The sequence below is a fragment of the Acipenser ruthenus genome, chromosome 5 (genome assembly GCF_902713425.1).
Source record: "Acipenser ruthenus chromosome 5, fAciRut3.2 maternal haplotype, whole genome shotgun sequence".
Taxonomy (NCBI): domain Eukaryota; kingdom Metazoa; phylum Chordata; class Actinopteri; order Acipenseriformes; family Acipenseridae; genus Acipenser; species Acipenser ruthenus.
Window position 1 is genome coordinate 35,747,365 of NC_081193.1, and position 72,089 is coordinate 35,819,453.

The 72,089-nt window shown below is 39.9% G+C and overlaps 1 protein-coding gene across 1 annotated transcript; it reads right to left on the reverse strand.

The window, feature by feature from the left end:
- Nucleotides 1-6,010: 6,010 nt before the first annotated feature.
- Nucleotides 6,011-33,838, reverse strand: LOC117402244 (synapse differentiation-inducing gene protein 1). The gene is made up of 4 exons (XM_034003206.3): nucleotides 33,452-33,838; nucleotides 30,142-30,692; nucleotides 27,492-27,629; nucleotides 6,011-9,774 (listed from the first exon to the last, which is right to left on the reverse strand). Exons 2-4 carry the CDS (start codon nucleotides 30,619-30,621, stop codon nucleotides 9,616-9,618), a joined length of 777 nt encoding a protein of 258 aa, XP_033859097.1. The 5' UTR covers nucleotides 30,622-30,692; nucleotides 33,452-33,838; the 3' UTR covers nucleotides 6,011-9,615.
- Between the last annotated feature and the right edge of the window lie 38,251 nt (nucleotides 33,839-72,089).

Sequence of the window (72,089 nt, forward strand, 5' to 3'; positions counted from 1 at the left end):
GCAAAGCTGCAACTCCGGGATTCTGCCTAAAGACGGACCCAAGACAGGACTGCCTGAAAACGGACCCAAGAAGAGGAAGCAAGCTGCAAGCGAGTCACTACCCCAAGCAAAGATACTGAGGCCCGGCTGGAGGACTGCCGTAAAACTTACAGCCTGTTATCAGACAAACCAGTCTGGGTCTGTTGTACACCTAAAACCATTGTATCCAAAAGAAACTGTGCCCTGCTACTTGCATAGCTAAAAGATTCAGCAAAGAGGACAGAGCGGACAGGCATTGTTGTGAATCCTGTAACCGAGGACTGAAGACTTTGTTGCAGCTGTTTGTTGATTCTATCGAGAATTGAAAACTTTGTTGCTGAGTTTGATCCAATGTAAGAGTGAAGAATTCGTTGCTGAGAGGAGAGCCTTTTGTACCTGTCACTTCAATAGCTTGAGTTTCCAAACCAGCAGACCAAAAGTCTAAGCTTCAAGGAACCGCTGAGTATAATTCCAGCTGCATTTTCCTTTCATGGAACTAAATTAACTAATTGTAACACATTCATGTAGAATTGAACTGTTAATTATTTAGTTTGCGCACTTTGCATGTGAAATAACTTTTAGTGAAACTTGATTAAATAACTATAAGTAATCTACCTTATATTGGTGTATGAAGCATATCTTTAAAAGTAAACTTGCCATATACTTAGTCTAGATACCATTAATAAGCTTAATGTGATATATTCTAAGGTTTTCTGCATCATTTCAGTCTGTGGCTGTGCTTGTATGTGGGCATGAGTGTGAGAGCAAGCTACTACGTCACAGCTTGCTCGAGTGCTGTTTGTGTGTGGGGACAGGCACAGTGTCATATTTCAATTGCCTGCTAGCCAGCATGAGTGCAGTGAGAGTTTTTGAATTGTGTTTTGTGCTTAGAGACTAGGAGATTTACTTTATGACTTTTCTGATTTCTGTTTATTATTTGTGTACTTAATAAAATAATACTATTGATTAAACATTCCTTGCGTCTGCGCGTGAATGTGTGTTCATAGTAAATCCTCGATCTTTGTAACACGTCAATTAAATATTATTAATAAGAGAACTGATCAACCCAGATAAACATCAAATGATCAATTATTGCATTGTTCCTACAGGCTTGCAACCACTCTATCCATTATTAAGTATTTAGTAACAGAAGGAGCACTAGTACTGCTCTGATTCGTTAAAGCTTCAAATTAAATGAATCTGTGTGATTTTCTTGATTATTAAAAGTTGTCTGGATACGTTGCAAGCCCAGTGCATGAACAATCAACTACAGGAGTCCAAAACATCTCTGTCCTCCTTAAACGTCTCCCATGAGTTTAAAAGTGTACTCATAGCAATAAAAGAAGTATGTGCGAAATCTGACAACAGCCAGATTCAGTCATTTCTTAATTTGTAAATTAATTGCACCAGGGACACGCATTGAGTCAGTTGTTATGGCTAGACATTAGTTTCTCTTCATAAGCTATACATTTATTTGCAACTTACAGTATTTCAAGTGAAGAGTAAGCTTAAAGATTTTCTACTGCTGAAAATGCATGATGATGGTTCAATAAATATGAAGTAACAAGGCTATTGTGTGAGTGTTTGTAACAGGGTGATGTGTTACGTGTGTGAGTAGTCACTGGCAAACACTGAGACAGACACAGAGCATTGGTGTTGATACGCCACTCAGGCGCGCAGATTTAATTTACCACACAAAATTGTGTCCCGCTTCAGGAACCTGCTACTCTACGCAACCGTTGCTATACTGTTTTGGGATCAACATCCCCTTTAACTGACCTTCTGTTCTCTTGCTCCCGAAGTCCCGGCCTCCCAGCGACTCCGGTCCATTCCGACGGTCCTGACTGGGCAAGTCTTGCAGTTGAAGGGTTCCGTGGTAGTTCCTGCCGAGCAGACGCTCTCCTTGATGTAAACAAAAGCTCTCCGTCAACGCCTGCCTGTGTTTCAATGGCTGTGCAATAGCCCTGAGCTGTGGCGCAGACGTTTTTTGAGCTCTGCGCAGCATCCCCGGACACTCCCCCCAGCTTTACCCTATTGCACATGGCTGGGTGAGCCTACCACTCAGCGGATCACTTAGAAACGTGTCTCCTGCTGCACGTCACAGCTGATTTCTCCAAGGCACATACACTTGTGCAGGAACCAGTGACCTGGCTCCCTGTCACAGTGTGGCATGGGAAAACCATTGCACATAACCAAAGTACAGGGAGGTCATACTTAAAGCCATTAGTACAGGGTGTCATCATTTATCATGTCTTCCATTATTAAGTCTTGCAAGCACCTTAAATGCTAGACATAAATCTGAAGACCAATGTGCTAACCATTATGAACAGTATTTTGGAACCTTCTCAGAGAACCTCTTCTTTACAGATTGTGGATTGATGTGATTGTATACAATTTACTGGACATTATTATTTGTCATAGACTGCTGATGATTTTTCAGCCAATCAGATTGCACGTTTCGACTTCTGTATTTCACAGCACATCAGTTGTACCATATTGAGTTTTTTTCCGTGCTGTATTTTACCTTGCCAAATAAAGGTTGGTAATGATTAGAAAACAAATATTGCTAGAATTTTAAAATTGTATATTAACAATAAAGCAGTAAATAATAGTTACCAGACAGTTACCAGACAGACAAGTGTTTGTGTATGTGTTATATCAGCATTCACAGCATGTAAACAGACCTCCGCTTTTAGCCTCACTCCACTCAGTTCTACTCGTGCTGATATGAAACACATACACAGACATTCACCGTCCTATAACTATAAGAAATAACTGGAGGGAACATTGAGTGTATGAGGAGAAACCAGTCTTCCAAGTGGATAACATCTGAGACAAAGGCAAGGGATACTGTTGTCTGCAAATACAATATAAGCACCCTGTTACTAAAGCTATCAAATGACTAGAATTTTGGTCATTTCGTTTTTTAGCTCCTGTTTTTAAATAATACTTAATAAGTCAGGTAAGTTTGACTTTAACCGAATCAGTCATTCTGCTCGGCGATGTACTGCTAACAGTATTTTGAATCCCAGTGAAAGTGAATGGCAGATAGATTCCACTTGTCATACGCATGGCTTGAGTTGTGGTGTGGTTTTTTTAAATGTCATCATGTTATTAGGCTAAAAAACTACACCAAGCATTACACTTCAGCGTAAACAACGATTCAACAACACTGCACTTCCCTGTCAGCAAAAGCAGTGACTGTTCCAGTGTAGCCAGGGAACCTGGGGTACAATTTAAATGGTTGGACATCTGGTTCCACCACACGTTTTGTAGTCCTGTAGGGGTAATTGAAACTACAACACACAGGTGCCCATATAAAAACGCGGTGACCCTTGCATTCGCACCAGTTTGCAGGGGAACAGCAGTCCTGCAGGACCCGCGGTTTATGTATTTGAATTTGTATTTCTCTTTGAACAGGTACATGCCTCACCTGCTTTCCTTTTCCCCTGTAAAATATCAGTATAGTTAAGGGACTTGCAGTCATTGGGTTAATAGAGGCTGCTAGAGGGATGGGTTTCATGTGATTTGTGTTTTAATTCATAGCGACTCATCATTGAAAGATGGTATTTTATGTTTTTTTTTAAGCTTGTTATTATTATAATCATTATTATTAATGTTATGCACATTTTGTACAGGGTTTCGCGCCAGTTTGCAGGGGTATTTGAATTTGTATTTTTCTTAGAACAGCAGTGTCGCCAGATCAGAGGTTTTCCCTCCAGATTTAGAGGTTTTTATTCCTTACTAAGGGATTTCTGGAGGTAAGAATTTGACAAAGATTTTTTTAAAGGTAAATGTAGAATATTGGGGTGTTATCACTTTAAACACCATTTACTGTAGTGGGATGATGGGAGGTCAAAGGGTCAGAGAGAGAAAGAGAAGATGGCGATGGTAATGCAGATACATGTAGCGTGATACAAAATAAAGTGCTTAACTGTTAAATCACAACCTGGTGTGGATACTTTACATTGGCGATGAGGATAAAATGGTTCTGAGTGATTCCAAGGTACCACCCCCCCAAAAAAAACATAATGGCTGTGTGACAGGAGTGAAAGGAGTCCCTCTTGTAATTTGCCCTCCCGACTACTGGCAGCGCTGTGCAGGAAGGACCGAGACACAGGAGAATGGCTGAGTCATGGTTGGGGCAGAAGCCACAGTGGGGGCGGCCATCTTAACTTGGGGCAGGACCTCATGGTTGAGCCCCATTATTGCAATCAGCTGTGCTGCGCTCGACGATTGGCTGAGGTGGGGCAGTGCACTGATTGCAGGGGTGGGGCTCGGCACTATTTAGGCTGTGGGGTTCTGCCATTTGGGCTCCCTATCCTGGACTGAGACAGTTGTGCTGCGTGAGCTCTGTGAGTTTTGTTCTTTTGTTTGTTTTACGTATATTCAGACTGAGGATTCCCAGACCGGCTGCCTTCGAGTCTGGATTTTCCCTGAGATCCTGGGAAGCTGCAGGAATTACGTGTCCTGTTGTGTTGAAGAGGGAGCCCGAGCCACCTGCTTGTTGTGGATCATTGAAAACCCTGTGGCAGTGTTTTTCTTTTGTTTGGACTATTTGTTTTTCATTTCAAGCCTCTGCTTACCATAGCTGGTAACAGAGGCAGTTTCTTGTGGGAGTTATAAATAAAAAACCAACCCCAACTACGTGCTTCCTGTCTCCATCACTTCTGTATCACATCACTTCCTCCCATAACCCACCACAGGCTGCATACGGCAAAATTGAGGAATATAATGCAGAACAGGAGGACTGGATTCAGTACACAGGGAGACTGTGGAAATGGCAAATGGAATCACAGAAACAGAAAAGCCACGACAGGTAAATCATCAGCGGAGCTCCTCATGGGACAGATACTAAAAGGGAGAGGAATGTAGAATATCGGGGTGTTATCATTTTATTAAGCAGCATCTACTCTAATGGGAGGCTGGGATTGTAAGAGGCTCAATTTCTTCTCAAAAATAATTAATCTTCTTCAGATAAAGTCAATCAAAAATAGTTTATTCAGGAATCAAAATGCAAACAGGAACAAAGCAAATCAAATGCGATACATCAGTGATCTCACATACAAGTCTCAGTCTAGATGTTATTTACATGTGAGCTGAGCTGAGCTTTCATTGCATCAGAGATGTTGGCTTTTTCTGAGCTGACATGGCACAGAGATGTTAGTTTCTAAACTAAGCAAAGAAATGACTTTGTACAGCACAGATATATAGCTAGCTTGCATCATTTCCTTGACCAAATTTGGTCTTATTTTCCTAGCGTGATGCATGGTGTGAGATAAAGCACATTAAAAGTTAACATTTGCGTTTCTTCTTCACTTTACCAATGTCAGCAAAAATCCAGATAACAAGAACAATGATATGAGTTTTGCTCAATTCTCACAAGCATAGCGCTATACCCATGCATCACAAGGTCGAACGACAAGATTGGTGATTACAAACTGCTGATGTGCACCAGCTATGTACATTATTTTAAGAGTTTATTAACCCTGCATTGCTTCAGAGCTTACATTAAACACAGGAAAATCACACAATGTTTACAGTTTCTGATTTCTCACTTCTTTCACCATTTAAATGGGAAGCATAAGTAACGGGTGGTATAACGAAAAGGAACAATGTCTACACTGACCCACACAATCTGCATCAGAAAAAGCCTACGTGTTCCAATTGTATAGTGTGTTATTATGCATTCCATGACACTTAACCTAAAGTTATAGCATATCACTTTTAACAAAAGTAAGTGGTTTTCGAACCAGTTTTAATTTGTTTGATTATGGTTTGTACATAGGCTCAAAACAGCTTATTAAGCAGAAACAAAGGTTTTATCATCCCTCCGAGGTCACAGCTGCACTCAGAGTTATGAAAAGCCAGCTACTCCCTACATGGGTGTATTTCGGGCCATGTGCCAAGCAACAGAACTACAGCGGCTGATGTGCTTTTATACACGCTGCCATCTCCAAATTAGTAAACACTTAATCAATTTGGAGATGGCCACATTCCACACGAGTTTAAAGGGATAGGGATTTAATCCCATCCACGCTGCCAAACAATAACAAAATATAATTTAAACACATTTAAACACGGGCAGGCACACCCCGTCACATTCCACCATTAAGCAGAAATACGCAACTGCTTGGGAAGTTGAGGCTTTCAAAGGTGAGTATTGACAACGTCTAGTTGCAGACACCTTAGTCTTTATAAATGTTTTTAAAACTACTGTATTTCAAATGGAAATCTTATCAATATTTGAATTAAAAGTATGTTTTAACTATGATTATGTTGTTCATGATATGGCTGAAATCTTCATTCTTTCAAAAGTTAAGTCAAGTTCTTCCCGATTTTATTGTATTTTTTTCAATTTTCAACTTCCATAATTCAGTTGTGCTGAGCCTTTAATGAATACAGTCCTTAGGCTTTACCACATGTTTCTCTGTGGGCCCAATGAGCAGTGCTGAAGATCCCCGAGGTCTGCATGGTTTGCTAATGGCGGTAATAAGCATTACAATTTTTTTTTTTTATTTAGTAGTCACCAATCATTTTTATTATTTTCTCCCAATTTAGAATATCCAATTATTTTTAGGCTCAGCTCACCGCTACCACCCATGCTCTGACTCTGTCCTCCGAAGCGTGTGCCGTCAGCCGACCGCTTCTTTTCACGCTGCAGACTCACCATGCAGCCACCTCAGAGCTGCAGTGTCGGAGGACAACACAGCTCTGGGCAGCTTACAGGCAAGCCTGCAAGCGCCCGGCCTGACCACATGGGTCGCTGGTGCGCGGTGAGCCGAGGACACCCTGACTGACCTCTCTGCTTCTTTTGGGCTGCTAACGTAAATGGAATTCATGAGTTTCACACAGTTATAATGATTACTTGATTTTTCAAACACTTTAAAATTGACTCTTAAAGGTAGATAACACTTCTTTGAAAGGGACCATATGAAATAATTGTTCTAATATTTTACACTAAATCTTATAATACGAATACATTAGTAGTAAGACATATGGGTAGTTAAGCAATCATCCCTTATTAAATCTATATAATTTTAAATACTTTAATATTTTACACTGATTGATTAAAGATTAACCTACCAAAAAATTGGGCTTGTTCAAAAAAGAAATACATAATTGAAAAATTTAACGTAATGTGAGAAAATTGCTGTTTTTATAATGTTTTGATGTCTAAAAAGTACATTTTGTTTATACCCAGTGTTCACAGTTAATCCACAGCAATGAATAAATGAATAGTGTAAGTAATCACGCAGACAAAATTCAATGAAACGCTTACGCTTTCGCATAATGCAAAATTCAACATGACAAGGGGAGATGAAGGGAGGTTTCAGTTCTGAGTGACTGTTAAGCATTAATAATGTTTCTTCACCACTGCTACAACCGTTAGACAAGGGGCTTTTCCTGCATTTTTTAAATGAAAGCCTGTGAACGTGAGAGTACATCTGTTTTTTTTTTTTTTAGCACTCGCACACAGGACTACTGAGACATAGACTTCAGTTAGTCCTCATCAGTTTTAATTCAGCCTCGGGCCTATAGGCGAGCATTTGTTTCAAATCCTGCCTTTTTCTTACTTAGTTAAGCATGTTTATGTTTAACTTCCAATTGTACTTGAATTGTCATCTTTCAGCCTTTCTGCTGTAGCAATGGTTAAAATTAAGAACATGGGATTTCAGAAGGAAGTGTTCCTGTACCCCAGTAGATAGAGACAGCAATTACAGCCGAATCTTACACCTGTTTATATTAAGCAAAGGTGAAATTTGGTAGATTGACATAACTTGAACCTGCTACTTTGTCAAGTAACAGAGTGTTACTGAGTCAAGCAGAAGAATTAAAAAAATTGGAGTTTCTGTACAATACCAAAAGTCACATTTATTAAAGTTCATCCTCCTGGATACCATTTATTTGCAAGCAAGCTTATCTCTGACCACTTTTAAAACATTTTCTAAATGTATACACTTTCAAATGCAATCAATTCAGTCAAGACAATTATAAATGTAAGTTTGTTAATGTAACTAGATGTCTGAAAGTATCTCCAAACACTGACAACGAGGATGTGATTTTTATTAAGAACATAAACACTGCTATACTTGAACTTCCTTCAGAATGCTTCAGAAACAGTACTGTATTTGGTGTAAATGTCCACAATCTGACACACATCCCAACAGCCATCTTGTTGGCAATATTAAAAACAAAACAAAAAACAACAAGAGCAGTACCTACAGCAGCAGCGGCAACAAGATTATGCATGCCAAACAATAACCCCACTTTAAAATGGTATGCAGTCAGTCAATTTAAGGACGTTTGGGGATGTTTATAGGAATCAGTTTAGAGGTCAAGCTTGAGTAATTTCAGGGAACTGTAATTGTAAGTGACCAGTGCAAATTATTAAATGAATGTTACAACAAAACAAATGCAAGTGCTTTTCTGTAAAGCTGCCATAAATTTATGCCAGTTTTTTCCAAATTTACCTGGGAATGCTCTCTTGATGAAATAAAATAATAATACAAAATAAACATTGAACAATAGCTCTTACTTTGAAAAAACATTTTTTCCCTCAGAAAAGTAATACCGTACAATTTGGCACGTATTGGCAAAAGCACACACTAATAAAAGCCTATTGAGGTACTGTACTACTATTTACAATGTATTGTTACTTTTGTGTAATTTATGTTTTGTTCTGTTTTTTGCTTTATTCATAAGAAATTAATTCAGTTAAATGAATCATACATGCCTCCACAGAAGGTTGTACTGCATCAGGTTCCTATTACAATGTGTTCTGTACTGTATGTTTTGTCACTATTATGTGTTTTAGGCAAATGTACTATACACATGCATCCTTTAGGCCTGGGCCACTCAGAGTGTGCATCTGAACTTTGAATCTCACTGTACTTTCAGCCTTTACACTGTAATGTATTATTTTCAACAGTTCACAGGATTCTGAAACTCAGAAATACATTTAAAAATCACTGAATACGAAGGATACTGGGGTTACCTGTGCTTTAAAGAACAATGTTACAGTAAATAGTGAGACCTAGGACCGAACATTCAGAAACCAACACAATTTAAACCCAATGGGTGTCTCAGTGATGATGACCTGTACTGTACAATGTCATAGTAAAAAGACTAATCGACGAGGCTGCATGAAAACAGATGTGCATCAAAAATAAAAGCAGGAGCACTGAAACACTGCAGTTAAAGACAAACAAACCAAAAAAACGATATGCTTCCATTTGACAAGTATGCCATTAATCCTGCATAAAGTATAGGATTAACAGCCACTAAAAAAAAGCTGATAGGTCTGTGTTTCAGTGATAAAATGAAAAAAAAAAAAAACAAGCTCAAAGTTGCATTCAGCTACTCATTGTCTTTGCCTACACCAGTCCTACACAATGAAAAACAGTTGCAGTGAAAAGCTTTTACCACAGAATTCTGGATGAGAAGTTTGTGCATGTCCAACATTTCCCCTGCACCTATCTGGTCCAGCCCAACCACCCACCCCCACTCCCGCTCCCACAACAATGTAATAATTCAGAAAGTCAGTCTCTACCGTTCCTGTCTCTGGTGGTTGAAAAGCTTTTGACAAAAAAAAGTTTATAAGTGGTTGTTTTTTGAAAGGTAAGCTATGAGAGCCACGGCGACACCAACATAAATCCCAGTTCCGATGGTGACAGAGAGCACAGCCAGGAAAAGAGCCCGTCTGGAGCTGGAACTTGCCTGGTGAAAATCTCCTTTAGCCAATGACTTGTTGGTCTGTAATGAAGAAATAATAAAAAAATATATCAGACACGATTGCATAATTAGTTCACTTCTAAGCAGAACCGAAGGTTGAGTTGCAGTGCGCTCAGAGTGCTGCTTGCACCCATCTCCTCTTTGCCAGCAATCGTCCGCTAATTCTGGTCCATGTTTAGACTTTTTGGATTAGATTCTGAAAGCATTCCACATATATTTATATTTACCAAGTCAAAAAAAAAAAAAAAAACATGTAATGACTGCGTCCTGCCACTGAGTTTGTTTTGGTTTTTTTTCTTAAATTTGCTAAATTTAGTAGGGATGGGATTAAGAACATGTGAGAAATGTGTCCAGACCCAAACTAAACACTGAAATGTCAATAAGGGTCTGGCCACATGAACACAAGAGCAGCTAAAAGACAGTTCCTATGTTCTTCAGCTAGGATGAGAAATTATATTCAACTGTGGCTGATGATCCCTTTACTCCATGAGACCGATAAAGAAACAACATAACAATGAGTGTATATATTTCAGTTGTGTTCCTGGTGCGGGACCTCCATTTTATTCTAGAGCTTTGATTTCAGTGTTTGTTATGCCACGGCCCTACTGAAGAAGCAACAGCCCACTGACAAGAGCTGTAATGTAATCTACCACTGATGTAAACACCACTACCTACATGTCATAATACAACACAATGCATATTTCAAAAGCCAGTACAAACTGGGATATATTGGTAGGAGAACGCAGCGGCTGGGCATTATGGATCCAGCAAGACCCCACAAAAGCTACGTAGCAGGTTCTATTGGGTGCGGTGCAGGCAGGATGTGGAGTAGTTTTGCCGGCGGTGCGATTGCTGTGTAGCGCGGAAGGGGCCACCAGGACGGTCTCGAGCCTCCCTGCAGCAATACAACATTGGTGCCCCAATGGAAAGAGTGGCAGTGGATGTTTATGGACTGCTGCCCACTACTGAGTCTGGCAACAAGGTCATCTTAGTGGCCATGGACTATTTTATGAAGTGGCCAGATGCATATGCACTTCCCAACCAGTGCACACAGACTGTGGCGGAGGTGCTCATCAGCAAGTTCTTCAGTCGGTTTGGAGTTCCTGCTGAGTTACACAGTGATCAGGGTAGAAACTCCAAGTCTGAGGTCTGCCAGAGTGTGTGCAGGAAGATGGGAATCCACAAGACTCGCACCACCCCCCTGCACCCCCAGAGTGATGGCATGGTTGAGCGGTTCAACCTGGAAAATGGGAGAACAGCTCGCCATGTTCATGTCAGATCACCAGCGGGACTGAGACAAACATCTGCCCCTCCTTCTCCTCTCCTACTGGACTGCGGTGCATGAGTCAACTGGCTGCACCCCTGCACTGCTTATGTTCGGTAGGGAATTGCGCACGCCGGTGTACCTGGCTTTCGGGTGGCCAGACCCAGAGGGAGACCCCGTCCCTGCAAGTCCTGAGTTTGCCCACCAGCTGCAAGACTATCTCGACCAGGCACACCAGTTCACCCAAGCCCACATTTGGGAGACTTCTGGGAGTCAGAAGCGCACATATGACCTGTGGTGTAAAGGCCGAGATTTGACTGTGGGGGAAAAGGTCTGGCTATATTAGCCTAAACCCCAGGGAAGACGTTGCAGCAAGCTACAGAGTGCCTGGGAGGGACCAGGCGAGGTGCTACAGCGCATCTCAGATGGCCAAACCAGGGTCTCTGGCGGCAGGTGGTGGTGCATCGTGACCGGCTTGCCCCTTACTGTCCCCGGGATGTTGCACCTGGTGAGGAGAACCCGTGTCCCCCTGATTCCTCATTGCACCTTGGGAGAGATCCGGAGAATACCTCTGCCCCTACCCCACCGGGAAGGCCCCAACAGCAGTCCAGAGCTCCATCATGGCTATGGGACTACGAGGTGCTGTGTGGGGGCCGGGGATTCAAGGGGGGTGGGAGTCTTAGTTATGTGTTATTGGGGGTGGGTGGGTGACTTCTGACACCACTGTCTGTGGGGGGATCTGTTGTGGTGAGGGTGGGGCTCTGTGGTGTATTCTGCGAGTTTGTTGCGGGCGGCTAGTTGTTTTTAGCAGCCTAATAAAATTCCCTTGGTGCTTCAAATGCAACTCCTGGCTTCTTTCTACAAACACACAATAATATACATAGACATACAGGTTTTCTGTGATATTCTTAAATTAAAGCGCTGAAAGCATAGGGAAACATAGGGTACAGATGAGTACAAACATGGTAAACTGGAGAATTACCGTGCAAGTTTACCATGATAAACTTCCATATATAGAAACAAGCTTAGTTTTATTTATGCTTTCCATTTTTGGGGACCCTTTCTTTTAGATCTACGTTTTGGTTTGTTTTTGCTGTGCCCAGGGTCTGCACTACATTTAACACATCACATTGTCAGGTTTGTTTTTTTATTTTCTGTTGTTTTCTTTTTTATAATCCTCCTAAGGTCATGACATTTTTTATGTCATCTGTCACTTACAGTGTCCCAGTGAATTTATTTTGTTAGTTATTTCTTTCCATGTTTCTTTTCCTAATGTTTTTGGCCCTGGAAGTGTTAAATAACATTTCTTGATTTTTTTCCCATTTAACTAACTAATTAACAGGTCAGTTTTGTCTTTGTGGAAATTTGTTTTCCTTTTCTTTTTGTCCGGCGCCATAGTTACATCATCTTGAGCTATGAAAGTTAAAAATGTTATAAAATGTTTTGCTTTCAAATGCATTTCTTAAAATTCTAAACACCGTTTTATCCATTCTGCAAGTTCTTGCATGCGCTAAACAGAGACAGGGACATTGAATTACTTTACCATTTCAGCTACGTGCCATAAAGATGACACTGGCTGCGAAAGAAGGACTGCGTTGTCACAAATAAGCTTACTTGAAAACGATACAAGCAAATTCCTACACTACTTGTTTGATTGAATAAGTAGTACACATCAAGTTTCAATATGAAAGCTGAACATTAATTTCAACAAAGAACAAGTTTTTAATGAAAAAAAAATACTGTAGCCTGCTTCACTAACATTTTATTGTGGGTTGGTGTTGAAGTTAAACGCGTCCATGCCTGCCTGTACCCCTCTGCCCTGCGGGTTATGTGCCTATGTATACAAGCATATTGATTTATTTTATTTTATTGGTACTGCGGTTGCCTTTGATTTATTTTTCGGCACATGCTACTACTTTGTATATGATATAGAATACGTGATTATAAAATCTAACACTAGTACGTACAATACTCTTTCAAATAATTTATGCTGTTTGTAAACTTGTAGTGATATTACTGTAGTTGTTCACGAAAAAGAGCTGTTTAGTACATCGCATGAAATAAATTCTACGAAGGACGGAGGCTACAAATTTGCAGTATTTATGAACAGGTAAGTAATATTAGCACATAGGACCCTTAAGTTTTCTTTTGTTTTAAACTCTATTGGAGCTCTTCTTGCTGGTGGTTATCTGAGTGGTTACCAACATTACAAACATGTTAAACTTTAAACATGTTTAATCTTAACATTTAAACAGTTCGAAATTATACTTTTACTGTATTTTTATTTCATTTTCACCAACCAAGTACTATGTAACACAAACAAAAACATTAATAATAAAAACGACATTGAGATAAAAGAAGATATACAGTCATATGCACTCACCACAGGAGACAGGCGATTTACAGAGACTAGATACTTGATGGCATTTTTTTAATTTTTTTTTTTTTTTATCACATTAGCTTAGTTAGCCAGTGGATATTTCAACTGAGAGGACGTACATATTAATATGACTAGCTGACTTTGGTCTCATGAGAATTTAGGTGATGCTGCAGCCAAATATGTACAGCATGTCATAATAAAAGCTGGACTAAAGGCGGTAGGTCAATTAAAATTCATAAAAACATAAGGAACCTTGCCAGCCATGGAAAAAAAAGAATGTCCTTAAAAAGCGTTTGCATAATTGAACATGCAGTAGAGTTACAACAAGAGGAAAGGGATAATGAAACTGACACAAGTAATGCATTCTATGGAAACATAAAGAGGATGCTAATATTATATTGTGCAACAATGACCTGTTGGGGTTAGTTGCTAGCAAAGGCCTGACAGTTTCCATGCCATTCTGTGTTAGCTAATTTGTTTCATATTGGCCTGTATGTAATAATTTCCATTAGCCACAATGCCGTAACAGGCAAAACACCATCCAAGCCAGTCATAACTCCAGCACAGCTATTGCATTCATGCTTGTGACAGGACAATGGTAGTCAAATGTGGTACCCATGGGCACGAAAAGGCAGTCACAAAAAATGCTACAGGGAGTATACGAACAGTGTAGGATTATGAAAATAAAACAAAATATAATTATTTTTAATATTAACGTTTTTACTACTATCTATCATAAGCCTTTTCTTTGGAAATATGGTACCAGTATCTGTAGTAATATACTATACATATTACATTTACAGTTAAAACAGAACAGATATTTTACAGACTAGGTGATATATTTTAATGATCTAAACAGTGGTAGCTCCTATGTACTAAATGTATTAATGTTAGATTATTAAAATGAATCCTCAGGTCTTTGTTTAAACCATTTCCTTAAAAATGTAACTAATTAAATATCTGACCAGGTCTTAAAAATTATGTATCAGTTATAATTTAATTATACCTATTAAACCTGAAGTCATCTACCCCCTGAGTTCAGAGAATATTTTATAGTTGATTATAATTCTCACTGTTCAGAGAGCCAGCTGTGATAAAACAGCTTCTTCACTGTGCAATATCTAACCTTGATATTGTATATTCGAACACTGTACAAAGGTACACTCTGATTAGGGTTAGACAGGTAGAAACAGACAGAAGTAGATAGATAAATGGATAGCAACATAAAAATAAATGAATCCATTTTATTGAAACATTCCATTCAGGCAAATGTAATTAAATGAACAATCAAATATGTCTTCAGAGAACAGGCAGAGTTTAGTAAATGGCCTCACCTGGAAACCAGTTTCTTCAACATTATTGTTTAAAGTTAATATCGGCAAGAAAAAAAAAAGTTATGGCTGTAATCTCCTTACAAGGCAAAAGAGCATTCCTTCATATCTAAAAACTGCAATTGTTCAATTGAATAAAGGAAAGACGACTGTACAAAATGACCATATAATATATGTTTTCCACTTTAGTAAAGAAAAATGTATTTGCTGTTAAGAACTCAATTTGTAAAACAAAAGCAGATCCTATGTGACTTATGATATACATTTCAAGAACCCTAATTGATCCAGTCTAAAATATAACCTTAAAACACATTTGAAAAATATATTCACAGGCAAAAACATTGGTTTGGTTTATAACAGCATTCACATCCTCTGCAAGGGTCATTATATCTATAGATTATACAATATAGTATTAAGTAAAAGAACAAAACAAAACAAAACACAGGTATACTGTTGATGTTATTGTATTAAAAATAATAATAACAATGTACTATTGCTCTGTCCTACTAAAACTATTGTTGAACACTATGGAGAAATTAAATTCTGCTGTGTGCTGTGGCTGACATCATATAGAAAATCTGGAAGATACTTATGCACCGCAGTTGGAACACTGTCAAAGAAAACGTAATAAAGTGATTTAGGAAAAATAACTGTGAAATGTATTGAAATTGGCACAATTCTCAGACGAGGATGAAATGTTTTCAATATAACTAAAAGGCACATTCAGGAGTTTGAAGCTGGGCCAGTTAGGATATTGCATTACTCAAGATCTCCTTTGGGGGACTTAACCATGACAATGAACCTGATTGACTTTGGTGTATGGATAGAGCCAAGCCATGTGGCTGAAGTGTTTCTACAGGGGAAACATTAAAATACATAGCAGTGATGTAAATAAGACTCCTGTTGCATAGCAGTTTGACCCATTCCTGGTTTTACTTACTATGAGTTTAATAAGACACACCTGAGCTTGCTACCTATACACAGGGGCTAATCAAGCATATATTAAAGCCTGGAATGGGTAAAACTGCTATGCAACAGGGGTTATTTCCATCCGTGCTTAGAAAACACTCAAATGAGATTCTCTCTTTAGTTCTTGTTAATCTTTCAGCTAGAAATCAGGTTATGCCTTCATTTGAGTAGGCTATGCTGAACTGCATTGATTGGGTCCTTTGAACTAAATGATGTTGATACCAAAGTGTAAGTGTAGCTCTCAGGTAACATTGACAGTTTTCACAGTGAAAACTTCTTTCAAGTTTCCAGTGAGTGCGTTTCAGAGATCCAAGCTCTGCTCCTCACTAAGAAATGTTGTAGAGAAAAGTTCAAATACTACAAAGTTAAGAGCATTATTTAACAGTAAGGCCTCATGGTCGTTTGAATTTAGGATGAACATAGTTTTTGCAACCTTATTAAAAACTATACATTCATCATTCCTTAGAGAGTCGTAGCTGGATATGTGTCAAGCATTTACATTATTTATGCAAAAAGCAGTAATTAACTGTAATCAATAGCTGTCAAGACTATGCTCCCTAATCATGCTAATTTGTTACTTTCGTCCATTTCTCTGCTCTGAGTAGGAATGGCAGTGAAGAACACTGTCACTATTAGCAAAACTCGTCCAGCACTCTTACATCTTATGCCTGATGCCAGCGTCCATTCCCCACAGTGCCACTTATAGGGATGTCTGTTACCTGACAGAATCTGTCAGGCACAAAAGCCAGGACCTTGGGGCTCCAGTCTGGTTTCCATTGCAGGAGCATTCATTAGTGTAGACAAATACCCAACTCAAGCTGCACCTTACTAGCAAAATAACTGCAGATGAGGCAATAAACAAAGATATGGAAAAACATGCAGTCACGTAAGAGGCAATTAGATGCCTTATGGTGCCACTTTTAGTCAGGATAGCAAAGCTGTAGAGTATCTGTCAGCTAATACAGAAAGTAAAAGAGTAAAAAATACACATTTCAAATTTGAGAGAATGGTTAAGCTGCAATGTCGTTTAAACACTTTTGCTTTTGAAGTAGCACTCCTAATACACAGAAAAGATTAGCAATCTATGGAAATGATTATAGTTAATCTTGTTAGTACGTAAGATATAATATCACACAATGAGTTACTACAGTAATTATAATAATTTTAGGAAAATAAATTTTACCCCCAACCTGTTATCAAAACCATACAAATCATTCCAAAGGCATCAGACTATTGTATCTGCTGTTCAATTGGGATGGTGAGTATTGTATGATAAAAGTCATAACCAGCTATGCTCTTATATAAAGCGCATAGCCATGGGCTACTGTAATCGTAACAGAAATTTCAAATAATATGCAAGAAACACATCAAACCATATAAAGAGTTAACAGTCACCAAACTTTTAAATATGACTTTCAGCAGGACAGACTCTAACACTGCCTAAAATTTAGAAACATATTCAGTTGTTAACATTAAAACTGCATCTCACCAGGCTTTTCATATGACCTACCCGAAAAGCAGTAACCTTTAAAACATTCTGCAATTTTAAAGGAAAAACATAATGCATATGGACACAATGACCTAGAATGTATTTGTTTAGAATGGAACTAAAAACAGCATACTGGCTGGTCAAATTCCAGCGTCGCCATCGTCTATTCAAAACAGAATAATAATGAAAGCATCTGCAGATGCTCCCTTTTGTCTCAAGAACTTCTACTGACGGAAATATGAATGGTAAAGATTAATTAAGCACAATTGTCCAGCCTGAACTTTATTAATTATTAAATAAAGGCCATTATTTAGTTCATATGTTATGCTTTTTTTTTTTTTTTTTTTACTTGATCTTTATTTTGTTTGATATTCCAAAAAAAGTATATATTGAATATGGTATATTTCAATAATATATGTTGTAGATGCTGATATTGATGTGATAAAACCATCAGAACTTTCTTTGTATCAGTTTGTATTAGATCACATGGAAATGATGTCAAATTAGGATTAGTTCTACGGTTTAATTATTTTCATGTAATTATATTTTATAGAAAATATTGTATAGGCTGCTCAGCTAAATACCAGCTGATTTCACTCAGCATCTGACCTCTTATAGAAGTGATAGCTTGTGTCCTACAGCACCCTATATGAAGTTCTATAAAGTTAAATAAGAATAATTAAACAGTATAGCTAATCTTATGGTGACGTCATTTCCATATGATACAAACTCCTATGAGTTGCCTGATACAAACTATCTGATAGACAATTCCGATGACTGTATCACATCACAGGTGAACTATATATAATATACATTTACCAGTAAACAAATGACATTTACTTTACATTGCATTTAAATCTATCAACCTTCATTTCTTTCAAAAACCAGCCAACAAATCCTATAAAAGATATAAATCACCTTCCTGTTGTCTCTCCTATAGTCAGTTCACCCTGCAAAAAAAAAAGCAAATTGGTTTCTAAATCTGGAATCTATCTATTCATCCATCTAAATTACAGCAACCTCTATCTTGCTTCTAACTCCCACACAAGTCCTGCAACTGTTTACTGTCTGCCTATCCACAGTATCAATCATGCTTTAAATACAAACCATAGAGGTTGATTCCACTGCTCCTTAGAGAAGTATTGATGGAAGATACAACAGTAGACTTCTTGAACCTTAACTGTAAGATAAACTGTGCTGTGGCCTTAGGTAGGTCTAACAACCTAGAAGTGAAAATCTTTATGTCCAAATGCCAGTCTGTTAGTTTCTTCTGCCCCCTACTATTCTAAACACAAATTACATTTCAGGATAACATGCTGAGAGATGTGAAATGTTTATTCCACAAAACCTTAAAACCTATCATGATCATCCCATCAGATCAACATATTACAAGTGAAGGCAACTGAAGTTCACATAACCAAATGTTTTCTCACCTGACCCCAAAGTGTTAGCTTAGCTGGTAACATGTGCAAGTGTACTAAAACACTTTCCAATATAAGCACCATGCATCTAACGATTAACATTTTAACTACATTTTCTCGGGAATCCTGGAGAGAACAACAACAGCAACAACTACAGTGCTGAATCATAAAGGGTGAAAAGATTCATTACACATTGGTATTCCAGATAATGAACTACACATCGAAGTTCTGAAAAGAACAAAGTTAAAGAGTCCCCAATCCTCAGTAAGAATGACTTTCAAGGAAGACTGACGTTGCAAGTACAAACTGTAATGTGTGTGCCCTAGGTTAAATGCACTAGCCTTGCTCCTCTTCCTGGCTTCGTATTTGGTTACTGGCACTATACCCACATGCTCATTAAAAAAATATCATTGTCTATTACAAATATTGTAGGTACATGCAAAAATCGGAAACACAAGATCTTTCAGAACACAAGGATTTAGCATAGATGATGCTTCAGGGTAATGACAGTTAATTTAAGTACATATATTTTATGTTGCCATGGAAACAGAACTCTATATTAAAAAGAAAATATCCTTGAAATCTTCATGAAAATATGTAGGTAGATGTAAGAAACATATTCCTATAATATTGTAACATTGAGTGAGGTAAGGAGCCAGACGACTGCAGCAAAATCTCGTTCACTAAACAGCAGACTTTATTCAGCAAGGGTCAGCACACAACAACACAGCACACAGCAGCGTGCAAGCTGCCCCTTATACACAATATTGCTGATAAAACTATAGCCGTGTGGTCCAAGTCAGCGAGTCTGCCCAACAACTTGTCCCTCAGTTTTGCTCGCAGATATATAAATTATTATCACACATTATCTGCACCACTCATGCATTACTGCCCCAAACCAACTCCAAATAGCCACACAGTATATTATTGTGTGATAATATATTCTACTGCATTATTCTGTTTATATTCAGATTTCATGTGATGGAGATCATAAACCTTCTGAAAATATAAGAAAATGTCAAGCTACACTCACTGTACTTCAGATAGCCTTCGTGCTACTAAAACCATCAAAACAATTCTTATATGATGCTGGTTGTTTTATAAAAAATATTTTGGACTTCAAAAATGAAGCGTTAAAGCCTTACATTTGGGGCCATATATGACAGCTCCCTGGAAAAGTGAATTAATTGAAGTATGCCTACTTATACCACCCTGGAACTAGGCCAATAGAAAAAGTGAAAATATACTGGCATGCAGTGGCGCTGATTTTTTTTCCCTCTAGAAATATCTCTCAGTAATTGTGGACCAGACTGCTGGAACATCTGAATTATTAACAGTGTGGACTGGTTCAATGGCATGCTATCTAAATTGCACATCCAAACTAATTTTAATGGGAGTGAATTTGAAACCATCTTTTTTGCCTGACAGTGAGTGATAAGATAAAAATGCAATGTCGGAACATTATTTATTTATTATTATTTGTTTATTTCTGCCCGCGGCTGAGCCTCATTGTTTGCATATAACTGTATTTTAGGTACATAAAATAGATCGATTACAAATCTACAGAACCTCATACTAGCAGAGTATCCCAAAAAACTGTTTACCATGATTTTTTTGAATTTTGAGCAGCATTACTGATCATCTTACAGCAGGGCAGTACATTTTACAACCCTGAGTTTATTCATAATACTGTATGATACACAGTCATTTATTAGGTTATGGATGGTTACAGAAAAGCACTACCTTTCACACATTAGTTGCATGTGTTGTGAGGTTGTGACCAGCCGATCTCAGTAGTTGTATATGGACTCGAGCATTCGCCCATTGAGTCCCTCATCTTTTCCCCTGCTGTGCTATAGGTTACTTTGGGAATGTCATTAGGGGAAGTACATCACGATGGAAGACTTGAGGCAGTGAAGGGGAGGCTGAGATTGTTACAGTAGTGGCTTGTGCCCTAGACAGGTCTTAAATCATTACAGCAACTGTTGCCCACACCCCCAGTGAACTCCATCAGAATCATAATGCAATAGTCAATTTTGCTCCTAAGCAAGCTCAACCTCAGTAGCTGTTGCTTGGGGTAACAGAAGAAACACTTCATAATCCACATAGAGGATATTTTCATCTTTTTTGTTATATAGTAATCTAATTTACAGTAGTACCAAAAAACAAACAAACAAACAAAAACCTCTCAATGTCTTTTGTGTTGAATATACTACTATAATTGTATCATATAATTTAACCAACTACTGGTGTTTTCAAGGTTGAAGAGAATATTGTGTTTTGCTTGCTAAAAGCGATGCTGTCACAAAAACTTGACTGGATAGGAAGAGGCTAAACACCCCTGAAAGCTAAATCTTGACCCTGCACAATTCTAAACACACTATGATAGCTACAATATCCCTGTCATGTAGCCATTGGCAAAACAAATACAGTAGACTCTTGCTTTGTAGTCTGAATTGACCTATAATTCCAGTCATGCTATTATAATGACATGTGTTTTGCTAGCAGCTGTAAAAAAGCTCACAACAAAATTCTAAGTAACACCTGTCTCTATTTTTTCCTCCAGCTTTTTGCTGTAATATAAGTATTAAGACAATACATTTTTAGTATGGTACAGTTTACAATCAGTACTAAAATTAACAAATTACTAAATCTGAAAAGGGTTTAGTCCCAACTGTTACTGTCAAAAGGATTGACGTGTAATGGCCTTTAGGAGAAATCCTGTCACTGTTGTGTACTAAACATGTATTTAACATATAAAAGCTATTCTGATTGTATACTCTTGCCTGGAATACAGTTCTGGAGGTGCTGCTTTTGTCATCCACTGTTATATACAGTACTCTGATTGAAGACCAGCTTTGACAAACTCTTTGTTGCTGCAGTTCCTAAGGGTGGAATGGTAAACAGGGTTGTAATGGAGCCTAAACTAAGTACACTTTGTGATTAGACTCTCAACCTCTTTTTTCTTCAGCTACCTCAATGTAATTTGTATTGGAACAACAGTTTATGAAGCAACCAAATCTGTGTAATTGGATTTGTAATTTAAAGGGATGCTCTCGATAGGACTTAATTAAAAATAAAAATAGGAAAATTATTAATACACCTTATTATTCTAATAGCCTTAATTGTGTTGCACGTGTGTGATGCATTAATGTATTTAAATGTCATGCAGTAAACTGAACAGCACCCTTAAACAGTCCCCAGGGCCCCGGTAGACTGGAGACTAGTAATCCTGGCTAATTGATGGATAAGGGCATTGATGTCTTTGTGGTGTCCATTTCCATCTTAATAGTAAATGTGCATTACAGGCAGCTGTGTATCTGCAAGGTGACATTGGCATGTTTAATAAGCATACATTATCTCAATCAAATTGAAACCCTGAGTGAAAGTGATCTCAACTAACAACCCTATACTGTACATTCTGTTTGAGACTTCAGAAGTCCAACTTTTCATGGCACCATAAAAGGCCTTCATTATTTTTTTGTTGCTGATGCTCTCAGACAAGAGAAGAGATCCACAGAATAAAGACTTAGCTTCAATACATGCTATAATAGGGACAGCTGGACCTGTTTCACTATAAAGTGACCAAATGAATACAAAATGCAATTACTTGAAACATCCAGTAGGTCTCCCTCTTCTGTATGTGAAAACACTGCAGAAAGTACACATACTGAATGTAGCTCTTAAGAGATCAAAAGGAAAAGGAAACTTTAAAAAAAATGTATAACAATTCTCCTTTTTTCCACAGCTTTGTACTCTATAACTATATTAGAACTGTTGTGACATTTGTTAGTAATTGTAGCAGGGTAAAGTGTTCTCTGTCGTTTATTGGTGGAGTTTGGCCTCCCAACAGGTGGTGACACTGTGTTCATTAACTCCTATTCCTTACCAAGATGGGGCGGGCCTTAAGTCTAGTGTCTGGTTGCGGCAGCCATCTTCGTAGAGGAAACCCACACATGTGCTACAGATGCCATTTCCTTGAGTCATTGTTATATTAGCTGCACCTGTTCCCTGTTCCTTTGTGAGCGTGCATCGCACACTGCACGATAAAATCACAGCAAGGGATTTATTACATGTACTATTTTCTTTAAATTCATTGGTTCTCATTTAATTTTCAACAATAATTGGCCAAATTAGTACGCATAGTATTAGAATTACAACACATACTAAATAACACGTTTTTTGACTCAGATGGGCAGTGTATGATGCCCGCTCACGAAGATTTTTTTGCGACACGACCTCCTCCATCCATTGAGATGTGACGGTCACATCGGGCAGCGTGTTCCAGGCTTAATTCTTTATGTTTTTAAAGCCTGTTTCATGTCTGAAATAAAAAAAAAAATGATTTGCTGAATGCTGCCGATTTAGGGTGATTTACGATCATCTCATGAAAAGTGGGATTGTCACAGTTTTTCAGCATAGATTTTTTGTCCTGGTCGGAAACATTAAAATTGTAAAATGTTCCCGGTTTTGCTATTGTACATTTTTTTTAGCACTGCAGCAGTGTGATTGTGTTAATGCCATTCAAAAATAAATAAACAGATTCTTCCCCGGCCCAACTCTTCTTTAAGAACTGGCCAGTTGCCAGGCTATTAAAAACATTATTTTATAAAGGGATACAAATCCCACCCGGAAGAGATCGGACTGCATTATTCCAACTTCGGTTTCTATTTTTATTACTGCATCTGAATTTATTGATCATAGAGTTGTCAATTGCGGAGATTTAGCAGTCACACTGAAATCCCACGACCCCCGCCTGCTTAAAAACCTGTCCCTTGGTGAGTTTGTTCTTGCATTTTCCATCTATCGAGACAGCCTGTGTGCTACATATCCCCATCACCGCCAAGAGATGGATCAATATATGTTTTACGTTGTAGAACAAATACCACAAAACTTTCTACAAATGCCACAAAACTTTCTCTGCAAAAGCAACAGCTATCTTGGCAAACGATAATCATATCGTTGATTGGTCAGCCCGTGATACAGATTTATTTAATTGAGTTTTCAGTGGGTTCAGGGCGAACGCATGCAGGGTATTCACATCCACCGTGCACTCATCTGACCTATGCCCAAAAGTGGCAATGGCAACTCTATTCACATCAACAGCCAGCCCCCCCCACCCCCCCCCCACCCCACCCCCCAGATTCAGCAACCGCATCTCACCTTCAATTCCTGCCCTCTTCCCCCATACCGATCTGATAAAGATAAATACGGTCTAAAGATAAATACGGCCATCCTATCAAATTTTCTGGAGTATGCAATAACTTCAACAATTCAGTATGTTCTACAACATACTGCAGGTTCTTATATATTTGCGAGGATGCACATTCAAAAACCATCTGCCCATTGGTTCCAAAGTAGGAACCGGGTACCTGTTTTCAAAGGAACTGGTTCACACATCTCTACAGTTCCCTAGGGATAGGTGCAGGACTGATTCATGGGTGGAGTCTGGAGTATATAGGGGAGGTGTGCATGTTAGAGTTAGTCATGCTGGGGGATACTAGGAGAAAGGAGCAGAGCCACACTCTACACACAGTGAGATGTGAAAATGATTTGCTGCGTGGCCTTGTGTTTTGAACAGTGTTTACAGGATTGTTAAAAACATGATCCTGCTTCGAACTTGTTACACGGAACTACCTGAGTGAACTCGTGGATCACCTGGCAGACAGCTCCTTTCCTTGGTTCCCTTGCAAGTGCCATCGCTGGAACTTGTACTGACTCAATGACTGACTTTAAAACCAGTACCCTGTTTTACCTACGTGTTTTGTTTGCCCTGTTTATTTTGCCCCACCCATATAGATATCCCCGGAGGTCGTAATGTTCTTTGGTTCTAACAGCAAAATATATGCCATTATTAAAAAATAATAATAATGTTAAGGAGGCTAGTTGGATTATGGCATGAAAGGGTGCCAGTTTCATATAACTGATCAATTTCACTATGAGTTAGTGCCTCTGCTTTACGTGGCCCATTGCATTTCCCTACTTTTTTGAGAACCTTTTAGTTTTGCAGTTAGTGTTTCACAAGTTTGGGGGAAGTCCAGGCTGTTTCCATAAGAAATGTTATGCAAATACCTGTGTCTCTTCAGTTAGTGATCAATTCTGCCTATTATTACCCTCAAAGCATGGGGTTCATACTCCTCCCCATTATGTCGTAATGCTGCGCATATAAATTGTGCAAGAATCGGATCCAGCTCGTCGTGAGGGATCGTTTCTACCGGTCGCAGTTCACTGATCTCTACCAGGTATGATGAGGATGGCGAGAGCGGAGATGATTTTACTTATAGTGTTGGTATTTTGCTGCTGTGCCTTTCAGCCTCTGACACAACAGTAAATTGAGAGGACTTTTTTTTCTATTTGAAAATTGGCTACTTGAACTTTCAAAGCACTTTGAAACTGTCAGATAATTTTTAAAAGTTAAAAAAAAAAAAAAAATCATTCCATGTACGTCAGAAATATCAGCTAGATCTATTGTCATAGTAGGGATTACAGGATAGTACTGTTGTCAGTAGCAGCCTGTAATCATAGAATTAAGAATAGGGTTTTATAGGGAAATATCAGTATTATACACTGGTATTATAACTAATTTACACTGATATTCCCAGTAACATTCTGTGGTGTTGAGTATTTACTGTGATCTCTTGTTAAGGCAGTCCTTTCTATCTCAGGACATATTATATGGTTTGCTCAAAATTACATTTTGTTCTTTTTTATGCTTATTATATATAGTTTTGTATTTTTATTTGAGTGCTGGTCATCCGTTGGTGTGCAGTTGTGACTCAGACTGTACTTTAGGGTCGACAGGGTTAGACAGGTTCAAAATGAGGGCACAGTTAACAAACTTCAATAGCATTTAGTAAAAAAAAAAAAAAAAAAAACAAAGAAAAAAAAGTAGGCTTGATGGACATTGCAGTTTGATGATTCTTAATGAATTTAAAAACAGGTTTGACAGTGGGTTCCCGACTAGTTAGAATAACTGTATTGCAGCTAGCAACAGATTAAATCAAGGATGGCTGTGTTATGTGGCATGCAGTAATAGCAAATAGAAAACATTTTAAAAATGACCTCATACATTTTTTTCATTTCATGATAGCATTAATATTCTTACCTGCAGATCTTATGATGAGTCATATATGGCTCACTGAGCTCCAAGATACAATTCTTTATGGCGGAAGTATCCCATTTAAGGTTGTTAATGGTTCAAAAAGAATACAATGACTAATGTATGTCTTTGGTAATGTACAGTCAAGATTCTTCCAAACCAACACATTTAGCAAAAAGATATGGACGCAGTAACTCGGAATTGTCTGGATTTTTATCCCTCTAATTTAAATAGTACTATTTTTTTCATTTTTTTCATTTGTTTTTGTAAACTAAATCTATTTGAGTTTTTAATCTGAAATGTATTTTTTAAAAAAAATCAGTATGTGTTTGTGATTTTCTGGCCCATAGGATGTCTCTTTTGGACAAGCTCTGCTGAAGATAATTGTCTGTTGATAAGTGTCAGGGTCACTTATCTGTTCCTGTAGTCAATTATCTACAGGCAATGACAGTATTGCCTAAACGCATCATGAACAGAGACAGACAGACATGTTTTTATTTTGGCAGAGTACATACCTGTATGCCTTCTATAGGTCACAGATTTTTCTTATATCTCTAATATCTTTCAGAAGTAACTGATCTTTGTTCCTGTCTGCAATGGGCAATGGTTAATGAGCCAGTGACTGAAGAGCTGCAGTTTCTACCCTCCAGTCAATGCTCCACACAAGATATATAAGAGAGAAGGGAAACTTGACTGACAGATACAGTACCCCACTGCTCATACCATCTGTGCTGCATCTCTAGGAAACTCTGAAAATCCCATATATGTAATCCCTATCCAAATATTGATGTTCATCAGCCATTTATCAGGAGACCAAAAATACCTATGTAAGCTGCTGTAATAAAAGTGTTTGTTTATCCTTTATGTTTCAAGCTTTACAGACATATTTAGTTGAAGATACTAAAATGTTTCATTTCACCTGGATAATGACCACTGTGATTTGTTTTAAAACACAAGCTTGTTACTACCATGAGAGAGGTACTGCGGCTGCATGGTCCCTATAAAGTGTAATGCATTATCTGCTCAATACAGGTGGAGTTCCTTCTTTAAGTCTTATTATGTTCGACCCCAGTTACAGCCAAAAATAAGAAAGGCAGAGTTACCACTTACGTTTACAATTATTGGTACTGTACCTACAGTAAACACTCATTTTCCCATTCTTGTACTGTTTGGATCGTTTGATACAGAAAACACATCTGGAAAAGTAACAAGGGACAAGACACAATACCAGATCAGTCAGATCTATTCTTCTGAATAGGAGATGTGTAACTGTATTGTGGCAACAGTTTGCTGATTATTTAAATTATAAACACTGGAGTATTCCCAATCTATTAACTGTGATAACGCCAAAAGTTATAGAAAAGGAGTTGGACAGTGGAAACAGAACTTTCCAATGTCCAACAGTAATTGTGGCTATTCAATAATTCACCACACGTCCACACACAGATCAATCCCCTCCTGGCTTGCTTAACTGCTCTTGAATTTGCAGAATGTTACCAGAAGAAAGAACCTGAATGTAAAAAAAAATAATAATTCTCAACAAATTTAGCTAAAGAACTGTTACATATACTATGCATATATCCTCCAAGATGAGAAGCTGCACGAGGACCAGAAATAATAGTTTATTATGTAATAGATTATGTCCAAATTGCTAATGTGGTAACAGTTAAATTGCACTACTGTTTTAGCATGTTTATGATAAAATGTTGAGATTGAAATACAGTCACAGCCCAAGAGGAAAAAAAAATGTACACATTCTACAGATTCCAGATGAATCCATCTTACCTCATGTGACAAATAAAAGGCAGCAATACCCAGTGGCCAGAAACAGCAAAGCATAGAGAAGACACTAAGACCCAAGTGATCTCTGGGGGGCATCAGAAGGAAATTGTCTTCACTTTCTGTGTCACTGGAATAATCACTCTGCAAAACAGATGGAACACATGAGTGCTTATAAATGAAGGGTAGAAACTTTTCTCAGGTACCCGTACAATATTATAAAGAATGCTAAACCTGAGAGCTCAGTATTTTGATTACCATTTGTCTATCTGTTCAAGTAGTGTTCTATTTTACAATACAATGAAGGTAAATAGACCATCATGTTGCGTTCTAAATGTAATGGACTTGTAAAGTGTGATGGTTCCTGGTGTATGTGGGCATTGTTTGGTGGCACAGTATAACCACTGACTGAGGGAAAGGGGCTCTTTAGATGGCCTGTGTTCTCATACCTTCCCCAGAATGGGGGAAATTCATTACATGCTTGTTTGCATCTAAGAAGTTAGAAGTTAGTTAGGCCAAGTGACAGACCAAATTAAAAAGCACTGACAGCAAATGACATAGGCCAAATTAAAAAAGGAGTCAATCAAATCTGTCAAGTGTACAGTTTGATTGGTTCACTTGTTTGCTACTTTTGACACCCCAAATATTCTGCAAATCAGAAAACGAACCTTCACAAATACGCGTAGTGGGAAAAATACCTAATAACACTAGAAAGATAAACGCACTAGAAGAATGTGCTACAGATAGAATTTTTCTTATTTTAAATGATCATGTTTTTTAGATTGTAGCTATACCATCTGGGGAATACCTTGAATTTGTTGATGGGCTTCTACTTGAATCTGTTAGACAGATATCACACTTGATACCAGCTATGTGTATGATAAGTTTCAGTGTAATAGAAAATGATAGGCAATTTCAGTGTTTAAGCAAAATAAACAAGCGAAGGACACTGCCTGCATCCGAGATGAGATTGACAGTCTAACTGCAGCTGTATCTTTCCTTCAAGATTGTTTGGCATGTATATCGTAAAGTACTGTGCTACAGTGTTATAGCAGCCTTTTAGTATAGCATGGCACCGGCGATTAGGTGGACACGAATTTGTTCACTAATGCGATTCTAGCACTTACATTCTCGTTTATCAGGTTGAACACAAGCAGCTCAGCCTCTTAAAGGACATAGAAATAATAAAAAAATGCAGTAAATCTTATATGCATTATCATAAATGTGTAGGCCTCACATTTTCCTGTGTAAAAGGGGTCTGTTGGGGTCTATCTAATTACCATTCTTTAAATCTACTGCATTAATCCAGCTGGGGTTTTCCCCAGGAGTGATTTATTGAGGCAGTTGGTACTGTAACTGTACTACATACTATATAGTAAAAAATAAAAAATAAACATTGACATGAGGTTTACAGTGAAAATTTTGATTTATAAATTTTAGGGCAGCGGTATTATAATGCACCTTTTTTCATATGATTAAAATTGACCCAATTAAATTATTATTATTTGTTTGCTTAGCAGACACCTTTATCCAAGGCGACTTACAGAGCCTAGGGTGTGTGAACTATGCATCAGCTGCAGAGTCACTTACAACTACGTCTCACCCGAAAGATGGAGCACAAGGAGGTTAAGTGACTTGCTCAGGGTCACACAATGAGTCAATGGTTGAGGTGGGATTTAAACTGGGGACCTCCTGGTTACAAGCCCATTTCTTTAACCACTGGACCACACAGCCTCCTATGTTAAATGTGTATTAAATTACCAATAAAGATTTACAATCTGATTTCAATAAAGTATCAGTTTGGCAGACAAAAATCGACTTCGAATAACTGTGTTGCAAATTCAAGGAACTAAATATATCTATATGAGGCCAAGGAATATAAAATATGACAGGGGTTGAGTTGGTGTCATGTTTCCTACTCTTAGGACACCAAAGAAGGTTGATAATGAGGCTATCTAAGTATAGTAGTTGTAGTCTAATTTTTATCAAATAGACAAATGATGCACTCCTTTCGAAACACTGGAGTGATGAAATTTGAGCAGAACTATTTAAATGTAAAACTGTATATGGGGTGCATGCATGTTAGGCCTAGAGTGAATCAGAGACAATGTAAAGTCAGTAATTAAGAATTAAATTAAAACTGGGTCAAATTCACTGGACCATGATATTTAGAAACATATACAATATCTGTCAGTTTTCTAAGAGGAATACAACTGTTACCATGATATAAAACTTACCCTAGGATTAAAAAACATGGCACTGGCTGCAAAGCTTGCCAGTCATTGGGGGGTGCGAGTGGTTGGTATATGGCAAGAAATAAGACACTGGTGGCGAGATTTTCATTCTCAAGGTGTAATGACCTAGGTAGTGCACTACACGAAAGTAAGATATGCAAACTGGGATATATCATTTGTGGAAAATGCAATACACTCTTTGTTAGCTCTTGGAAGTCTTCTTTCACAACTGTACATGGAAGAACCCACATAGTGAATGTGTGACAGGTAAGATTTATGGAATTATTAGCTATAGCCCCTTTCCTGGTACTGCAGCCCATATGATTACAGCAGTGTGTATTCCACCCACTTGCTCCCCAGAATAGCCAACAAAATAGTGTACGCCAGTGTTCTATAACGCTGCAAAACTAAGAAACACGCACCTCCATTTCTTGAAACTCATCCTCTTCTTCAACATCATACGAGAGCGTTTGAATTTTGGCATCTTGGGTTGAGAGGTGCATGAACTTCCCATCAGGGTAACCTAGGCCTTCTTTGGTGGGTGACATGTCTTCAATGAAGGTTGTTTCACAGCAGTCTGTGCTCACGCTCTCACTCCAAGATTTTAGCACGTTCTCAGAATACAGGATGATATTGGGGCGATAATGGGAATCCATAGTCTGCTGAAGCGAAGTTGGGTTAAGTAGCTGCTGGGATGGGTGATATTTATTGTTCTCCACAGAGTTTTGTGGTGGCAAGTTTACTACCACATGTCCTTGGTATTGTGGTGCAGAGTACACAGAGACTAAGCCATCCTTGGTTTCCACCATCAAGTTTCTAGTGTTGATGAGGCCATTTTTTCCCCCAGCTTCAGTGCCATTTTTCTGAATGGCAGCATCATTCTGTTCAATGCATTCCTCCATGTTCGTTGTCCTTGGTTACTTTTCATAGAACTCTTCTGAAACACATTTGCAGTGTGGCTTGTATTGTGCTGCTGCAAGGGGAAATGTGACATTTATTATCAAGAAAAACTAGACAATATGATTATTAATTATTAATAAATATACACATATTAATATATAATGACAACCTGTGTTCATTCATTTCGTGGTCTGACATCACTACAAAGACATCTTACCACACAACCACATATCATATGTTCCTCAGCTATTGTATCTATTCACATAAAAATAAAAAAAATACAGTACATTAGTGCATTTTGTCTTTTTTTTGTTCTGGTGACAGACTGCATTTTAATAAATGCATCACACATTCTAGGAGCAAAATCTACAGTGCATTTCTCCCTCAAAGCAGCTAGCAGTAGATTTTTATTTGTGGTGGTAGTTAAAGAGTTAATTCACTACCTCACTATGGCTGCATTATGCATGGGACTCACTAAATTGAGGGTGACTCAGTCGTTCCAGTCCCTGTAGCCTTGAAAACATGAAGCGCTGCTTGTTTTTTTTTTTTAAGGATTTCCATCTATTGTTTCTGCAGACATGGAGCTAATCTAAATAAGTACCTGTAAATATCATTGTTTCTATCTAGCATACAATTGCATTATCTATAAGCTTAGTAAGAAGTCCAGAATCCAAAAAGGCCTTTTTCTACAAGGCTTAGCAGTTATCACAGATGAGAAATGGCCTTTACAGTGGATGCAAAGCATGCTTTTACTCAAATGGTAGCCCTGTCAATTTCCCCCTACAGATACTCCTTAAGTGCTAACAAACTTAAAAGCCATTGGACCAGACCCAATCAACTAATGCTCAACTACAAACCTGCATTAATATTTAAGGGTACTGTAAGTGTGTATTAATTAATCTAAGCATGCTAATTCTGTACTTTTGTACTGACAGACTTAAGGAACCATACAGTTGTACATATATAGAAGTGTGTGTAAATATATGTTGCTGTAACCCATTTCTATTTGGTTTATTCATATGTTTTTTTTTTATTAAGTGGCCACAATTAGAGGTCTGGTCCACTTCAGTTTAGTACTTTTTTCTGAAGATCAGGGAAATGGAAGGCTCTGACACAAGTACACATTCATTATAACAGATGGCTTGGAGTCCATTGAAGAGAGCAATAAATAAGCAATGGGGTTTCTCTGATGTTATAAACCAAAATCCGAAGATTGCATAGTTTAAAATGAGTTTCTCATTAATCAACCCAAGTCATGTGTTATTATTTATAAATTTTGAAATATATTTTTATGAGAACAGGACAATATTACTCTGTGACGTTTTAAAATCCTATGACAGTTATTAATAGGGGTATTTTCATGTGGCAGGTGAGAGAGAGGAATGTAAGAGATGGACATTCTAAAATGTACCTTTACTGTATTTCATAAAATAGAAATGTTATATATGCACTGTGTATCTACAGTATCTGCAAAATACATTTTTAATAAAAGCACTGCAACCAAAGCACTTGTTCTCAAAACATGTAAGCACGTAACTTGCTACTATAGAAACAAACCCATGTGCATATAAGGCAAAGCTGTACAGCAAGATGTTGAGTCACTAGACTGGAAAGAGATGGGTAGAAATTAGTTTGAGAGATGATTAAAAGAGCATGAATATTTGTTATGAAAATGTGCCAATGCTATAAGGCAAGCACAACACCTGAAACTGGAAATCATTTTAAAAATGAAAAAATGCATTTACATTCCAGAGCCAGTTATTTTCTGAAAATGTTAACAATATATAAATTGGGGAAAAGAGCACACCAGATTATATAAAACTACATTTAAGTAATGCAAACAAAATGGCAAGCCAACGATGTCTTCAGGTGACTATTGTATGTAATAAATTAGTACAGTAAACATTAAACATAGTAATATAATGTTTATTATGATTTTGGGACACTTCAGCTTTAAGACAAAACAATAAAAATAACATAATAATGCCAGACTGGCTTACTAAAGCCAGTAAAGAACGCATATTTTAAAGCAACGAGTAGGTTTAAATAATGTGTTTCAACGTCTATTTCAACAAGACAACAATACACGTGTCAGCTATTTTGATTATTGCACAAGAAACCATATTACATAGACGCTAAATCTATTAGTATTCCATTGAATATTCTGATAGCTAGTGAGTATACTGATGTTCATGTCTCCTGGATTTGAAAATGCTGTGCAGTATTTCACAAGAACTTAAAGCTGGACGGCGGCAGGAGCTGTCCACAGCACTTTTCACATGGCATTTCACCAATATAGCTGAATACAAAGCACAGTGATGATATTGTTGTTTCGCTGTTGTGAATATGATGTCTGTTTACTTATGTGTTGCATATGACACAAATAACTGACAGCATGTTAAAATCGTGTGTGAAGGGATATAAAAATGATGTCATGATAACGCTTTTGAATACGGCACAAAGAACAATATTATTCTCTACAACGTACAGACACAGACGGAACTCCTGGTTAATTCATTTTTTTTTCTCGTGAGTACTCAACTTTTCTACAGCTTACATGCAATACTATTTCTAATACACACTAAAAGATGTGTAGTGTGATACATTCAAATTCGTGCATAGCAATCACTTAATTAGCACAAAAAATAACAAATAGAATACGGGAGTTAATACAAAAAATCGAATATATTCAATAACAGTGGAACGTTAAAGATGCTCAGTTAAACAACGGTCTATGGTTGGAATACAATAGAATACTAGTCATATTGGTGCATTCAGTCAAGCAGTTGCTGTACAAGTTCGTGACCAGACTACCAACACGCATACACTTACCTTCCAAGGTGAAACAGATTTATGAATCGAGTATTCCTGCGATCAAAAAAATATCAACAAAATCTTCCCGAACGTTCGAACCAGTGTTCCTTTTTATTAACTACACGGACCCTGCAAGCCCACAGTTAATAATGCAAACCTCGCGGGTCGTTTCCAGGAGTTGCAAAACCAAGTCCCCAGCTGTCCGCCAGATTTCCTCCAGTTGTGATTTCTGCTCACGTCCTGAATTTAAAAAAAAAATGCAAGCTAGTACGACTGCTTAGTGAGGAGTTGTTCTGCAAGGGGGAGGAGATGCGTGTTCCAAATTCGTGTGATCAAAGAAGATCTACGGTATCCCTTTATGAGAGACAGAAATAGGGCACAAGGGTTTGAAAGTGAAGCTCGAATATAAGGATAGTGAGTGTTCTCTTGACAGTGATTTAGATTTAGACAATATCTCAGGACCGCTACATTTCCACGTGGTCCTAAAGGGTGTCCAGTTTAGAGTTGTTTACTGTAGTTAGACCTGTAACAAAAACACACTGGAAATGTGAAAAAAAAACGTCAAGTTATCAAAAGTGCCCAGCGATTTAAAGTGGAGCTATAGAAAAACACAAGCCAAGTTTCAAGAAACCATTGGGGCAACCTTGCCCAGCACAAAGCAAATACACAACTGTAAAACCGATGGAGGCCAAGGTTGCCCCAATTGCTTCTATTAACTTGTATCAAAAACACAAGCTAAGTCAGAAGAAACAATTGGGGCACAAATATAAAAATGGTGGGGGTCACATAAATAATATACTTCTTTTTTATTATTATTATTTTTTTAAGTTTGCAATATAAACCCTGTGTGGGAATCCAACCTGAGACATGCTTCCAATGCAGACGCCCTAACTTGAATGCCACAAAGTTTGTACTTCCATTTCACAACATTTGCAAGTAGTATAGCTGTAAAGTTATAGTTTTTAACAAGTAACGAGACAAATAAGATTTAATGATTATGTATTATCCGATAGTATTGAAAGCTTTCATCTGATTTTGCAAACTATCACAATAAGCTTGATCCGTTCATTTAGTATATTGTAATGTTTTCATGTTTAGGTAGCCTAGTAGTACTCAGGGAGACGGTGTCGAATTCTCAAAATGTTTGTTTTATTTGAAACTACTAAGAATTCCTGTCAGGGGCCGGAATTAATGGCACCAAAATAATATCCCTATGTTTTAGTCTTGGCACTTTCACTGCATATTCTCTCAGGTCACAGCTCACACGCTCGCTCAGTCACACTCACAGTTTCTCATTCAAGTTCAGCGCGGGACTGTCTCCAATCCCCAGTCTCATGCATCCCCTATAACCTTCCGTCATTTCCCGCCACTGTCTGGCTCATCAACCAGTCACATCCATGTTCTGTAACCCCCGAAAACAGCAACACACATTCTCCCCACTCATTCACTCACTCCCTCTTCCCATGCTAAGTAACGGAGTGACCCGTTCCCCTTATAATACATGTAACATAAAAGACAGTCGAGACGAACTGAACAGACAACAAGTCCTGCACCATTTATTTCAATATGTATTCATTTATTTCAATATTTATTAATGTATTTATTTATTTATTTATGTTTTACTTTTACCAAATATATAGGTTATCCTTCAACATAGCTAATTCTGTGAAATTAACATTCCTTTTTGTCTAGTGTGGACCACAAATAACATTACTCTCATCAGCCAGCATCAAGAGGAGGAACTGTACTTCCTTGCGCCAATAGTGTCCACAATGAGGGTTACATTGACAGGAAACCAACATCTTTCAGAGGTCAAGATCAGAATCTCAGAATGATGAGATGTCTTGAAAAACAAATCTTCAAAAAAATCTCCAAAATGTAATGTCCTGAGAATTCTCAGCTGGCTGACTTCATCTTTCAAAATACTACGTCTTTTCTCAACTAATCGTGTAGCACTGACAGTATAACACAACACACTTGCAAACTGAAGGTTATGCCTTTAAATCCCATGCATGCCAGACCTTTTTTATATTTATATTATGTAAAAAATATATTTATTATATACATATATTACATAAATAAATCATTTAATATAAATGATATAGACGTCACAATAAGTATGTTCCCTTGTATATTTCCATGTTGACAAAACAAGTTCATTGTCATTAAACTCGGATGTGCTGTAATATACATATGCATGGATAAAGTGTATCAATGGGCAGCAGTGTGGAGTCGTGGTTAGGGCTCTGGACTCTTGACCAGGGTCGTTGGTTCAATCCCAGGTGGAGGACACTGCTGCTGTACCCTTGAGCAAGGTACTTTACCTAGATTGCTGCAGTAAAATTCCAACTGTATAAATGGGTAATTGTATGTAAAAATAATGTGATATCTTGTAACAATTGTAAGTCGTCCTGGATAAGGGCGTCTGCTAAGAAATAAATAAATAAAAATCTGCAAAATAATAAAAAAAAAAGTGAGAAAAAGAAGGACATTTTTGCCTTACTTTGGCGACTTATTTCTCTCACTGTATGACAGGTATTGCCTTTTTTATCTACATTTCACCCAAGAGTGCTGGGAACGACAAATTAAAAGTGAAATGGTGCTTTTGGCTGATTTACTTTGGTGCGCCAATACCCTGAAAACACGTACACTATCTGCTGTATAGAGTCTCACTCGCAGTTCTCACTGATAACTTGTCGAGAGGAACTACCGTTCCTCTTAATTTGAAGGCCAGGGCTGAATGTCTTATCGAATTAAACGTTCAACGTGAACACAGAAAAACTACTTGACTTTGGTGGTATCCTTTCATAGAATCTAGGATCCTGCTCCTAGTAATTTAAATGAGCTATATTTAAGTAACTTTATAAAGGTGGTGTTTCAATTAGGTGATGTAGTGTGTGATTAGTACAAGGTGAGTGTAGTTAAATTGAATAGAGGTTGATTTGCAATTTGATTGGTTTCCACACAGCTTCCTGTAGTGGGGTGATCCCAATGAAGTGTATTGAAAGTATTGTATTGCTTAAGTACTGTCTCTAGCGCAGTTAGCGGCTGCTACCAGTTCCCTTGCAAAGTGAGGGTGGAGTATACTTAAGCTGAGTGAATCTACTAGTGGTCAGTCTACAGGTAACAAGAGTCTGAGACAGATAGGTAAGTGATCCTGCTTCAGGTAATTTACATTAGCTATATTTAAGTAACATTATTAAGGTGGTGTTTCAATTAGGTGATGTAGTGTGTGATTAATACCAGGTGAGTGTGGTTAATTGAATATAGGTTGATTTGCTATTTGATTAGTTTCCACTCAGCTTTTATCCACCTAGTTTTTATATTAGTCAGTTACACTATTTGTGTGCCAGCATACCGAAGAGACTCAGAACAAAAGAGCCGGGAGTCTAGCTGTGGGAGTCCAGCAAGGAGAGGCCTGCACCGAGAGCCTGTTGGAAAAGATCTGAACCTAGCAGTGCTCTGGAAGATGCCATCTACTAGTCAGGTCTGTACACCCCCCACAACCGCTCACGCTCCCACTGTGCCTATTTGTGTCACCTGTCCTGCTATGACTGTCTCTCACATCCCTGTTCTGTCCCCCCGTCCTCGTCCTCTGCCCTGTATCTGCTGCTGCTCCTCCAACCCCTCTAACCTCATTTCTCTGCCTCTCCCCCCCTCCCGCACACTCTCTGGTGCACGCTGGAACTCATTCTTCTGCTAACAAAGCTGATTTCATATCTGCCTTTGCCTCCCACCTCGATTTCCTTGCTCTCACTGAAACCTGACTGTCCCGATAACACTGTAACTCCTGCCGCCCTGTCCTCTCTCTACGTCCTGTCCCACACTCCACGTCTCACTGGACGGGGAGGCGGGACTGGTCTTCTCCTCTCTCTCCCTCCTTACTCTTTTCTGTCCCCTATGACCTCTCCTCACTCTCTGTTAACACCTTTGAATTTCATGCTGTCCTCTCTGATCACTATTTCATCTCTTTCTCTGTCTCTCCCATCTCTCCCTGCTCCTCCTACCCCCACTGTCACCTCTCGCCATAACCTCCGCTCTCTCTCTCCCCCTCTGTCCTTGCCTCCACCACTCTCTCTCACCTCCCTCCTATCGACTCCTTCTCCCAACTCTCTGTAGACTCTGCTACCTCCACCCTCTTCTCCACCCTCACCTCCTCCCTTGACTCCCTCTGTCCCATCACCTCCCAACCTGCTCACCCCTCCCCTCCCCTCCCCAACCCTGGCTCTCCTCTGTGCTCCGCTCAGCAAGAACCACACTGCGATCTGCTGAAAAGAAATGGAAGAGAACCAAACTCCCTTCTGCGCTAGACCTCTACTGCTCCCTCCTCTCTTCCTTCTTCTCTACTCTCTCCTCTGCTAAATGTTATTATTTCCAATCTGTAATCCCAGCCTCCACTAACACCCCACGTAAACTCTTCTCTATTTTCTCTATAGGGGCAGTAGTGTGGAGTAGTGGTTAGGGCTCTGGACTCTTGACCAGAGGGTTGTGGGTTCAGTCCCCGGTGGGGAACACTGCTGCTGTACCCTTGAGCAAGGTACTTTACCTAGATTGCTCCAGTAAAAATATAAATATATATAAATGGATAATTGTATGTAAAAAAATAATGTGATATCTTGTAACAATTGTAAGTTGCCCTGGATAAGGGCATCTGCTAAGAAATAAATAATTTTCTCCTCCCTCCTAAATCCTCCCTCCCCTCCTCCTCCATCCTCTGATGACTTTGCCTCTTTCTTCTCTTCTAAAATCTCACATATCCGCAAACTCTTTAAAACCTCTCTGTGGCAATGTGCCCTGTCCCTGTGTGCATTTGTGTGTTATATGTTGTATGTTGCGTGTTGTGTGTAAATGTTGGTGTATAGTCATTGGTACATGGGATATAAACGGGTCTGTGTTTCATGTGTGATTTAAAATTGTATAATTATATTTAGGCACGGGATTGCACTTCAGGTGCATTTAAAGCATGTAATAATATGTGAGCACGGGGTTGCACGTAATTAATTCACGTGCTGGGATTCAAGTGAATAATTAATTAGTAATTGAATCCCAGCACAACAGTATATATAGAGACACGTAGCACTCACTCGGGGTTGGGTGTTCAGTGAGTGGAGAACGAGTGTGGAGAAGGAGGTAAAACGAATAATAAGAATAATAAGAAAAGTGTCTCACTCACCGTGTTTCATTTGTCTGTCCGTGTACTGTGTCTGTTTACTGTTTAGTACGTTTTGTTTGTCTATTTTATTTTGGCGTAGAGTGCCGTGTCCTGTTTTTGTGTTCTGTTTAAACCTTTTATTTTGTTATTAAACGCTGAGTGCAACCATCGCACTCAGTTTCTCTCATCATCACCGTCTGTCTGTGCGTTCCTCTCTCTGGTCGGAGTTCCTCCCTGCAGCCAGCCTGTCACACTCTCCCTCTTCCCCACCCCGTCCCGCTCCAACCCCTACACCCACTGTGTCCCCTACTAACACACCCTCCTTCTCCACCTTCTCCCCCCTCTCAGACCCTGACCTCTCCTCCCTGCTCCAGGGCCACAAACCCAGAACGTGTGACCTGGAACCTCCTCCTCCCCCTCCTCTGATTTCTCTATCTCCGTTCCTCTGGAATCTACCACACTCTCTCCCTCCTCCTCAGCTAAGAACCTTGGAGTCACCCTGGACCCCTGCCTCTCGTATTCCCAGCACATCTCCACTCCGGCACTCACTTGCCGATTTCTTCCTGAGCAACATACGAAGAATCTGACCCTTCCTCACCAACTATGCAAACCAGCTCCTGGTCCAGGCCCTGGTACTCTCCCGCCTAGACCACTGCAACTCCCTCCTGGCTGGCCTCCCTGCGTCCACCACCCGTCCGCTCCAGCTCATCCAGAACTCCGCTGCTCGCCTGGTGTTCTCTCTGCCTCGCTTCTCCTATGCAACTCCACTGCTCCGCTCAGTCCACTGGCTCCTGATCACCTCTCGCATCCAGTTCAAGACTTTTGTACTCGCCTACAGATGCCTTGACCAGACTGCACCCAGCTACCTCCTGACCCTCATCTCTCCCTACATCCTCACTCGACCTCTCTGCTCCACCTGCACTAGAAGTCTGGCTATACCTCCTCTATGCTCCCCTGCCTCCAGAGCCCGCTCCTTCTCCACCCTCGCCCCGCAGTGGTGGAATGACCTTCCTACAGATGTCAGGACTGCCCAGTCCCTGACCACCTTCCGGTGCCTCCTCAAACTTGCCTCTTCAGACAGCACCTGTAGAACTCCTCTTTTCCCTCTGGACACTTTATCACTCTTCCTTAATGCGCTTTACTTGCACTTATCTGCTCCATATTTTACTGCATTTAATCCTGTACTTTTTTTTACTGTAACTAGTACAGTTACAACTCTGCCACTAGTGTTATTCAATCTGTAGTATTTTGCATTTAATCGTATCCTGATGTAACTATCACTGACACTGTTATCTGCTCTGACATTGATTCGTATTTTGTAATATACTTGTACTTACTAGAACAGAAGTCATTGTATTTTATCTTGCTCTTATTAATACTTGTACTGTGATTCTTGAAATGTATTTGTTTACGACTGTAAGTCGCCCTGGATAAGGGCGTCTGCTAAGAAATAAATAATAATAATAATATGATTTGTTTTAATGGTGTTTTTTTCACCTCCCTTTTTATCATTATTCATAGTTTGCCTTTATCTTAAACACTAATTTTTAGTTGCTATTTCTATTTTACTACCACTTCTATGAAGAAGATGGCTTAGGTAAGGTCTATATGCTTTGCAAAACATACAGTATAGCTTTGTTCACAGTTTTAGTGGTTCAATAAAGTTTTAGGTTTGACCATGCCCCAAACAATAACCCTTTAAAGGGGTTAAAGCTAGTGAAATCATGCAGTGTGCAAGTCTTGCCTGTGTAGTTTTGAAACAAAGCCATGTTAAAGCTCTCAGTTAACATGCCTTACTTTTAGGATGCTTGCTATACTTGCATTTCTTGGTCATTTCATTAACCTCAGCAATGTGGCATCTCTCCATCTCTTCAACACCTGCTTTCATGTCATTAACTAGCCAGCTGCTTCCTTAATGACTGACAAGCTTTGCAGCCAGTTGGAATGCCTACAGTGCAGAGGCTTCTGGCAGCTTGGTAGAAAGCTATAATTATAGCAACTGTTTAATTAATTTAGTATATGGTCAAAATTATGTTATAATGATACAATTCATTATGCAGGTATAGTGGAGTGATCAACTAAATGGTTATGTGCATTCCATTACCCCCATTCCATAAAGTGTTGCAAAGGCCTATGTCTAAATATACAGCTGTAATGTAAACAGTGCTGAAAAGGTAATATTTCTATTCATGCTTTCAAATAAAAAGCACACAATAATTTAGAATCTTTTTTTTTTTTTTTGCAATGGCATCAGTTATTTATTTATTGAACCAGTTATATTGATGATTCCATTATGGGCTCTTAACAGTCTTAAAAATGTGAAAACTGTTTTTATATAAAAAAAATACACTTAAGTGTTAAGAATTATTTGTGGAGATCTTTGGGGGTTGCCCCTATTGAGCTACAGGTACAACATTTTAGAGGTAATTAGCTGCACTTGTGGTTGGCTTTCTTTATTGGGTTTATCTGGGTGCCACTCACAAGCAGCACTTTCAGCATCAATGATATGTCCGAAGTTTGGTTCTTCCTGTTTCTGGTATCCTGGTTCAAACTTTATGGATACATTATTTGATTACCCTAACTCACTAGAATGAAGACGGTGAATGGAAAAACACCCTTCATGCACTGTAATGGAAAAAGACTTCTGCTTTAACCCACTCAGCCCTCTTGCCTAAATATCTTGGTATCCCTGATTAGATAATTGCCCCCTCTTCAAAAATAGGCAAAACTAGATCCATTTATATATTTGCTACCAATCTAGAATAACAGAGTGGACATGGTCGTCTTATCTTCCAGACCTGCTAATTCCTTTCCTCGGATCCATGAAGTTACAGAAGGCTGATTTATTGGTGATTCCAAAGAGACAGTTAAAGATGGCTGGGGCAAGGTCTTTTATTTGCTTACTATCTAAGAGTACATTACTATTGTATGGTATTTTATTGGTTGTCCTTTTACCCCCAAAAAGAAATGTGTTTCTGCAATGGTAACTGCCAAGACAGGTATCACATTGTATAATGTACCAGTCTTGTAACTTGATGTTCACTTTAATTACATGGTATGCTGGCAGATTCTTCAGTCTTTGACTGAGAGATCCTGCTTTAGAAGGATGGCCATGAATATAAAACTGGGTAAAGCGATGTAGAAGTATGCTAATCATATCTATGTTTTTTTTTTTTTTTTTAAAAGAGATTATAAAGATGCACCTAGTTTTGAATTAGTTGCATTACCATTAATTAGTAACTTGCACAATGACTATTCCATTGTGTTTTTTTTTGTTTTTGTTTTTTTTTACATTGATCTTATTGAAGTCCCTTGTTTTATTCTGTTTCAGTACTTCTCTGTTGTGCCTGTTAGACTGACTCCCACACATGGAGGATGCAGAGCTATCTCAATTTATATTACAATGCATTAATTTGTTGTTTGGCTTTTTTGATGGACTATTTTTTTTTTAATGCTTGAACTGCTAGACTTTGAAGTTGGGAATGCAGCTTTTATGGTTATTGAAATATACAGAGACTTCTATGTTTTAATCATCAATGCTTTATGCTCTTGTAGGTAAAAGATAAAAGATGAGAGTTTGTTTTGATCCAAATCAAAAGCACACAGGTTAAGAGGCAACTTGGCTTTACACCTCTTCACCACATGGAGCCTTAATTAAAGCCTTCTCCAAGTTTCCTGCCTATGGAAGATCTAAACGTGATAAATCTAAAAATATTTAAAATTAGGAGTAGGAACCTCATTATGCCACAGCTACAAAGACATGTCATTCTTCAAAAATAAGCGACAGTATAAAGAGGTGCAGCACTTTATCTTGTGTTGAAGCTTCACTACCTGGTTTTAATGATTTGTGAATTCTGCTGTCATTCATATCTGGCTGTAGCTATGCTTTATTTATTTTTCATGCTAACTCAAGTCCCTTGCTGGGAGACTGGAATTTGGTGTTGTGACGGTAAACAAAGCTTTTGTTTTTAGAATAAAATGTTTTTCTAAAATGTTTATTCTTTTGTCAACAGATCGCTGAAGTGTCTAAACCTTACAGTAAATGCAACAATTTTAAAAAATAATATTTAATATTTTCAGTTTATTCCATGCTTAGCATTTTCGGTTGCTGTGTTTTGGCACTGCCTTGGCTTTAAGGGCAACTAGTGCTGCTTCAAAATTCTGAACAGCTGGGTTATAGTATGATATACCTGACAGCTCTCATGACAGAACCAAACATCTGAGTTACTGTAGAATACAGACTCTGGTTTCACATTTTTATTTTAAACTATTACAATTTATTTACAGTTTTTACACAAGACATAGCTTATTAAATTTCATACTAGGGATTAGGTTCAGGGATAAAATGATCATGCTACTCAGACTATTTTTGGGTTGGAGTTAGACATCATGCATAAACTAACTTATATAATCCAATATATTGCAGATTTGGATGCTCATCAAGCATATCATTTTATAACACAAAAGAGCCGGGAGTCTAGCTGTGGGAGTCTACAGGTAACCAGCGTCTGAAGCAAGATAGGTAATTCATCCCAGGCAGTGTGCTTATTTGAGTAATAAGTTTGCAATTTGTAAATTGTATCAGGGAGGGTGGTTTAACTTGAATAGAGCAGTTTGCATTTGAATTGGTCTCCACACAGCTCCTGTAGTTGTGAGATCCCATTAAAGTGTGTGAAACTATTGTCTCCAGAGCAGTTAGCAGCTAGTTCCCTTGCTAAGTGAAGGGAGTTATTTAAGGGTGGGCATCTAGTAATTAGTTCAGTCTACAGGTAACCAGGGCCAGTGGCAGATAGATAAGTTCCTGCTTTAAGTAATTTTAACTAACTACATTTAGTGACATTGTAAGATGGTGTTTGAATTGGCTGAGTTAGTGTGTGATTAGTACCAGGTGAGTGGCTAAATTGATTAGCAGTTGATTTTGCTATTTGATTGGTTTCCACACAGTTTAATTGGTTCTTTTGCCAAGCAGGTGTAACATTTAATCAAGCAGCTTATCTCAGCGCCAGCAAACCGAAGAGCCTCAACAAAAGAGCCGGGAGTCTAGCTGTGGGAGTCCAGCAAGGAGAGGCCTGCACCGAGAGCCTGTTGGAAAAGATCCGCACCTAGCAATGCTCTGGAAGATGCCATCTACTAGTCAGGTCTGTACACCCCCCACAACCGCTCACGCTCCCACTGTGCCTATTTGTGTCACCTGTCCTGCTATGACTGTCCCTCACATCCCTGTTCTGTCCCCCCGTCCTCGTCCTCTGCCCTCTCTCCGCTGCTGCTCCTCCAACCCCTCTAACCTAATTTCTCTGCCTCTCCCCCCCTCCCGCACACTCTCTGATGCACTCTGGAACTGTCACTCTTCTGCTAACAAAGCTGATTTCATATCTGCCTTTGCCTCCCACCTCTCGCTCGATTTCCTTGCTCTCACTGAAACCTGGCTGTCCCCTGATAACACTGTTACTCCTGCTGCCCTGTCCTCTCTCTACGTCCTGTCCCATACCCCGCGTCTCACTGGACAGAGAGGTGGGACGGGTCTTCTCCTCTCTCCCTCCTTACTCTTTTCTGTCCCCTTCGATCTCACCTCACTCTCTGTCAATATCTTTGAATTTCATGCAGTCCAACTAACCTCTCCCTGTCAACTCCTGCTCATTGTTCTGTATCGCCCCCCTGGGCCTCTCTCTCACTTTCTGGATGAACTCGACTATCTACTCTCATCCCTCCCCTCTCTGTCTACCCCGACTGTCCTGTTGGGTGACTTCAACATCCATCTCTCCAACCCCAGCCACTCTGCTGGATTCCTCCCTCTCCTCCACTCCTTCGACTTCTGTCTCTCTCCGTCCCCTCCTACCCACAAAGCTGGCCGTCAACTGGACCTCACCTTCTCCAGGGCCTGCTGCCCCTCCACCCTCTCTGTCACCCCCCTGGACCTCTCTGATCACTATTTCATCTCTTTTTCTCTGTCTCTCCCCCCTCTCCCTGCTCCTCCTACCCCCACTGTCACCTCTCGCCGTAACCTCCGATCTCTCTCCCCCTCTGTCCTTGCCTCCACTGCTCTCTCTCACCTCCCTCCTATCGACTCCTTTTCACAACTCTCCGTAGACTCTGCTACCTCCACCCTCTTCTCCTCACTCACCTCCTCCCTCGACTCCCTGTGTCCCCTCACCTCCCAACCTGCTCGCCCCTCCCCTCCCCATCCCTGGCTCTCCTCGGCGCTCCGCTCGGCAAGAATCACACTGCGATCTGCTGAAAAGAAATGGAAGAGAACCAAACTCCCTGCTGCCCTAGACCTTTACCGCACTCTCCTCTCCTCCTTCTCCTCTACTCTCTCCTCTGCTAAATGTGTTTATTTCCAATCTGTTATCCAAGCCTCCACTAACAACCCACGTAAACTATTCTCTACCTTCACCTCCCTCCTAAACCCTCCCCCCTCCTCCTCCCTCCTCTATCTCCCCTGATGACTTTGTCTCCTTCTTCTCTTCTAAAATCTAAGATATCCGCAAACTCTTTAACACCTCTCCCTCCCCCACACCCCCTCCTGCTCCAACCCCTACACCCACTACATCCCCTACTAACTCGCCTTCTTCTCCACCTTCTTGCCCCTCTCAGACTCTGACCTCTCCTCCCTGCTCCAGGGTCACAAACCCACCACGTGTACCTTGGACCCCCTCCCCACTCACCTCTTTCAAGCTGCTGCTCCTGCTCTACTCCCCTTCATCTCCTCCCTCCTCAACACCGCTCTACTTTCTGGTATCTTTCCCTCTGCCTTCAAAAAAGCCTCCATCACTCCCCTCCTCAAAAAACCCTCCCTCCAGAGCTACCCCACCTCCCTCCAGAGCTACTGTCCTGTCTCCCTCCTACCCTTCCTCTCCAAAACCCTCGAGCGGACTGTACACCGCCAGCTCTCTGCTTTCCTGTCCAACCACTCTCTGCTTGACCCTCTCCAATCTGGCTTCCACTCTGCTCACTACACTGAAACCGCCCTCCTGTCTGTCACCAACTCACTAAAGTGTGCCCGAGCTGCCTCTCTCTCCTCTGTCCTAATTCTCCTCGACCTCTATGCTGCCTTTGACACTGTTGATCACTCTATTCTACTATCATCTCTTGCTGACCTGGGGATCTCTGGCACTGCTCTGGCCTGGTTCTCCTCCTACCTCTCCAACCGCACTTATCAAGTAACCTCACGTGGAGCAACCTCCACACCTCACCCTCTCTTAACTGGAGTCCCCCAAGGGTCAGTCTTGGGTCCTCTCCTATTTTCTCTCTACACCCGCTCCCTGGGCCCCCTCATCGCATCCTATGGTTTCTCATACCATTTCTATGCTGATGATGCTCAGATTTTCCTCTCCTTCCCCACCTCTGACTCCACCATCTCCTCCCGTATCTCTACCTGTCTGTCTGCTATTTCCTCCTGGATGCACTCGCATCACCTCAAACTCAACCTCTCTAAATCTGACCTCCTTTTCTTTCCCTCCTCCTCCCCCTCCTCTGATCTCTCCATCTCTGTTCCACTGGAATCTACCACACTCTCTCCCTCTTCCTCCGCTAAGAACCTCGGAGTCACCCTGGACCCCTGCCTCTCTTATTCCCAGCACATCTCCACTCTGGCACACACTTGCCAACCTTCCTCACCAACTATGCTACCCAGCTCCTGGTCCAGGCCCTGGTACTCTCCCGCCTAGACTACTGCAACTCCAGACTTCACCCAGCTACCTCCAGACCCTCATCTCTCCCTACACCCCCACTTGACCTCTCCGCTCCGCCTGCACTAGAAGACTGGCTCTACCTCCGCTACGCTCCCCTGCCTCCAGAGCCCGCTCCTTCTCCACCCTTGCTCTGCAGTGGTGGAATGACCTTCCTACAGATGTCAGGACTGCCCAGTCCCTGACCACATTCCGGTGCCTCCTTAAGACTCACCTCTTCAAACAGCACCTGTAGAACTCCTCTGTTTGTATCCTGGGACACTATCACCCTTCATTTAAATGTGCTTTATTTTGCTCTTATCTGCCCCCTATTTTACTGCATTTAATCCTGTACTTCAGAATACTGTAATCTGCCAAGTGTTTAACCTGTAGTATTTTGTATTTATTCATATCCTGATGTAACTATCACTATTTAATCATATCCTGTTGCAACTATCACTATTATCTGCTGTATTATTGAATTGTGGTTTGTCACACTTGTACTTTGCTTGAACAAAAGTTATTGTATTTCTTGCTCTTATTGTATTACTTGTATTGCAACACTTGAAATGTATTTGCTTACGATTGTAAGTCGCCCTGGATAAGGGCGTCTGCTAAGAAATAAATAATAATAATAATAATAATAATAATAATAATAATAATAATAATAACACGGGTGCTGGGTTTTGCTCTGTCGCATATCCACATCATTCAGTGAGAGCTAAGACCAGGAAGTATCTCTTTACACTGGCTTCCTGTGCATTTTAGAGCTGACTTTAAGATCCTTCTCTTGATCTACAAGACCTCATGGAAGTGCTCACTCCATATCCACTTTATAGGATCTGGGATTACTACGACTTCCCAGGTTCAAAGTGCAGGATAAAAAGATGCTCTTCTGCATACCCTAAGTCTTTGGAATTTTTTACCAGATAAGCTGAGGTTGTATATACAATTTTTTGAAAAGGCATTTGTTTGCCTAGATAGCCTTAGTGCTGTGTATTAGATTTTTAAATAGCTGATGCACATTTTTTTATTATAATGTTAAACTAGTTGCCTTATTTTGTTTAGCACTTTGCAAGCACCTGGTCTTGAATTTATTGTTGTAGTTAAGAATATAAGAACATAAGAAGGTTTACAAATGAGAGGAGGCCATTCGGCCCATCTTGTTCATTTGGTTGTTAGCAGCTTATTGATCCCAGAATCTCATCAAGCAGCTTCTTAAAGGATCCACGGTGTTGTTGTTGTTAATAAACTGTAATTGTATTTTCTGTTTAAAACTTGTAAGGTGTAAAGTGTAAGGTGACATAGGCATCTCCTTGTTTTCATATTGGTCCCTCAGGCAACTGAGCATCACATTTGCTTGTTACAGTTACACAACAGTAAAAGCAAATATACAAATAAATATAATACACAAATCAATCTGCAATCTAGTGCAATTCCATCAATGTAACACTGTGGCAATCACATTCTACAACCAAATGACTGCTTTATTTTGACTTAAAGGTTGATTTTCTCCTTAGATATCCAGTTCCACACAGCTGGAGCCATAGACAAGTTTTAGTTTACCAGTCCATTTATAAGAATCTTTAAGCTAAGCTTCAAAAGAGACTTGCTAGAGAACATGAGCAAAGTTAAGGATTGAAAAAGCATGTAACCAATTAGAATGGGCAGCAAGACTATTAGAAACTGATAACACCGATGAAGGCCTTGATTTAGTTTATTGTAGTTTTGTCTCAGAATTGAAGCCTCTTGTGCAAGCACATAATATTTTTTGTTTTCAAAGAGGCTTAAAGTCAGTATTCTGAATTTAGTAGTGTGTCTTTTTTCAGTATTTTTAGCACTCTGACACAGTAGTTACCTTAGGCTGCTGGTCGCCTGAGGCTTTCTCAGTCTGATGTTTATGCTGTGGTGATATAACCACCATGCGTCATAGCAGATATTGATTTCAAGTCCCCAAGTGGCTCATCTAGTAAAGGTCCTGGCATGTGGAATGCAGGATGAGTTAAGTGATTGGGAGCTTGTGGTGGAGTACTGCGGGTACACATTTTTTTGTGTTTGTGTGGAGAATGGAGGCGGACACAATCATCCTAATGGAGTGGATCCTCAAGAAAAAAGTGGAACCCGGGCAGATGCTTCCCATGGCCATTTAATATTCTGGAGCAGAGGGATTGGGACCGTTGGACCGCATGGGAGAAGCGGCACAACCCAGCAACGCTGCAGGACATCTTCGAGATGGTCCTCTGGTATCTATATACCAACCTGGATGATCCACTGTTCCCGATGCCAGACTGTTAGCATTGCCTCTGCCAGCGTTGCCCCTGCTGGCTTCACGGCCAGAGGAGGCAGCCTTTCTGCTGCCAGGATTGCCCCTGCTGGTGGAGCCAACCAGATAGCTGTCAGCATTGCCGCTGCCAACATTGCCACTGCAAGCTATACTTCCACAGGAGGCAGCATTTCCACTGCCAGAATGTGCCACACCGCTGTCAGCCTTTCTGCTGCCAGCATGATCAATGGAGGAGGGCCTCACACCGTGGCCGTCCGGGGGCCCATTAGGACCCGGACCGAGACTTTTGGGCCTTTAAGGGAGAGGTGGCCTTTAAGGCCATATGTGCTACGCACAACGGGGAGATGTGTGGCAGGTTACACCTCACCCCTGTGATTTAAATGTGTATTTGTGCACTGGTGTTTTAAGTCAGCAGGGAATGGTTAACTTCACGTGTAGAATGTGCCTAAGCCCAAATGAATGATTAACAAGCAATTGAGCATAGGTACACCTGCATACAGTGGCAGGAACCTCTCAGTCTGGTTTGGGAGAAAGAACGGGTAGAGAGACGTGAGTGAAAAAGAAATGTAAACAATTACTACTCGTGCTGGATTTGGACCAGCACGATACTTGTTTGTTCAGTGTTTTGTTTTGTTTATTGTCTGTCTGTTTTGGCCACCATGCCGTTTGCTTTTGAAATGTGTTTTGTTTTGTGTTTAAACTTTTGATTTATTATTAAACCAACACATCAGCGCTTCATCCCGCAGGACTGTGTCTGTCCATTTCCTGGTCTGATGTCACCACCAAGCTATCCGTGACAGAGCTGAAGATTCTGGAGATTTTACATACAGACTCTCTTTTGTCTTTCAGTGCTTCCATAGCATATTCTATATAATATTTAATAGATTCACTTTCTCTCCATTTTCAGTTGATGGTATTGAAGGCAATCAAACAGACAGTAACTGAAAAAAAAATAAAGTACACACTGATCCTCACCGATGTTTACTGCAAATTGTAGTTTTTAAAGCCAAACAAGCCAAAGTGTAGTTTTTAAAGATAAAAATAAATGTATGTTATTACTTAAATGTCATTGTGGCAGGGCGGAAGCCCTCTCTGTTTAAATTATGTGTGTGTGGTGTGTAAATAAAGGATAATTATTTTGAATTTAAGTCTGGCAGAGATGGGGTTAACGGTGTCAAGCACAAATAAAATACTACAGGAAAATAACAAATAATAAAAACAGAATTCACACTGGGAAAGGCAAATGCAAGTGATGACAGCTTACCTAATCCCAAGTAATGGAGGGGAGAGAACTCACAGCTACTCACAGCTCCAGACATCGCAACCAACACCACCCGATTCAGGAACTCATGCCGCACACCTGAAGGGAAATGGTTTTTATCTACTGTTAGAACAGTTGGCCAATTTACAATTAATTAAGCACAAGATTGACTGCAGTGTCTGAATTGCTCTGTCCCGTCCACTACATAAACAAGAAATAAAATGTTGTAGAGACAACATTTATCAAAAACATTTACAATATAGCTGGGTCATGTAATGTATGAACAATTTAAAACACAAGTTTATATACTTAGTTATAAAATACAGTATGATGTTTCTTATATTATAATTTTTCAGTAAAATGCATTTGCAATTCTAAAATTTCAAAAAGGGACAGGGTTAAAATTCTCAGGTGCCTTTAGGAATCAAGGAATGCGTGTTTTTTGTTGACTCAGCCATAATTAGAAGGCAGTACTGCACCCAGATTTGCTGAATACAGTTTCCAGAAATGTTTATTAAATCGACTCTCCAGAAGTAATGCTGCTAACAACATTATCTGAAAACAGACTTGGTCATTGAATTTGAAAAACTGGACATCAGAGTTGGAAAATCAACAAAACAAAACAGGTCTTCTGTCTTGAAACAAATATGCTGAAGGGTAAAAAATAAATAGTTAACAGAGTTCATAAATGTGAAACAGGAAGGAGATTTGGTGCAAATTGACCATGCAAGTGAGCATTAACCTCATCTCATTGATTGGTCAGAACCTGTAGTGTCAGTGCATCGCTCAACAGCCTGTTACATGTCCCACCGAATACTTTAATTGTGCTCATCCGCAGTGGCGACACGGGGGGGGGGGGGGGGGGGGGGGTACGCCTGGTCACATGCCCCCCCCAGATTTATGCCAGGGTTTATTATTTAAAAATAATTTTTTTTTTTTTTTTTTCGTAAGTGGGTTCAGAATAGGTGAGTGCGCAGTAGTTTATTTCAAACCTTAACAACATAACCAAAGAGCGTCTTTGACCCTTCACCGTTATACTTGTTCTCGCGTGATGTGACTAACTTTTTCAGTAAGCACGTGATTGCACATGTCGCGGCATTCGAAAATTTGTGAATTTGATATAGCGCTGTTATTGTATAAAAACTCCAAAACGTAGTTGTCTTTTTGCCATTTTATCCAACAAAAAAGCTAAATCACCAACACCAGAGACATCAACAGAAACTGAACCTGACTATTCTGGAAGTTCAGAATGTTAATAGCAACAAGAGTGACGATACTTCCAACGCTCATACTACAGAGGTTAGTGCAGCTGTCGATAAGAGACTCTTGCCTCGGACTGAATGCAGCTTTCGAATATATTGAAGAAGGCCCGTATCAGCCAGTAATTGATTTTCCAGCTAGTGCCTGTGGGATCAAAACCAGAAAATTCAGGCAGTTGTGGTACAATGAGTATAAATGGCTTGAATACAGTGTACATAATGACAGAGCTTTCTGTTTTTGTGTCGAGCATTTGGCAATGAATGGGCCAAACAATGAACTGGCATTTCGAATGCTGGTTTTAAACCATGGAAGAAAGCCATTCAAAGTGTAAATGGAAGGGTAGGCTGCAGTGCTGTAAAACAGGAAGTGTTGCATCCCAGCTTGACAGTCAAAAGAAGAAAACAGTGACAACATCGTAGCAACATTGCATTACAACGTTGTTGTAGCAACAAATCTGGGAACTTCATTTTTACGTTGTGAAAACGAAACCGGCTGCATTGCTACAACGTTGTGGCAACGTAATATTGTTAGCTGGGTTATTGCTTTGTTATCACAAAAGTTTGGTCGTGTACAGATAGAAAATAAGGAGAATGGTATCTGTGAAAAATGAGTGGATGGGTCCTGTTCTGCAATAATAATAATTATATATGAAAAAAACATTGTTTAAGTTTTAAATTTCAGCACTTTCTTAGGTACATTGCTCACAAAAATAAAAATATAATCAGATTAGGTCATATTTTTGTTAAAGCATTTCGTATTGTAAGCCGCAAGGTGGCGTATCTATGTTTAATATGAATGTAACGTTAGCACCTGACAACCCAGGACGTTTTTTTTTTTTTGATTTAAGAACACCCGCTAGTTTTTCTCAATACTGTGATGTAATCGTCGCGGTGTCATTTTTTGGAAAACTTGCTCTGTGGTTAACAAATGCATTGTTATATCTAATAATTTATCGTTTATCTAATAATTTAAACCTGAGACACTGTCTCTTGACTATCGACCCTGAACACTGCATACCACCAGAACTTTTCAATTGTGCCCTCCCCCACTATCAACAGTTACGTGCTCATCTGTTCACCTAATTTAAAACATTTTGCAGGAATTTAAAATATGAAACATGTTGACTGTTTTTTATGTATGTGGCACAGCACTTTAAGGAGTGTATAGCTTCTACTGCATGTTCATTTCAGGCAAGGGTGTCAAACTCAGTTCCTGGAGGGCCACAGTGTGTCTTCTAGCTTTCGTTCCACCCAAGCTCTCAATTACTTAATTGGTCTAATTATTTGATTAATTGGACAAATTTAACAGCTCTCTCCAGGCCTCAGAATGTTTCGTAGGTAGTGTACCTTGAATCAAGTGCATTTTTTAAAATCATCAACTGTAAAAGAACTTGAAAAAATATGAAAAATGTCCAATTGAACCGTGAAATTGTGTAGCCGAACCGCATGACACCGGGTCGCAACCAAGGTACAGCATGCCAGTGTGAAAGGGGCTTTAGAATAAAGGAATCCGTTGACAGTACCCCTGCTTTGCTATAAAAGTTACGTTCTGTATATAAACAGAAGTAGGGCAGATATGTCCATCCACAAGGATTGTTTTGTTAATTGCAGTGAGGGGCACTTCAGGTTACAATAGCCATGCATGGACCATACTAGACCTGCTGACATTGAGATTTGCTGTACTGATCATTTTATACTTTAGATATCAAAACTCGGAATGGCAAGCTGTTCAGTGATCCAAAGATAACCATCAAACTATCTCAAATCAAAGAACTACTGTAATATTAAGAATCTTATTGATGACATGCGATGATTCCCACCACATATCTATTCAGTTTGTATAAGCTTCAGTACACCATTTGCAAAATAATTTGCAAGTTTTACTACAGTAGAAACTATAGCATGCACCAATAAACTGTACTTCATTGTTAATGCTACCCAGAATAATTGTGTTCAGCTTATGCCAATGATTATGATTACCTACTGAAGTGGGAAAGCCAAGCGTAAGTCATTAAAAGACTCCACACATGAAATAGAGGCAGAGTGCAAATTGACTGTTGTAAAGTAGGTCTATACGATTAATCTCCCATTGGACTAAAACACTTTAAAATCACCACCACAGATATATCTATTACATTTGAAATGTATTTTTGTTTATGACTGTAAGTCGCCCTGGATAAGGGCGTCTGCTAAGAAATAAATAAATAAATTAATTAATAATAATACTACATTGCAGGGATTTTTCTTTTGTGTATAATTTTTGTTGAAAACTTTTCAAAAATAACATGCAGATACTATACAGAAGCCAATTGCATATACTATAGGTCTGTAATAATACACTAGGGTCACAATATGCAGATCATCACAGTAAGATAGCTATCACTCGGGATAGATTTAACAATAGCAGGTCACAATCCATGTTATGTTCTTGATTGGCTGTTATAAATGAAGTAACACTAATGTCTGGGAAGCAACTGAAGACAAAGTTTATGAGATTTTGTTTGATCATATTGTATGGTCAGCATAAAGTTACAGTGCAAATGATATACTATATGTACTGTAAAATGCATAAAGGCTGGAGTTGTCCATTTTATCTATGGTACTAAATATCTTTATACCTACTGAATAGATAATTGTATGCTCTTCAGCTATTTTTGAAAGATTTTAATGAGAAAGACATTTCAGTAACTAAAATAGTGGGAACATATTCTTCAACCAATTCAGAAAAGTCAAACAATAGTCCTTTTTGATTAAAATCCAGAAGACAAAGAACTTTCAAACTAAAAGAAACAAAACGCATTATGAATGCATTTATTTCATATTTGGTGCTGGAGAGTTGTATTACTGGTTGCCTTATGTTTTCAATGATTGAAATGACCATTCTTAGAATTAATGTGAGTCAGCTCAGCTTGTTCCTTTTGTTGTGCTACAATCATTCTCTTCAACTTGTATTAGAAAAGTCATGTACTATGCAGACAGACAATAATCGAGTCATCTTGCCCAGAGTGGGCCTTTAGTTCCTGTCCCATTTGAGATCCTAAATTGGTATGCCATTAGGTTTTGAATAATCACAGCAAGGGTACAGGGTTAGACAAGGAGAGATATCCAGTAAGAAGACATTCATCTAGCTTATTTAGTGGCACACTTTTTCAATTGAATCAATTCATTTGTGCGATTGTACTGGATTAATACAGAAGGAAACCTGGTACAGACCTCCATCGACCCCTTTGTTAAAGCCGAGCTGCAGGGTCAGAGTTCATTAGCTAAGCTAATGGCCAGTTCTCTCATTTGTATTTGTAGACTGTGCCTTTTATACTAGGCAAAGGGCCATTCTTAAGCGACCATGGTTAGACACTGAAGCTTGTGGAATGCAAAGACAAAGGCTAATTTTGTGAGAAGTATGAAATAAGTTTAATGCTATAATATTAGCAAGAAACAACTTGGTAGATGGGAGGAACAGTTCATTTATTTTTTAGAGTACTTTCGTATATATGTTACTATTTTAATCCCTAATACCTAACTAGTAAACCAATGCGTTTAAATTATTATTTATTTCTTAGCAGACGCCCTTATCCAGGGCGACTTACAATCGTAAGCAAAAACATTTCAAGCGTTACAATACAAGTAATACAATAAGAGCAAGAATACAATAAGAGCAAGCGATAACTGGCCAGAGAGGATTGTGAAGAAAAAGTCTTACCTCTTGTGCCCTACATTCAGACTGAAAAGAGGCAATGAATCAAGGAAATATTAGTGCAGGGTTGATAACATTTTATTCCAATTCTGAAGGCGTTTAGGTTTTTAATTATTTAGAATAAAAGAAAAAAGAAAACATAGTTCACAGTCTGCCTTTCAATCATTTTTAAGGATTTCTACAACACACAATTACATTATTAATTTCCCTAAAGATGACACTTACTGGCATAGATAAGCATAGCTGATAGAACAGAAGACGCTTGGGAATGGCTGTAATAAGAAATGTCTCAGCCACAGACATAATTGCAGCTGACAGTTACTGGACATACTGTAAGAGCCTGCAAGAAGATGTAATCGTGGGTTTATTCAAAGCTTGTCAAAATAAGGCTTGATAAACACTTTGATAAATAGGGCAGACTAGAATGGTTGTTTCTCTCAAGTGGCTTAAATAAACTACACATTTGAGTGCAGGTAAATAACTTTATTTTGTTCTATCAATTGCTGATTGCTTGTTTTTATTTTGCACGACTTGCTGTATTTTATTAAACTTGAAGCAAGTCCATGAAAGGGCCTTAACTCAATGTATGCATGTCAATAAAATGTCTTCATTTAAAACAATTACAAAGAAGAAAAAAAATGTACGTTTGAACTAACTGATCTGCACAGTCAGTTGTGTTCTCCTTTTTTTCTTTTACAATTTTGCCTTTGTCAAAAACTGGAAGAATATCAAACCACCTCTCCATCCACTTACCACTCAGTGACCTTGATGAGTCAGTGATTTTTTGAGCTTTAAATTTAATAATCAACATTACTGCCATCCATTAAGAGGGTTGAGGGCATGAACCATTAATGAAATTAAAAAAGCAGCTTTCCAGAATTCTAAAAATATTTAAGGTGTTTAAGTTGACAAAATGATCTCATCTGCCTGCATTAACTTCCTACACTGTTCTTCAAACTCTCTTATTTCTTGATCTTGTTCCCGATCTTTTAGAGCCTAATTCTATCTCATGTCAAATAGGTCTCCTTTGTTTTCCCTTTCACAACAGTGAACTTTTTTCTGTTCTGAGGAAGAAGGCCTCATACACACTTGGAAATCCTATACTGCTATCGATTTCATTCCTAATCATGCAGTAAATTCAGTGACAGGTTATTGTATCCACCACACACTTATTTGCTAAGCTTTTAGCTCATGAGCAGATAGATCCTTCCAGTCACTTATTTCAACCAAAAGTTGAACTAATTTGTCAGAAAGAATCCTATTTTTAGATTTGGTGTATAGGATAAAGATGAGTCGCTGCTCACTGCCTAACTGTGTTTTTTATGAAAATATAAATTTGTGAATGCCTCTGTGCAATATATCAGGAAGAACTCAAGATAGACATACAAGATCCAGAGGTGAATATAATATTTCAAAGCTTGAATAGCACGTGGGTTTTCATGTGGGTTACTTGAAATATACACAGGAGTATAGCAGTGCTAAAGGGCCTTTTAAAAAACAAACAAACAAACAAAAACAAAAAACATATAATTGTAGTAGATAGTAACATGTTGTATAGTGAATCTACAGAATAATATTGATTTAATCCAGACCCTATCTAGTTTTGTTTAACATACATCTTCCATTCACACTATACTGTACAGTACTATAGGTCTCAAAATATTCAGTATTGAAAGAAACATATGTTACTGCAAACATGTATATCCACTTTTGTAATGTATTTGGTACAACAAGGTTAAAGAAATCTGTTTTCAAGCCTTACTTTCAGGTACTCTCACTTTTCTCAAGGTCATCTTACCCCCATCCCACCAATGCCTTCTTCCCTGTCTATAACCAACCAGCCGCTTTCCCTATTAACTGACATGCTTTGCACCCAAAGATTAGGACAGAGTCCAGCATAGAAAGTGTGTGGGAGGTGCCCATTGATCTTGATTGGTCAGTACGTGGGTGTGGTGCTGTAGTACTGGGGCTAGTAGATGGCACTGTTAATTTGCTGACATCCTGGAACTGCGTAGATTGATGTAGACTAAGAAACAACGTGGTCTGAGTTTGTACTTTATCGAAATAAACTGCCTTAGAATCATACCGACTTTTATTTCCTCCACTACTCATCAAATTGGCGATGAGGGAGGCCTTCCTTCACCTGCACCCGTGGGCACCTTTTCTTCAAAGCCCTGGGGAGCCTACTACTATTACATTTAATGCCTACATCTGCATGCATGCTCTTGATGACTCCATTCTACGCTTGGCATTATTTAATGTTAGATCTCTGACTAATAAAGCGCCCCTAATCAGTGATATTTTATCTTTAACTGAAACTTGGCATGGAGCTGATGACAATGTTTCTTTGATTGAGGTCTCTCCTCCAAATGATTCTTTTTTCCAGAATGCACGCTTTATTGATCGGGGAGGTGGACTTGCCTCTATCTTCAGCACTGAATTTAAACAGGACATTTTCAAGGGATATTCATCTTTTGAATTGCTAATGCTAACTATGAATAACAAATTACCTGCTCTTATTGTAATTATATATTGTCCACTCAAGTCTAATTTGCTCTTTTTGAATTAATTTAGTGATCTTTTTTATCTACATTGTCTGTTAACTATGACAGGATTCTTTTATTGGGTGATTTTAATATTCATATTGACATTGACACTGATTCTAATTGTTCATAATTTATTTTGAAGCTACTGGATTCCCTAAGTTATGTCCAGCATGTTAAAGGTCCTACTCATAACCATACTTTAGATTTAGTGATTTCCCGAGGCCTGGTTGTTTAAAATATTATAACTACTGACCTTACTGTTTCTGATCATGCAATTCTTTTTGAGGTTTGTGACAGGTTGGTCGAGTAGTGACGTTCATAGACCAGATAGCTGATAGAGACACAACACAGGTACTTACGGATGAAAACGCTGTGGTGTTGCTGTTTTTATTAAAACACAAAAATAAAATAAATATTTAGACAAAAACACTGCTCACAGAGCAAAATAAAGGTTTACACAAAAACAAAATCACAAACACTGACACCAAATAAACAAGTACTGTGCTTCCTGCATGTGCAGCATATGTTATTTTTCTTCAATCTTTTCTCCTCCGCTCTCACTCACGTACATCCTTCCAAACACCCACCAAACAAAAGGATTTATCTCCCCTTATATCCCATGTGGCTGCTACCTAATAAATAATCAATTATTCAATAGCTCCAAACACATTCTCACATGTTTTTGGCAGGGATATGAATTAATCCCATCCCTGTCAACCACCACCAACACACAAACCAAACATACACATTTAAATACAACAAATTAAACACCCCAGAATAATTTATTCAAGGTTAAATTACTTTCAACTGCAAAGAGCCTGGATCGTATAATCAAAACTCGGGTAGTTAATTCCTCAACTGCTGTAAAGTTCTGCAGGCTTTACGCTTATCAACAGTTACTCAGTTTGTACCATTAGATGAGTTGGTTAACACCTACAACACCTCCATGACTAAGATTTTAGATACTGTAGCACCAGTTAAAACTCGGAGGGTGTTTTCCAAAAGAAGCACACCATGGTTTAATTACTTGACTCGTAAACTAAAATGTGAGGGTTGTAAATTGGAAAGCAGATGGAAGGGTTCTAATCTGCATGATCATTACACTGCATGGAAAAGCCATCAAGTTAAATATAGGAAGGCTCTGTCCCAGGGTAGATCCTCATACTATTCTACAAACCTGATTGAAACAAATAAAAATAATCCTAGATTTTTTTTTGTGTCCATAGATAAATTAATAAATACACCTCCTAATATTTCTACCCCCACCACTGACTCCTCTTTTAGCTCCATGACTTCTTAAAGTATTTTTAAAATAAAATACTTGACATGAGAGTTCTTCTGTTATGGGCCATTCTTTCTTACCTGAACCTATTAGACCTGATAGAGCTACGATGGAGGCTTTTTCTTTGATTACCTTACAAGACCTGACAGCATTAGTTCTGCATATGAGACCAACTACTTGTTCCCTTGATCCTATCTTGACCAAATTATTAAAAGATGCATTTTGTGTTATTAATACACACATTTTAACAATTATAAATGGATCACTTTCCTCTGGTATAGTTCCCTCTGCATTTAACGTTGCAGTGCTAAAAAAAACAACAACCTGGGCCTAAAGCCTTTATTAACTATAGGCCAATCTCCTATCTGCCATTTTGAGCAAAGGTTCTAGAGAGAGTTGTTGCCAACTAATTACACAAATGTATAGCTTGTAATACCATATTTGAGAAGTTTCAGTCTGGATTTTGTGCTGCACATAGCTTTCCTTCCATTTTAATTCTCCTAGATCTTAGTGCTGCTTTTGATACTGTGGATCATTCCATTCTATTGAATCGTCTTGAAAGTTTGGTGGGTTTGTCAGGAGGTGTCCTATCTTGGTTAAGATCTTATCTTTCCGATAGATTCCAGTATGTCTCTATCGAGGAGATGAAGTCAGATTTGTCAGAAGTTGCCTACGGTGTTCCGCAGGGCTCTACCTTAGGTTCTTTGTTGTTTTCATTATATATGCTGCCATTGGGTGACATTATCCGCAGGCATGGAGTGAATTTCCATTGCTATGCAGATCACATTCAGCTATACTTGTTTTTAAATCCAGGCAATCTTTCTACCGGGGTGATATTAGCTGCTTGGTCTACTGACATCAAGTGTTGGATGTCACAGAACTGTTGAATTCTGATGAAACAGAGGTCATGCGAATTTACGCAACTTAGACCTTAACAGTCTCTCATCTGAACTAAAACTGGAAATGAAAAATTTGGGGGTCATTTTTGATCCTGATCTATCATATTAGGAAAATTATTAAAGTATAATTTTATCATTTGAGAAAAAGAGTTAAACTTAAACCTATTATTTCTGTACCTGATGCTGAGAGGCTAATGCATGCCTTTGTTTCATCAAGAATTGATTATTGTAATACACTTTTTCTCTGGGATTCCCAAACGTTTGGTATCTCGCTTACAGCTTGTCTAAAATGCCGGCACAAGAATACTAACTAAAACCAGAAAAAGTTAACATATTACCCCTATCTTGGCCTCTTTGCACTGGCTCCCTGTGCAGTTTAGAATACATACATAAAATACTTTGATTTTAACTTATAAACCCCCTGTGACACAGCTGGCTGAGTGGTGACGTCAGGCCAGAAAGAAACACACACAGTACTGAAGTGAAATGATGAAGGCGCTTGCTTGCGCCGGTTTATTTCAAATAAAAAGGTTGTACAAAACAGAAAACACAGACTGAACAAACAAAACGGCGCGTTGGCCAAAGTAAATAGACAGACAAACAAAGTGGATGAACAGAAAAACAAGTACCGTGCTGGAGATTCCAGCACAAAATAGCAATTGTTATTTTATATATATACTCTCCATTCTCTCTCACCCGTTCTCCACTCACGAACACACAACCCCGAATGAGTGAAAACGTGCCCCTTTTATGCAGCTGTACCGAGACTCGATTGCTAATCAATCATTCAATTGGAATCTCAGTACATCTGCACGTGAACTAATTTGTGCCCTTCCCGTGCTTCCATACAAATACCCTTTTAATTTGCATGTGAAGTGATTTGTGCCATCCTCGTGTCTAACTAAAAATTACACTTTATATCCCCTGTGCTCATAACCCACATTATAAGCTGTGCACTTTATACATAAACACCAACATTTACACACTACATACAACATAAAACACAAAAATACACACAGGGGCGGGGCACATTGCCACACCTCCCAATGGATTAGCACCCAGTTATTTACAGGAGCTGTTGACCCCGTACACTCTTAGTCTCACTCTTATATCACAGGATGCGGGGCTGCTGGTTATTCCGAGGGTGAATAGAAATAGTATGGGAGGAAGGGCCTTTTCTTGTGAGGCTCCAACACTATGGAACTCTCTGCCTTATTCTGTCAAAGAAGCTGGGACTTACTGCCTAAAATTCAAGACTAAAAATGCATTTTTACAAACTAGCCTTCTTATCATTTTTTTTATTATACAATATAACTGTGTTTTTGTTGTCCTTTCTTAATGTTATTAATGTTCCTATTATGTTATTTCTATTATTTTTACATGAACTGGCTTTCTTTCTGTTACCAAATTTTGTATTTAACTGTTTTATTACAATGGATTGATATTCTTTACTTTTTTTAAAGCACCTTGGGGTCCATGTGAAGTGAGGTGCTATATAAATGTGAATAAATATATAAATAAATACAGGATGGATTTGTAATCAGAGGTACTCACCGCCTAGTTATTCCAAAGGAACTACAATCAAAATTCATACACCTGGCTCATGATACACATCAATGGATCATCTGTATGAAACAGCGACTGTACTGGTGGTCCGGACTGGATGCTCAAGTTGAAGCTGCTATAAAATCTTGCACAACCGGTCAGCTCATTACAGCATGTCCTTTTCCCTGACTGCATGTGGGAAAATCTGGCGATTGACATTGTTGGACCATTTGACAGTGCCCCACTTGACTGTTGCTATCACTCTGATCGACTACTTCAGTAAATGGATGGAAATAGCTTTACATCCCAAGTCACTTCTGCTACTGTAATCACCTTTTTGTCTACCGTCTTCAGTAAAGAGGGAAACCTGAAAGAATTAGTTTCGGACAAAGGATCTCAATTCATTTCCTTGGAATTTGAGAGACATCAGTGTATTATCCCCAAGCCAACGGAGAAATTGAACGTTTTAATAGAAGTCTTAAAGAGAGCTTACATACAGCTAATCTCGAAGGAAAGGCTTGGAAAACATTCATGACTGACTTCTTACAAACATACAGAGCTACTCACCATGCCACAATGCAAATGTCCCCTGCTGAATTACTACACGGAAGTGAGATGCATACAAAGTTAAATGTAGCTTGTTTACGGATGCCTAAGCCTGATGCACCAGCAAAAATACAAGACATACACAGACACAGACAAGCATCAGGGTGCCAAGACCCCAAAATTTAAATGTGGTTCATTTGTAAGAGTATGAAAGCCTGGCATCCTGCGGAAAGGACAATCCAAGTTCACATCACCTCTCAGGATTGTCGAAAAAACAGGACTTTACACCTACAAGTTATCAGATGGGATAATATGGAATGCTACTCACCTTGCACCTGATTACCTAGAACGAAATGGAGATGCTCCTGATGACTTTACCTCCACCTGTACAAGACATCCAACCTGAGATTGTGCCTGATGACCATGCTATCAGACACAGACAGCCACCGGCATGGACTACTAGGGACTATGTTATGTAAACACTAAACTAAAAACAATTAGAATACAGTTTCATCTTTAGTTGTAACAGTTGATTCCCTAATTATTCATTAATATGTTACTAGTTAATGTCTAGTTCTTTACCATGTGCATATTTTATAGTTCGTAAAAAAAAGTTATTTAATTACTGCTGTTATCACAAAATAGGTAATGTAACTTCTTTCCAGAACAAAGGAAATATGTGGTGTTGTAGTACTGGGTCTTGACAGTAGATGGCACTGTTAATGTGCTGACATCCTGAAACTGCATAGATTGATGTAGACTAGGAAACAACGTGGTCTGAGTTTGTACTTATGGGTTATCGAAATATACTGCCTTAGAATCATACTTTTATTTACTCCAATACACAAGACTGTGGTGAGGGGACATTAAAATAAGGTAGAAAATGGGGGTAAAGTAAAATATACAATTGTTTAACTGAGCAGCACCCCTGTTTGAATATCCTATTGTTTTCAGACTTTGCTTACTGTCCCTATTGATTATTTTTGCTCAGTTTAAAAGCATAAAACAATGAAAATCAGTTTTTATTTATTCAGTACCAAATACCATGTTTAAATAAAAATACATGTGCAGTGTAGGCAGTGTAATGCATCTCACACCTGCTAATGGAGCTATCCTTGTGTAAAGGTGACACTTGGCTTAGTGAGGGAATACCTGCAGCAAGGTTTTAAACAGAGAGATTGATTAGTGATGAGGGGATAGCCATTGAACATTGTTTGTATGGAAATTATTTCTTGCAGCTGTATTATAAAAACCAACAAAGCAATCCCCTTAACTTGACACAATAAACTGCATTTAATAAAACCCTAAAAACACATTTAGGAAGAAGCCATTTAAACTTTTTAAAGCAGTTGCAAGTTTGCAATTTGAACAAGCAAATGGAATGTCCACCCACTCAAACTCCTGTAAGTGTGGCAATGAAGATGTTGTGCTCGGTCAAAGAATTACTAAGTTACTAATTTATTTATTTTTCAATTTTTTTTTTCATGTGCATCAGCCCCACTTGTGGTGTCCTACTTTGTCAGTAGCTTTGATGTTCTTTCCTTTTTATATTTCTCAAATGGATCTACTTCAGAACGTCTTTATTTTTTTCTAAACTAAAGGTAGACAATTAAAGCAACCATTAGAATGCCAATACAATATCACTGAACTCATTCCAATAAATAAAAACATAATTGAATGCTTGCAAGCCAAGCAAAGATAATCAATAGGGTCAGTAAGCAAAGTCTGAAAACAATAGGGTGCTCAAACAGGGGTGCTGTTCGGTTAAACAGTTGTGTATTTTACTTTACCCCCATTTTCTCCCCAATTTAAATGTCACCTCCCCATTGAACCCATGTATTGACCAATCAAGATCAATGGGCGCCTCACAGACACTTTCCATGCTGGACTCTGTCCTAATCAGTGTTTATCCTAATATTGTTGTGGTTCTATAAATGACCTGAGTCAAGGTGAGAATAACGTCTAAATGCTAACAATCTCATTGTTAGATCATTTTATTTTGTAAATGAATTTACTGTTTTGTAAAAGAAAATGTTTTTATAAACCCTGCTAAGGCAGCACAATGATTACAATAATGTTTTCACAGGCCACCTGGTACTCAGTGACAGTGTAGACAAAAGCATATTATTATTGATGACCTGCTGTTTGCTTTCCATGCATATTTTCTAATTATTCTTCTACCCCTTCCACATTCATCTTTTTTGGAGGTTGCACATACTTGAATATATAATGGATAAACTAAATCTGTTAAACAAGATATACATGTATCTCTGTTTCTATTTAAGTGTGCTGCAAATGCCGTTTCAAACTAAAGAGTGGTTGAAAAATGTCCCTAAATTACTTATTTTGCCGACCATGTCTGTGTAACAGGGGTGTGGATATCCACTTTGAGACAGGAGAAACACAGTGGTTGCGTTTGACACGCCAGCACAGGGGTCCTCCAAGCTTTATTGATAACATTTACAAATAACTCAGATGCAATGATAGGTGGTTGCCACTAGGGCACCAGCAACAGGACGTCCACAACACAGTGTAATGAAAATAATAAATACCAAAATGCATAACAAAAAAATAATAAGTTGGCCAACAAGCGGCTTAGCGCTGCTCCCACTAAAAGGGAGGTCTCCCTGCAGGAATCTTCTCCCTGACACACTTAAATACACTGTGTGATTAAAATCCCCTAAAGCAATCCCTTTTCTAAACTAGAATCACGGTACACACGCTGTGATTTCTAGTCATTTTATTGCATTGTTTGCTCATCCTGGTTCATACACTCAGTCATGAGGATTTCCAACCGATTCATCTCCAGCTTGCTGAGAACCAAGGAAATGGCTTTCCAGCTCCTTTTAAAGCATGTTGCCAGGGGGTAATTGAAAATCAATAAATTAATTTCCACCTTTCCACATTCCACTCTTGCCCTATTATAAAAGGATTTTAACCCCCAGCATTAGCACAAACCGACATTTCAATAACTTTATTTATACAATTTAAAATAAACAACAAACACACTATTTACATGTGCAGGGCCACCGTGTCACAATCTGTTTTGCAGGATATCCCTTGGGGCTGTTTTGTTTGTTGGAAAGCAGAGATTAACATGTTTATTGGTATTTCTAATACTATTTCCACTGTGCTAAATGTCAGTTATTCTGCCGTTATGGACCGTCTGTCCACACATGCAAATGAGTGGCACCTCCAAAGTCTTTTATCTTAGACATAAAACATTTTTCAAAATATTTTCACTCTACATGAGTTGTGGGTTCAATTAAACAATTAAATGCATAATGCCTAATTATCCCCATATACCACAACCTTAGTGAAAAAAATGCTTTTGATATTTTCTCAGAAACATGTATATTTTATAGTCTCATCAGCTACAATTATGAATTATCTATTGGTTAAAACACAAAATTACATGAAATGTAACCAACATAAACTCTGCAAACCAAAATAGCTTTCCCCGGGCTCTGTTATGAAAAGCTACTAAAGCCATATACACATTCAATGATACATAGTGTGGCAAAGTGGTAATGACGTGCAGGTGAGTGCAGTGCAGAATAATCACACAGACCAACGTTGATACAGGTGCAAGGGTGTTTATTTAAATTAATAAATGTCCAGAGCCTCAAGGCAAAACCTGTAAATAATAATGGTGCTGGAAGTGATATAGCGGCGTATATCACTTCTCGTTATAATCCTACGGGTTTGACCCGCAACCCCAAAGTCCCGTTCCGACACCCACACTAAACACAAACACAAAGACAGTGCGTGATTCAAGTGCTAAAAGGTGCAAACAACAGACAGTTCCAGTAGTGAAAAGGTGAGTGGTGAAGTCCGGGTTTGTCGCTGGCCTGCGGCTGCAGCTCCGGATCGTGCTCAGTAATCTTTAGTGAAACAACACACAAGACACACAGTGTTAGGACACAGACACAAAACACTCACGGTCGATTTCACAAACGGGCTCCTTCTTGGTCATATAATTTAACCATATGCAAAGGAACAGATCACTCAAGCCATGCCCCCTATTTATACCCTCGCCCATGACCCCGAGGTTAACGAGCGCATCCGCTCCTCCAGTCCTCGGATGCCACGCCGCTTACCGTCTGGGTCACTGAGCTCGGGTGCCATGGCTCCGCCCCCTTCCGAACTGACCGACTTCCATCTACCCTACGGAATAAATTGTCGTGCCATTTCATTAAGGGTACTCTGTTCCTCGTATACCGTGCTCTCACAGGTCGAGAGGGAGATCTAACACTAAGACTCATTCGATCTCTGTCACATATCCCACCGCTCAGAGTGGAGCCGAAGGAACACTCGGCTAAACCTACCTTTCCCATTACTCCCCCCTCCCGGGAAAAATAATCCGCATTTTGGTGGTCTTTCCCTGCACGGTGTACCATATGGTACATGAAGGGCTGCAATGCCAGATACCACCGAGTTATCCGGGCATTGCTGTCCTTCATTGTGCTTAACCACTTGAGTGGGGCGTGGTCAGTGACAAGATCAAATGAGTGTCCCAGCAGGTAGTATCTTAAAGAGTGAGTAGCCCATTTCATGGCCAAACACTCTTTTTCGACGACGGAGTAGTTGCGCTCCCGAGGGAGCATTTTTTTACTTATGTACAGAACAGGGTGTTCTACTCCGCCTACCATTTGAGACAGGACTGCACCCAAACCGACATCCGAAGCATCGGTGTGGAGGATGAATCTCTTAGTGAAGTCTGGAGTGATGAGAGCAGGGGCCTGGCAAAGTCTCTGCTTAACAGTATTAAACGCCCCCTGACATTCTTCTGACCATTTAATTAAATTTGGTGCGCTCTTTTTGGTGAGGTCAACTAAGGGATTAACCACTGTGGCATACTCGGGGATAAAGCGGCGGTAATAACCGGCTAACCCCAGTAGCGACCGCACTTGAGCCTTGGTTTTGGGGATTGCCGCGTCTACCAAGGCCTGGACCTTGGAGACAACGGGTTTCACCCTGCCATTCCCCATTACAAATCCCAAATATTGTGTTTCTCTTTTGGCAAACGCACATTTTCGCAAGTTAGCTGTCAGCCGGGCTGCCCTTAGAGACTGAAGGACGGCTGTGATCCTAGCCAAATGCTCTCGCCAGGTGGAGCTGTAAATGACCACATCATCAATATACGCTGCCGCATATTCCCGATGTGGGTGTAAAACCTGGTCCATCAGTCTCTGGAAGGCAGCAGGCGCACCATGTAACCCAAACGGCATGGTTGTAAAATGAAACAGCCCCTCTGGTGTTGAAAATGCGGTTTTCTCTCTAGACCTACGAGTTAACGGGATCTGCCAATATCCTTTCGTCAGATCCAGAGTGGAGATGAACCTCGCCGTCCCCAGTCTATCTAGGAGTTCGTCGACCCGAGGCATGGGATACGCATCAAACTTGGCAATAGCGTTTACCTTGCGGAAATCAACGCAGAAGCGGTTGGTGCCGTCCTTTTTGGCCACTATCACAATTGGACTGCACCACTCGCTCCTGGAAGGCTCAATCACCCCAAGTTCGAGCATGTCCCATACCTCTTTGCGAACGCCACTCCGTCGACTTTCCGGGACCCGGTAAGGTCTCTCTCGCACTGTGACACCTGGGGGAGAGATAATGTCATATTCAGCGAGGTTAGTTCTACCGGGCGTGTTAGAAAAAACATCGCTAAATTCCTCAATTAACCTACGTAGTTCACGTTGCTGATCAGGAAGTAACTGTTCCCCCATCGAAATGTTCTTTGTGCTAGAGGGTTCTAGCTCGGGCCCTAAATCATCCTCTATATTGCCTGGGGCTATAAATAACACCTCTCTTGCCTGCCAGGGCTTTAATAAATTTATGTGATAAATTTCTTTTTTGTTACGGCGATCGGGCTGTTTAATTTCGTAATTCACCTTTCCTATAGCCCGAATCACCTCATATGGCCCTTGCCATTTAGCACATAGTTTGGATTCCGCTGAGGGAAGTAGCAGCATTACCTTGTCTCCAGGTCGAAAGGTTCGGATTAATGCATTTTGATTGTAATGCTGCTGTTGTCGATGCTGAGCCGATCTGAGATTGTCTTGGGCCAAACGACCGACCAAATCTAGGCGATCTCTCAGTAGGAGCACATGCTGCACTACATTTTTGGACGAGCCTTTGTGCTCCTCCCACCCCTCTCTCAACAGATCGAGGATGCCGCGAGGCTGTCGGCCGTACAAGAGCTCGAAGGGGGAGAACCCTGTCGAACTCTGCGGCACCTCTCTCACTGCAAAAAGGAGGTAGGGGAGAAGCGATGCCCAATGTTTTTGCTCCTGATTCACAAATCGTCTCAGCATCGCCTTTAGAGTCTGATTAAAACGTTCCACCAAACCGTCCGTCTGTGGATGGTAAACCGACGTTCTGATGGGACGTATTTTTAGTAATTTATATACCTGCTGTAGCGTATTTGACAAGAAATTAGTTCCATGATCAGTCAATATCTCGTTGGGGATCCCTACTCTTGCCATAATCTGCACTAGTTCTTTGGCTATCGCAGCAGCACTAGTGGACCTCAATGGAACTGCCTCTGGGTATCGCGTTGCGTAATCTACCACCACTAATATATGCGTATACCCGGAGTCAGAAGGTAGCAAAGGGCCGACTATGTCCACTGCGATGCGTTCAAAGGGGGTGGAAATAATCGGCAGTGGGACCAAAGGGGCGGGGCGCACTCGACCCGGCGCTACTCTCTGGCAGTCTGGGCATGTGGCTACATATTTCGACACTTCTTTATAAACACCTGGCCAAAAGAATCGAGCCAATATCCGTTCCCTTGTCTTGTCAACTCCGAGGTGCCCCGCAAAAGGGATATCATGCGCCAGCCTCATGACCTCCAGCCGACAAGACAGGGGAACCAATAATTGTGTTACAGGATGTCCTGTGCCCGCGGCCAGGTTTACCCTATATAGTAATTGCCCCTTGATAATGAAGTGTGGAAATACTAGTGCCCCAGCGCCTTCAACATCCTTACCTTCACTGGACCGGACCTGTCCCCGAATGTGCACCAGTGATGGGTCATTGTCCTGCTCCCACACTAGGTTCACATTCGAGTGCCACATGTCCGGTATATTGAGCGGGGCGGGAGTAACATCTGCCCTTGATGGCCCAGTAACCTCGCCCTCTCGGTCACACTGCGTTCCGACCCCCTTTGACTGACGTTTTTCACCGTTATAACAGGCTCCCACCAGCCCCCAGCCTTGTCTCATTAACGCTCCCTCCCATTTCCGCAGCCTTCTCTCTTTGTTTGTTTTTTTCGGCCGGAACAGGGAAGAGAACATTTCCGCTTGAAAGGGAAAAACATTACCAATCATTTCCCCTTCTACTTTTTCTGCCACATTTGCGTGTATGGCCGGGACTGCCCTTAATTTCAATAAATCTTTATAGTTGGGCCAGTCCCGACCCAGAATAATGGGATGTGGTAACCTTTCCGCTACCCCAACTACCAGGGAACGTTTCATCGGACCGACCGATAAATATGCTTTTACTGTGGGGTATGTTGCCGTGTCTCCATGGATACAGGAGATCGCCACCTGACCTTGTGGCTGCCACACCATACCGCCTAAGAGAGATGCTCTAATTAAGGTCTGACCACACCCTGTGTCCACTAATGCATGGGTTTTCACATTTCCAAAAATCACCTTAACAATACAAGGCCCCTCCCGACCATTTTTCCCTCGCTCACCCGCTTCAGATGCCAGATTACAGACGGCCACGTCACACTCCATCGCAGATGGGCATGACCTAGCCTGATGTCCCGGCTGGCGGCACCTAGAACAGGTAGGGGGAAAGGAGGGCACAGTGTTAAATGGTCTGTCCCGCTGCTGGTATGGCAACGGGGCAGGGGCAGCACCTCTACCCCCGCTGGGGGCCAACCTTGGTCTCCATGAAGAGGAGGCAAGGTCGCCCATTGGGGTTGGTGCTCTCGGAGGTCGTTGAACCGGTCCTGGTGGTGGGGCTGATGGAGCAGAGAGAGGAGGTGGGGCTCGGCTGCTCCGTTGAGGTAGCGGGGTGAGTAGCCCGGTCTGGGCGGATACCAGGGAGTCCTCGAAGTCCTCAGCGAGCTTGACTGCCTGTTCCAGGGTGTCGGGGTTGTGGCGCCGTATCCATCCTTGGGTCTCGGCGCCGACCACATGACAAAACTGCTCAATGACGATGGCCTCCCCCATCTGGGCAGTTGTTTTTAGCGCCGGGGTGAGCCAGTGTATCATGTGGTCACAGAGCTTCTGCGCGACCACCCTGGGGCGTACGTTCGGGGACCTCCTGTACTCCCTGAACCTCACTCGGTGCGTTTCCTCCGTAATGTTAAGACGGCGGAGAATAGCCAGCTTTACCAGGTCATATTGAGCGGCGTCGTCATCCCCCATCGCCTGGTAGGCTGCCTGCGCTTCCCCAATCAGGCAGGGTCCCAGCTGGCTTGCCCAGAACTGTCGGGGCCATGACGCGGTGGTAGCCAGCCGCTCAAATGCCACCAGGTATGCTTCTGGATCATCATCCGCCGTCATTTTATGCGTCCTGGCTTTGGGCGCTATGAAGCTGCGTTCCGCTGATGCTGTGGGAGGTATTGCCAGCCCGACCCTCTCGATCAGCGCAGTGTACCTCTCCTCTCTCCGTCTTTCCTCCCCCTCCCGTCTGCTGTCCAGCTGCTCCAGCAGCACCGACAGTGTTGCGTAGTCCATCCTTACTTCTGACAACCACGTGTGGCAAAGTGGTAATGACGTGCAGGTGAGTGCAGTGCAGAATAATCACACAGACCAACGTTGATACAGGTGCAAGGGTGTTTATTTAAATTAATAAATGTCCAGAGCCTCAAGGCAAAACCTGTAAATAATAATGGTGCTGGAAGTGATATAGCGGCGTATATCACTTCTCGTTATAATCCTACGGGTTTGACCCGCAACCCCAAAGTCCCGTTCCGACACCCACACTAAACACAAACACAAAGACAGTGCGTGATTCAAGTGCTAAAAGGTGCAAACAACAGACAGTTCCAGTAGTGAAAAGGTGAGTGGTGAAGTCCGGGTTTGTCGCTGGCCTGCGGCTGCAGCTCCGGATCGTGCTCAGTAATCTTTAGTGAAACAACACACAAGACACACAGTGTTAGGACACAGACACAAAACACTCACGGTCGATTTCACAAACGGGCTCCTTCTTGGTCATATAATTTAACCATATGCAAAGGAACAGATCACTCAAGCCATGCCCCCTATTTATACCCTCGCCCATGACCCCGAGGTTAACGAGCGCATCCGCTCCTCCAGTCCTCGGATGCCACGCCGCTTACCGTCTGGGTCACTGAGCTCGGGTGCCATGGCTCCGCCCCCTTCCGAACTGACCGACTTCCATCTACCCTACGGAATAAATTGTCGTGCCATTTCATTAAGGGTACTCTGTTCCTCGTATACCGTGCTCTCACAGGTCGAGAGGGAGATCTAACACTAAGACTCATTCGATCTCTGTCACAATAGCCATTTGTTTTTCATTATGAAGAGAATGGAGGATTTCTGAAAGGCTGTGGTGGAAAAGTATGCTTTCATCAATAATGAGTGGATTGAAAAATAAATTATAATTGTGTGTGTTTTGTACCGTGTTTATTGTTTGCGGGACTGCAACCCTTTTTCATTACTGTGCAATACACATTGCTGTGCATTGCCAGCTCATTATTGTTTTCTGCTGGTCATCAGACAATTGGATTTCTAATCATTAAAACCATCATTTCACCCGTACGTTGTTTTCTGTTTGTTATTGGAATTACTGCATCCGCACTGCACCTGATATACACCTGCTACCAGTCTACCACTTTGCCACACAAGGTTACAAGATAGATTATTTCAAGAGCTATATATTTTAAACAGTTACATCTCAATCACAAAATAAATGATCTCAGGATCAAGACATTTCAAAGTGTTATACTGAGATCACAAGATCACAAGTTTTGCCCATTGTAAAAGACCTTTGTTGACAATTATTATTATTATTATTTATTTCTTAGCAGACGCTCTTATCCAGGACGACTTACAGTCGTAAACAAAAATACATTTCAAGACAATTAACTGGCTTTTGTTGTCCTCGAGGTAATCTACAGATTGAGGAAGACATTAAACAAAAATGTTCTTTGCAAACTGTGAATCTGAGAAATACCGAATTCTAAGTATTTCATCTCATTAGTATCCATATTATGAAAGTAAATGTTTGAAGTGTAGTACAACGATACCAGTATATATTATACTATAAAACAAAAGGTAAACAAGTATATTTCTGGTCTTTTGTCCGTAAGAAAAATCTATATTAAAGACACATACAGTACTTTGTTTGTAGTAGATCTGATGCAAAAAGGAAACAATGATGTATAATGCTGCTGTGACTGTAATACAATAAAGCATTTCCCCAAATGCCAATTTATACAGCAATTATTCCTAACCTCTCATTATTCGGTAGGTTGAATCCAACTATTAGGAAGTAGTGTGATACCTCCCTGAGGCAGATATTCTTCATTCCCTCTAT

Coding starts and splice junctions, on each gene's coding strand:
- LOC117402244 (XM_034003206.3), bottom strand. CDS start 30,621: ATGGAGGAATGCATTGAACAGAATGATGCTGCCATTCAGAAAAATGGC. Junction 27,630..30,141: donor ATGAGTTTCAAGAAATGGAG/GTGCGTGTTTCT, acceptor TCTGTTTTGCAG/AGTGATTATTCCAGTGACAC. Junction 9,775..27,491: donor CCTTTTATTTGTCACATGAG/GTAAGATGGATT, acceptor TCTTCATTACAG/ACCAACAAGTCATTGGCTAA.